Below are 72089 nucleotides of genomic sequence, written 5' to 3'. Positions count from 1 at the left end.
ATAAATCATGAATTGAATCATGATTTGAATCATGAATCATTAATCATGAATCATGAAACATGAATCAAATAATGAATCATGAATCATAAATCGATTCATGAATTGAATCATGAATTGAATCATGAATTAAATCATGAAACATGAATCATGATTTGAATCATGAATCATGAATTGAATCATGAATCATGAATTGAATCATGAATTAAATCATGAATCATGAATCATGAATTGAATCATGAATCATGAATTGAATCATGAATCATGAATTGAATTTATGAATCATGAATAATAAATCAGATCATGAATCATGAATTGAATCATGAATCATGAATTGAATCATGAATCATGAATCAAAACATTAATCATGAATCGAATCATGAATCATGAATTGAATCATAAATCATGAATTGAATCATGATTTGAATCATCAATCATTAATCATGAATCATGAAACATGAATCAAATAATGAATCATGAATCAAAAATCAATTCATGAATTGAATCATGAATCGAATCATGAATCATGAATTAAATCATGAATCATGAATTAAATCATGAATCATGAATTGAATCATGAATCATGAATTGAATCATGAATTAAATCATGAATCATGAATCGAATCATGAATCATGAATTGAATCATGAATCATGAATCATGAATTGAATCATGAATCATAAATTAAATTATGAATTGAATCATGAATTGAATCATGAATCATGAATTAAATCATGAATTGAATCATAAATCATGAATCATGAATTGAATCATGAATCATGAATTGAATCATGAATCATGAATCATGAATTGAATCATGAATCCTGAATTGAATCATGAATCATGAATTTAATCATTAATCATGAATCATGAATTGAATCATGAATCATGTATCGAATCATAAATCATGAATTGAATCACGAATCATGAATTAAATCATGAATTCAATCTTGAATCATGAATCGAATCATGAAACATGAATCGAATTATGAACCATGAATCATGAATTGAATCATTAATCATAATTCAAGAATCATGAATCGAATCATGAATCATGAATCATGAATAATGAATCGAATCATGAATCATGAATTGAATCATGAATCATGAAATGAATCATGAATCATGAAACGAATCATAAATCATTAATCATGAATTGAATCATGAATCCTGAATTGAAGCATAAATCATGAATTGAATCATGATTTGAATCATGAATCATTAATCATGAATCATGAATCATTAATCATGAATCATGAATCATAAATCAATTCATGAATTGAATCATGAATCGAATCATGAATCATAAATTAAATCATGAATCAAGAATCATGAATTGAATCATGAATCATGAATTGAATCATGAATCATGAATTGAATCATGAATCATGAATCATAAATTAAATCATGAATCAAATCATGAATCATGAATTGAATCATGAATCATAAATCATGAATTGAATCATGAATCATGAATCGATTCATGAATCATGAATTAAATCATGAATCATTAATCGAATCATGAATCATGAATTGAATCATGAATCATGAATTGAATCATGAATTGAATCATGAATCATGATCATGAATAATGAATTGAATCATGAATCATGAATTGAATCATGAATCATGAATTGAATCATGAATCATGAATTGAATCATGAATCATGAATTGAATCATGAATCATGAATCATAAATTAAATCATGAATCAAATCATGAATCATGAATTGAATCATGAATCATAAATCATGAATTGAATCATGAATCATGAATCGAATCATGAATCATGAATTAAATCATGAATCATTAATTGAATCATGAATCATGAATTGAATCATGAATCATGAATTGAATCATGAATTGAATCATGAATCATGAATCGAATCATGAATCATGAATAGAATCATGAATCATAAATCATGAATCGAATCATGAATTGAATCATGAATCATGAATTGAATCATGAATCATGAATTGAATCATGAATCATGAATCATAAATTAAATCATGAATCAAATCATGAATCATGAATTGAATCATGAATCATAAATCATGAATTGAATCATGAATCATGAATCGAATCATGAATCATGAATTAAATCATGAATCATTAATCGAATCATGAATCATGAATTGAATCATGAATCATGAATTGAATCATGAATTGAATCATGAATCATGAATCGAATCATGAATCATGAATAGAATCATGAATCATAAATCATGAATCGAATCATGAATCATGAATAATGATTTGAAGCATGAATCATGAATAGAATCATGAATCATAAATCATGAATCGAATCATGAATCATGAATCATGAAATGAATCATGAATCATGAATCAAAACATTAATCATGAATTGAATCATGAATCATTAATTGAATCATGAATTGAATCATGAATCATGAATCAAATCATAAGTCATGAATTAAATCATGAATCAAGAATAATGAATTGAATCATGAATCATGAATTGAATCATGAATCATGAATCATAAATTAAATCATGAATCAAATCATGAATCATGAATTGAATCATGAATCATAAATCATGAATTGAATCATGAATCATGAATCGAATCATGAATCATGAATTAAATCATGAATCATTAATCGAATCATGAATCATGAATTGAATCATGAATCATGAATTGAATCATGAATTGAATCATGAATCATGAATCGAATCATGAATCATGAATAGAATCATAAATCATGAATCGAATCATGAATCATGAATAATGATTTGAATCATGAATCATGAATAGAATCATGAATCATAAATCATGAATCGAATCATGAATCATGAATCATGAAATGAATCATGAATCATGAATCAAAACATTAATCATGAATTGAATCATGAATCATTAATTGAATCATGAATTGAATCATGAATCATGAATCAAATCATAAGTCATGAATTAAATCATGAATCATGAATCATTAATTGAATCATGAATCATGAATCATGAATCATGAATTGAATCATGAATCATGAATCAAATCATGAATAATGAATTAAATAATGACTAATGAATCATTAATTGAATCATGAATCATGAATCGAATCATGAATCATGAATCATGAATTGAATAATAAATCATGAATTGAATCATAAATCATGAATCATGAATTCAATCATGAATCATGAATCGAATCATGAATCATGAATCATGAATTGAATCATGAATCGAATCAAGAATCATTAATAATGAATCATGCATTGAATCATAAATCATGAATTGCATCATGAATCATGAATTGAATCATGAATCATGAATTGAATCATGAATCATGAATCATGAATTGAATCATGAATCAAGAATTGAATCATGAATAATGAATCGAATCATGAATCATGAATTGAATCATGAATAATGAATCATGAATTGAATCATGAATCATGAATTGAATCATGAATCATGAATTGAATAATGAATCATAAATCATCAATTGATTCATGAATCATGAATTAAATCATGAATCATGAATTGAATCATGATTTGAATCATAAATCATGATTTATAAATTCAATCATGAATCGAATCATGAATCATGAATTGAATCATGAATCATGAATCATTAATCGAATCATGAATCATTAATCATGAATTGAATCATGAATCATGAATTGAATCATGAATCATGAATTGAATCATGAATCGAATCATGAATCATGAATCATGAATCGAATCATGAATTGAATCGAATCATGAATTGATTCATGAATCATGAATTGAATCATGAATCATGAATTAAATCATGAATCATGAATTCAATCTTGAATCATGAATCGAATCATGAATCGAATTATGAATCATGAATCATGAATAATGAATCGAATCATGAAGCATGAATTGAATCATGAATCATGAATTGAATCATGAATCAAATCATGAATCATGAATTGAATCTTAAATCATGAATCATGAATAGAATCATGAATCATGAATCATGAATCGAATCATGAATTGAATTGAATCATGAATTGAATCATGAATCATGAATTAAATCATGAATCATGAATTCAATCTTGAATCATGAATCGAATCATGAATTATGAATCGAATCATGAATCATGAATAATGAATTGAATCATGAATCATGAATTGAATCATGAATTGAATCATGAATCAAAACATGAATCATGAATCATGAAATGAATCATGAATCATGAAACGAATCATAAATCATAAATCATGAATCGAATCATGAATCATGAATTGAATCATGAATCATGAATTAAATCATGAATCATGAATTAAATCATGAATCATGAATTCAATCTTGAATCATGAATCGAATCATTAAACATGAATCAAATTATGAATCAAGAATCATGAATCAAGAATCATGAATCATGAATCGAATCATGAATCATGAATTGAATCATGAATCATGAATTGAATTATGAATCATGAATTGAATCATGAATCATGAATTGAATCATGAATCATGAATTGAATCATAAATCATGAATCATGAATTGAATCATGAATCATGAATCATGTATTGAATCATGAATCATGAATCGAATCATGAATCATGAATCAAATCATGAATCATGGATTGAATCATGAATCATGAATTGAATCATGAATCATAAATTATGAATCATGACTCATGAATCGAATCATGAATCATGAATCGAATCATGAATCATGAATTAAATCATAAATCATGAATTGAATCATGAATCATGAATTAAATCATGAATCATGAATTCAATCTTGAATCATGAATCGAATCATGAATCATGAATCGAATCATGAATCATGAATAATGAATTGAATCATGAATCATGAATTGAATCATGAATTGAATCATGAATCGAAACATGAATCATGAATCATGAAATGAATCATGAATCATGAAACGAATCATAAATCATAAATCATGAATCGAATCATGAATCATGAATTGAATCATGAATCATGAATTAAATCATGAATCATGAATCATGAATTAAATCATGAATCATGAATTCAATCTTGAATCATGAATCGAATCATTAAACATGAATCAAATTATGAATCAAGAATCATGAATCGAATCATGAATCATGAATTGAATCATGAATCATGAATTGAATCATGAATCATGAAACATGAATCGAATAATGAATCATGAATCATAAATCGAATCATGAATCATGAATTAAATCATGAAGCATGAATCATGAATTGAATCATGAATCATGAAATGAATCATGAATCATGAAACGAATCATAAATCATAAATCATGAATCGAATCATGAATCATGAATTGAATCATGAATCATGAATTAAATCATGAATCATGAATCATGAATTAAATCATGAATCATGAATTCAATCTTGAATCATGAATCGAATCATTAAACATGAATCAAATTATGAATCAAGAATCATGAATCAAGAATCATGAATCGAATCATGAATCATGAATTGAATCATGAATCATGAATTGAATCATGAATCATGAAACATGAATCGAATAATGAATCATGAATCATAAATCGAATCATGAATCATGAATTAAATCATGAAGCATGAATCATGAATTGAATCATGAATCATGAATTGAATCATGAATCATGAATTGAATAATGAATCGAATCATGAATCATGAATTGAATCATGAATTGAATCATGAATCATGAATCATGAATTGAATCATGAATCATAAATTAAATCATGAATCATGAATCGAATCATGAAGTGAATCATGAATCATGAATTGAATCATGAATTGAATCATGAATCGAAACATGAATCATGAATCATGAAATGAATCATGAATCATGAAACGAATCATAAATCATAAATCATGAATCGAATCATGAATCATGAATTGAATCATGAATCATGAATTAAATCATGAATCATGAATTAAATCATGAATCATGAATTCAATCTTGAATCATGAATCAAATCATTAAACATGAATCAAATTATGAATCAAGAATCATGAATCAAGAATCATGAATCATGAATCGAATCATGAATCATGAATTGAATCATGAATCATGAATTGAATTATGAATCATGAATTGAATCATGAATCATGAATTGAATCATGAATCATGAATTGAATCATAAATCATGAATCATGAATTGAATCATGAATCATGAATCGAATCATGAATCATGAATCAAATCATGAATCATGGATTGAATCATGAATCATGAATTGAATCATGAATCATAAATTATGAATCATGACTCATGAATCGAATCATGAATTATGAATCATGAATCGAATCATGAATCATGAATTAAATCATAAATCATGAATTGAATCATGAATCATGAATTAAATCATGAATCATGAATTCAATCTTGAATCATGAATTGAATCATGAATCATGAATCGAATCATGAATCATGAATAATGAATTGAATCATGAATCATGAATTGAATCATGAATTGAATCATGAATCGAAACATGAATCATGAATCATGAAATGAATCATGAATCATGAAACGAATCATAAATCATGAATCGAATCATGAATCATGAATTGAATCATGAATCATGAATTAAATCATGAATCATGAATTAAATCATGAATCATGAATTCAATCTTGAATCATGAATCGAATCATTAAACATGAATCAAATTATTAATCAAGAATCATGAATCAAGAATCATGAATCATGAATCAAATCATGAATCATGAATTGAATCATGAATCATGAATTGAATCATGAATCATGAAACATGAATCGAATAATGAATCATGAATCATAAATCGAATCATGAATCATGAATTAAATCATGAAGCATGAATCATGAATTGAATCATGAATCATGAATTGAATAATGAATCGAATCATGAATCATGAATTGAATCATGAATTGAATCATGAATCATGAATTGAATCATGAATCACAAATTAAATCATGAATCATGAATCGAATCATGAAGTGAATCATGAATCATGAATTGAATCATGAATCATGAATTGAATCATGAATCATGAATCTTGAATCATGAATTAAATCATGAATCATGAATTGAATCATGAATCATGATTGAATCATGAATCGAGAATCGAATCATGAATTGAATCATTAATCATGAATCGAATCATGAATCATGAATCGAATCATGAATCGAATCATGAATCATGCATTGAATCATGAATCATGAATTGAATCATGAATCATGAATTGAATCATGAATCATGAATAATGAATCGAAACATGAATCATGAATTAAATCATGAATCATGAATCATGAATTGAATCATGAATCATGAATTGAATCATGAATCGAAACATGAATCATTAATTCAATCATGAATCATGAATTGAATCATGAATTGAATCATAAATCATTAATCATGAATCGAATGATGAATCATGAATTGAATCATGAATCATGAATCATGAATCGAATCATGAATTGAATCATGAATCATGAATTGAATCATGAAATGAATCATGAATCATGAATTGAATCATGAATCATGAATCGAATCATGAATCATGAATTGAATCACGAATCATGAATCATGAATTGAATCATGAATTATGAATCATGAATTAAATCATGAATCATGAAATGAATCATGAATCATGAAATGAATCATGAATTGTATCATTAATCATGAATTGAATCATGAATTGAATCATGAATCATGAATCATGAATTGAATCATGAAATGAATCATGAATTGAATCATGAATCGAATCATGAATCATGAATTGAATCATGTATCATAAATCATGAATCATAAATTGAATCATGAATTGAATAATTAATAATAAATTATGAATCGAATCATGAATCATGAATTAAATCATGAATCATGAATTGAATCATGAAATGAATCATGAATCATGAATTGAATCATGAATCATGAATCATGAATTGAATCATGAATTAAATAATGAATCACGAATCATTAATTGAATCATGAATCATGAATTGAATCATGAATTAAATCATGAATTCAATCATGAATCATGAATCGAATCATGAATCATGAATCATTAATTGAATCATGAATTATTATTCATGAATCATGAATCGAATCATGAATCATGAATTGAATCATGAATCATGAATTGAATCATGAATCATGAATTGAATCATTAATCATGAATCGAATCATGAATCATGAATTGAATCATGAATCGAATCATGAATCATGCATTGAATCATGAATCATGAATTGAATCATGAATCATGAATCAAGAATCATGAATCGAATCATGAATCATGAATCATGAATAATGAATCAAAACATGAATCATGAATTGAATCATGAATCATGAATTGAATCATGAATCAAAACATGAATCATTAATTCAATCATGAATCATGAATTGAATCATGAATCAAATCATAAATCATTAATCATGAATCGAATGATGAATCATGAATTGAATCATGAATCATGAATTGAATCATGAATCGTGAAATGAATCATGAATTGAATCATGAATTGAATCATGAATCATGAATTAAATCATGAATCGAATCATGAATCATGAATTGAATCACGAATCATGAATCATGAATTGAATCATGAATTATGAATCATGAATTATGAATCATGAATTAAATCATGAATCATGAAATGAATCATGAATTGTATCATTAATCATGTATTGAATCATGAATTGAATCATGAATCATGAATCATGAATTGAATCATGAAATGAATCATGAATTGAATCATGAATCATGAATCGAATCATGAATTGAATCATGTATCATAAATCATGAATCATAAATTGAATCATGAATTGAATAATTAATAATAAATTATGAATTGAATCATGAATCATGAATTAAATCATGAATCATGAAACATGAATTGAGTCATGAATCATGAATCATGAATTGAATCATGAAATGAATCATGAAGTGAATCATGAATCATGAATCGAATCATGAATCATGAATTGAATCATGTATCATAAATCATTAATCATAAATTGAATCATGAATTGAATTAATAATAAATTATGAATCGAATCATGAATCATCAATTAAATCATGAATCATGAATCATGAATTGAATCATGAAATTAATCATGAATCATGAATTGAATCATGAAATTAATCATGAATCATGAATTGAATCATGAATCATGAATTGAATCATGAATCAAGAATCATGAATCGAATCATGAATCATGAATAATGAATCGAAACATGAATCATGAATTGAATCATGAATCATGAATTGAATCATGAATCGAAACATGAATCATTAATTCAATCATGAATCATGAATTGAATCATGAATCATGAATTGAATCATGAATCATGAATTGAATCATAAATCATTAATCATGAATCGAATGATGAATCATTAATTGAATCATGAATCATGAATCGAATCATGAATTGAATCATGAATCATGAATTGAATCATGAATTGAATCATGAATCATGAATTGAATCATGAATCGAATCATGAATCATGAATTATGAATTATGAATCATGAATCGAATCATGAATCATGAATCGAATCATGAATCATGAATCATGAATCGAATCATGAATCATGAATTGAATCATTAATCATGAATCGAATCATGAATCAAGAATTGAATCTTGAATTGAATCATGAATCTTGCATTGAATCATGAATCATGAATTGAATCATGAATTGAATCATGAATCATGAATCAAGAATCATGAATCGAATCATGAATCATGAATAATGAATCGAAACATGAATCATGAATTGAATCATGAATCATGAATTGAATCATGAATCATGAATTGAATCATGAATTGAAACATGAATCATTAATTGAATCATGAATCATGAATTGAATCATGAATCATGAATCGAATCATAAATCATTAATCATGAATCGATTGATGAATCATGAATTGAATCATGAATCATGAATCGAATCATGAATTGAATCATGAATCATGAAATGAATCATGAATTGAATCATGAATTGAATCATGAAATGAATCATGAATCATGAATTGAATCATGAATCATGAATCCAATCATGAATCATGAATTGAATCACGAATCATGAATCATGAATTGAATCATGAATTATGAATCATGAATTATGAATCATGAATTAAATCATGAATCATGAAATGAATCATGAATCATGAAATGAATCATGAATTGTATCATTAATCATGAATTGAATCATGAATTGAATCATGAATCATGAATCATGAATTGAATCATGAAATGAATCATGAATTGAATCATGAATTATGAATTGAATCATGTATCATAAATCATGAATCATAAATTGAATCATGAATTGAATAATTAATAATAAATTATGAATCGAATCATGAATCATGAATTAAATCATGAATCATGAATCATGAATTGAATCATGAAATGAATCATGAATCATGAATTGAATCATAAATCATGAATTGAATCATGAATCATGAATCATGAATTGAATCGTGAATCATGAATTAAATAATGAATCATGAATCATTAATTGAATCATGAATCATGAATTGAATCATGAATCATGAAATGAATCATGAATTAAATCATAAATCATGAATTCAATCATGAATCGAATCATGAATCATGAATCATTAATCGAATCATTATTCATGAATCGAATCATGAATCATGAATTGAATCATTAATCATGAATCGAATCATGAATCATGAATTGAATCATGAATCGAATCATGAATCATGCATTGAATCATGAATCATGAATTGAATCATGAATCATAAATTGAATCATGAATCATGCATTGAATCATGAATCATGAATTGAATCATGAATCATAAATTGAATCATGAATCATGAATCAAGAATCATGAATCGAATCATGAATCATGAATCATGAATAATGAATCGAAACATGAATCATGAATTGAATCATGAATCATGAATTGAATCATGAATCATGAATTGAATCATGAATCATGAATTGAATCATGAATCGAAACATGAATCATTAATTCAATCATGAATCATGAATTGAATCATGAATCGAATCATAAATCATTAATCATGAATCGAATGATGAATCATGAATTGAATCATGAATCATGAATCGAATCATGAATTGAATCATGAATCGAATCATGAATTGAATCATGAATCATGAAATGAATCATTAATTGAATCATGAATTGAATCATGAATCATGAATTGAATCATGAATCATGAATCGAATCATGAATCATGAATTGAATCACGAATCATGAATCATGAATTGAATCATGAATTGAATCATGAATCATGAATTGAATCATGAATCATGAATCGAATCATGAATCATGAATTGAATCACGAATCATGAATTGAATCATGAATTATGAATCATGAATTATGAATCATGAATTAAATCATGAATCATGAATCATGAATTGTATCATTAATCATGAATTGAATCATGAATTGTATCATTAATCATGAATTGAATAATGAATTGAATCATGAATCATGAATCATGAATTGAATCATGAATTGAATCATGAATCATGAATCGAATCATGAATCATGAATCGAATCATGAATCATGAATTGAATCATGTATCATAAATCATGAATCATATATTGAATCATGAATTGAATAATTAATAATAAATTATGAATCGAATCATGAATCATGAATTAAATCATGAATTGAATCAAGAAATGAATCATGAATCATGAATTGAATCATGAATCATGAATTGAATCATGAATCAAGAATCATGAATCGAATCATGAATCATGAATCATGAATAATGAATCGAAACATGAATCATGAATTGAATCATGAATCATGAATTGAATCATGAATCATGAATTGAATCATGAATCGAAACATGAATCATTAATTCAATCATGAATCATGAATTGAATCATGAATCGAATCATAAATCATTAATCATGAATCGAATGATGAATCATGAATTGAATCATGAATCATGAATCGAATCATGAATTGAATCATGAATCGAATCATGAATTGAATCATGAATCATGAAATGAATCATGAATTGAATCATGAATTGAATCATGAATCATGAATTGAATCATGAATCATGAATCGAATCATGAATCATGAATTGAATCACGAATCATGAATCATGAATTGAATCATGAATTGAATCATGAATCATGAATTGAATCATGAATCATGAATCGAATCATGAATCATGAATTGAATCACGAATCATGAATCATCAATTGAATCATGAATTATGAATCATGAATTATGAATCATGAATTAAATCATGAATCATGAATCATGAAATGAATCATGAATTGTATCATTATTAATGAATTGAATCATGAATTGTATCATTAATCATGAATTGAATCATGAATTGAATCATGAATCATGAATCATGAATTGAATCATGAATTGAATCATGAATCATGAATGGAATTATGAATTATGAATCGAATCATGAATCATGAATCGAATCATGTATCATAAATCATGAATCATATATTGAATCATGAATTGAATAATTAATAATAAATTATGAATCGAATCATGAATCATGAATTAAATCATGAATCATGAATCATGAATTGAATCAAGAAATGAATCATGAATCATGAATTGAATCATGAATCATGAATTGAATCATGAATCAAGAATCATGAATCGAATCACGAATCATGAATAATGAATCGAAACATGAATCATGAATTGAATCATGAATCATAAATTGAATCATGAATCATGAATTGAATCATGAATCGAAACATGAATCATTAATTCAATCATGAATCATGAATTGAATCATGAATCATGAATCGAATCATAAATCATTAATCATGAATCGAATGATGAATCATGAATTGAATCATGAATCATGAAATGAATCATGAATTGAATCATGAATTGAATCATGAATCATGAATTGAATCATGAATCATGAATCGAATCATGAATCATGAATTGAATCACGAATCATGAATCATGAATTGAATCATGAATTATGAATCATGAATTATGAATCATGAATTAAATCATGAATCATGAAATGAATCATGAATCATGAAATGAATCATAAATTGTATCATTAATCATGAATTGAATCATGAATTGAATCATGAATCATGAATCATGAATTGAATCATGAAATGAATCATGAATTGAATCATGAATCGAATCATGAATCATGAATTGAATCATGTATCATAAATCATGAATCATGAATTGAATAATTAATAATAAATTATGAATCGAATCATGAATCATGAATTAAATCATGAATCATGAATCATGAATTGAATCATGAAATGAATCATGAATCATGAATTGAATCATGAATCATGAATTGAATCATGAATCATGAAATGAATCATAAATTGTATCATTAATCATGAATTGAATCATGAATTGAATCATGAATCATGAATCATGAATTGAATCATGAAATGAATCATGAATTGAATCATGAATCGAATCATGAATCATGAATTGAATCATGAATCGAATCATGAATCATGAATTAAATCATGAATCATGAATCATGAATTGAATCATGAAATGAATCATGAATCATGAATTAAATCATGAATCATGAAATGAATCATGAATCATGAAATGAATCATAAATTGTATCATTAATCATGAATTGAATCATGAATTGAATCATGAATCATGAATCATGAATTGAATCATGAAATGAATCATGAATTGAATCATGAATCGAATCATGAATCATGAATTGAATCATGTATCATAAATCATGAATCATGAATTGAATAATTAATAATAAATTATGAATCGAATCATGAATCATGAATTAAATCATGAATCATGAATCATGAATTGAATCATGAAATGAATCATGAATCATGAATTGAATCATGAATCATGAATTGAATCATGAATCAAATAATGAATCATGAATCATTAATTAAATCATGAATCATGAATTGAATCATGAATCATTAATTGAATCATGAATCATGATTTAAATCATGAATTAAATCATAAATCATGAATCATGAATTCAATCATGAATCATGAATCATTAATCGAATCATGAATCATTATTCATGAATCATGAATCGAATCATGAATCATGAATTGAATCATGAATCATGAATTGAATCATGAATCATGAATTGAATCATTAATCATGAATCGAATCATGAATTGAATCATGAATCGAATCATGAATCATGCATTGAATCATGAATCATGAATTGAATCATGAATCATGAATTGAATCATGAATCAAGAATCATGAATCGAATCATGAATCATGAATAATGAATCGAAACATGAATCATGAATTGAATCATGAATCATGAATTGAATCATGAATCATGAATTGAATCATGAATCGAAACATGAATCATTAATTCAATCATGAATCATGAATTGAATCATGAATCGAATCATAAATCATTAATCATGAATCAAATGATGAATCATGAATTGAATCATCAATCATGAATCATGAATCGAATCATGAATTGAATCATGAATCATGAAATGAATCATGAATTGAATCATGAATTGAATCATGAATTGAATCATGAATCATGAATTGAATCATGAATCATGAATCGAATCATGAATCATGAATTGAATCATCAATCATGAATCGAATCATCAATCATGAATCATGAATCGAATCATGAATTGAATCATGAATCATGAAATGAATCATGAATTGAATCATGAATTGAATCATGAATTGAATCATGAATCATGAATTGAATCATGAATCATGAATCGAATCATGAATCATGAATTGAATCACGAATCATGAATCATGAATTATGAATTATGAATCATGAATTAAATCATGAATCATGAAATGAATCATGAATCATGAAATGAATCATGAATTGTATCATTAATCATGAATTGAATCATGGATTGAATCATGAATCATGAATCATGAATTGAATCATGAAATGAATCATGAATTGAATCATGAATCATGAATCGAATCATGAATCATGAATTGAATCATGTATCATAAATCATGAATCATAAATTGAATCATGAATTGAATAATTAATAATAAATTATGAATCAAATCATGAATCATGAATAAATTATGAATCATGAATCATGAATTGAATCATGAAATGAATCATGAATCATGAATTGAATCATGAATTGAATCATGAATCATGAATTGAATCATGAATCATGAATTAAATAATGAATCATGAATCATTAATTGAATCATGAATCATGAATCATGAATTGAATCATGAATCATGAATTGAATCATGAATCATGAATTGAATCATGAATCATGAATTGAATCATGAATTGAATCATGAATCATGAATTGAATCATGAATCATGAATTAAATAATGAATCATGAATCATTAATTGAATCATGAATCATGAATCATGAATTGAATCATGAATCATGAATTGAATCATGAATCATGAATTGAATCATGAATTGAATCATGAATCATGAATTGAATCATGAATCATGAATTAAATAATGAATCATGAATCATTAATTGAATCATGAATCATGAATCATGAATTGAATCATGAATCATGAATTGAATCATGAATCATGAATTGAATCATGAATTAAATCATAAATCATGAATCATGAATTCAATCATGAATCATGAATTCAATCATGAATCGAATCATGAATTGAATTATGAATCATTAATCGAATCATGAATCGAATCATGAATCATGAATTGAATCATGAATCATGAATTGAATCATGAATCATGAATTGAATCATGAATCATGAATTATGAATCATGAATCCAATCATGAATTATGAATCATGAATCGAATCATGAATCATGAATTGAATCATGAATTGAATCATTAATCATGAATCGAATCATGGATTGAATCATGAATCATGAATTGAATCATGAATCATAAATTAAATCATAAATCATGAATCGAATCATGAATCATGAATTGAATCATAAATCATGAATTGAATCATTAATCATGAATTAAATCATGAATCATGAATTGAATCATGACTCATGAATCATGAATTGAATCATGAATCATGAATCATGAAGTGAATCATGAATCATGAATTGAATCATAAATTAAATAATGAATCATGAATCATTAATTGAATCATGAATCATGAATCGAATCATGAATCATGAATCATGAATTAAATCATGAATCATGAATTGAATCATGAATTGAATCATAAATCATGAATCATGAATTCAATCATGAATCATGAATCGAATCATGAATCATGAATTGAATCATGAATCATTAAATCAAATCATGAATCATTAATCATGAATCATGAATCGAATCATGAATCATGAATTGAATCATGAATCATGAATTGAATCATGAATCATGAATCATGAATTGAATCATGAATCATGAATTATGAATCATGAATCGAATCATGAATTATGAATCATGAATCATGAATTGAATCATGAATCATGAATCATGAATCGAATCATGAATCATGAATTGAATCATTAATCATGAATCGAATCATGAATCATGAATTGAATCATGAATCGAATCATGAATCATGAATTGAATCATGAGTCATGAATTATGAATCAAGAATCATGAATCGAATCATGAATCATGAATCGAATCATGAATCATGAATCATGAATAATGAATTGAATAATGAATCATGAATTGAATCATGAATCATGAATCGAAACATGAATCATGAATCGAAACATGAATCATTAATTCAATCATGAATCATGAATCATAATTTGAATCATGAATCATGAATCAAATCATAAATCATTAATCATGAATCGAATTATGAATCATGAATTGAATCATGAATCATGAATTGAATCATGAATCATGAATCGAATCATGAATTTAATCATGAATCATGAAATGAATCATGAATTGAATCATGAAATGAATCATGAATCATGAATTGAATCATGAATCATGAATTGAATCATGAATCATGAATTGAATCATGAATCATGAATCGAATCATGAATCATGAATTGAATCACGAATCATGAATCATGAATTGAATCACGAATTATGAATCATGAATCATGAATTAAATCATGAATCATGAAATGAATCATGAATCATGAAATTGCTCTACACTGCTGGGACTACTCCTCCCCTTATCCATTACATTTAAAAGCCTAAGGGATTACTCCTCCTCTTTTCAATTGCACTTATCTACACCTATCCAAGTGCATTTTATTTCTTTGTGTGTGATTAATCTCTTGTAATGGTAATACTTTATTGCTACCTTATCTACTTGAAATTTAAGCCCACTTATTGGCTAGAATGTACATTTACTATTTGCGTTAGATTCTCGCTTTCATCAATGTCTTCAGTATTCAACTCCAGCATGTGTGCCTTTAGGGAGAGCCGTAACTTAGAATTCTAGCGACTGGGGCGAGAAAGACAAATGCCGCCCCATCAGCCCTCAATTGTAACCAAATGAACCTAAAATATTCCTAAATTGCGCCCCCTACAGCGTTGCGCTCTAGGCGGTTGTCCCTATTACACAGCCGCATAGCCCTACTTATGGCCCTGCCTTTAAGTAAATTAAAAGTGTATCCCCTCTTTACCACTATGCAGTCTGATAGTATTGAAATTGCTTTCACATATTACATGTTTGCCTTACTGTCTTCAAGAATTACTAACTGTACCAGACTGGCCTGGCAAGCAGTATGTCTCCTCTTACCGCTGCTGCTCAGGGTTGCCGGGGAGCTGAGCATCGCTCACCTACCCCATGACACTTTTTGGAGAAATTCCAGTGACTGAAGATTTTTTATCGCAATAAGCAGCAATAGAAAATCCTCATAATGGAGGGGTCTTGATAAATAGGCACCTGTGAGTTAAATTTCAGGGAGAAGTGAATGGTGAATTAGGTAAATACATGAATTAGTATATGTAGGGTGAGTTAGGTTAATGTGTGAAGAGGTTGTGAAAAAACGTTTTTCAATGTGCAATATGATAATGGGAGGGTGAGTTTGCAGAATGTGTGTGGTAGTAGGAGGGGGACTTATGTGAATGTATATGGTGCTATTAGGAGAAATGAATTAGGTGAATGTATCAAGTTGTAGGAGGATCAGTTAGGTGAATATGTAGAGTTCTAGTGAGAGAGTGAATTTAGTGAAATGGTATGGGGAAGAGTTTGGAAAATATGTGTGGTGGCAGGAGAGTGAAGTAGGTGAATGTGGTACAAGGGCTAGTTAGAGGAATGTATTGTGCTAGAGAATGAGTGCGTGAATGTATGAAGTGGTATCGAGACAGCAAGTATATTTGTTGTGGTAGTGGGGAGGTGACGTAAGTGAGTTTGTGTAATAAAGGATAAGTGTTTAAAAGCACAGGTCAGGATACGATGACTGACTGTTGTGATGAAATGGAGTGTGAGAAGAGTTAGTGTCTGGAAGTAGATAAGTGTTTTCTGGGTAATATTGCCCATATTTCCTCATCTGTGTTACGCAATCAAAATCGCTAAAAGAGCATCTGTTTTTTTTACGCTTATTTTGTTCAAGTTTACAGAATATACATTCATCTAGACAGATGTGTAAAACAATATGGATAGACAGATATTCTCCTATTTAAATAGAGCTGTATGCAGAGCTGTAACTTAAAATGTTAACGCCTGGGACGAGTAGCAAAACTGCCGCCCCCCTAGACCTCAATTTTAACTAAATGAACCTAAAATATTTATAACCTGCGCCCCCTTCAGCGTTGCACGCTGGGCGGTCGCCCCGCTCTGATAGCCCTTGTTACGGTCCTGGCTGTGTGTCTGGGCCCTAAAGATGAGCACTTATCTCATAAACTGATCCTTTGGTACCAAAAAGAGATTCCATTTTCACGGAATGTCTGCATGAAAATTAATGGATATCACTTCAATATCCAGCTTTCCAAACAGGGTAAGTGACAGAGACCTCAAACTAAAGGCAAACTGTGTGATTGTTGTTAACAGTCTTCTGTTCAACCCTTTAACCAACCAGGAAGGCTGCTCACAATCTCCTGGGGAACTGAAGCAGGCACTGGATCCTTACAAACCAGTAAACAAACACACTCTTGGATATAAGCTTATGAATTATTACACTAAATGCTATGGCTGAAATAAATGAAATGTTTAATCCAGCATGCTACATCTATAGAAAGTCTCTATATTGCATCAGTGGGAAAGTGTTGAGAAATGGACTGGCTGTACAAAGCTGAATGTTCACACAGGGGCATCACCAGTGATTTCATATCAAGTTGAAAGACAATAGCTGATATGCTGTACTTGACCACTGGTGCTTTTTAGGCATACTAGCCAACTCTCCCAGAAAGTCCGGGAGACTCCCGAAATTCGGGTCAGTCTCCCGGGCTACCGGGGGAGCTGGCATTTCTCCCGGATCCAAGATTTCACAGAGAATCGCGTCAATCGCGTCATTTTGGCCCCGCCCCCGCAACATACAGCACAGTTTTGCGGGTTTGGGGCCAAAATGGCGCGATTAGCCTTGCCCCACCCCCTCCCACCCTCCAGTCACGAAGCAAGTTTCCGGGAGTTGGCAAGTATGTTTTTAGGCCTTTGCCCCATAGACTGAGAGTTGCACGCTGTGTATTTTAATATTTGTTATGGAGGAGAGAGGACATAAATCAATGCACTTAACTTTAAATAAAATGTTGCTATGAAAAATCAGAGTGTGCATTTTATTGTATTTTTTATACACCAGATGTTTCCATGTTATTAAATCAGAACTAATATTACAGTAGATTATAAAGTAGAACATAACTATTGCATTTTGTCACACTATTACACTTTATGGTTGTATCACTGTCTTCCTGCTAACTAAATGTTGCTATTCTAAGATATTTGTAGTCCATGTACTTTAACCTTTTTAGCCATTTCCCTATGGCTGCATACAGAAACAGATCAAATTATACATTAACCCTACAAAGGTTTAATATTCAATCTAAATCAAAGGTATGTGGCATGGAGATGTTGATCAGTTTATTATACTGTCTTCATGGGTGGAGGCTGAACCAGACCGGTACCAAGAATTTCTCGCGGAAGAAGCTGTTCTACATTCTGTTGGAATTGTGCTTTCTGAAGGGACAGAATCATTCTTAAGGAATATTTTGCTCAGAAACTGAAAACAAACAAACAAACATTATCAATATAAAATAAAACAAATACTTATTTTGGATTACAGCAGTTAAAGGAGCAAAATGTAATCTAACACAGGTGTACTTGTGATAAATTGTGTACTATACTAGATGAGCTATTGCAATTCATTATACTCTTAACAAAGAAAGTCTACTTCAAGGTGTTGATTTCCAGTGTTTTGGCAGAGGTCATTTGTTCAGCTAATTTGCTGGAAGAACACTTTAATAAAACACCTAGGTTTGGAAATTATATTAATAATTATATAAAATAATCTACATTTCCTTCTACACAAGGGTAGTTTAGAAAGTGGTGTGATGGATTGAAATATGCTGATTCACAGCACTAACTTAGACTTGTTTTAGATCAATAACTTCTCTGCTAATAATATTTATTAATACATTTTAATAATATACAATATTAAAAATGTAACTATGGGTAATGCAGTTTACCCAAAGGTTTAATCTGAATCACAGATGAAAAATTAGTCTCAGAGCAAAGTTTTATATTCAAGTGTGGACAATATTAAGTCCAAGTGTACAATTATATAAAATATTTATCCCTTAGTGGTCCTTTTATTGAAAGTTTTTATAAGGTACATTTTACACAATTTTAGATCTGTTTGAAAGACCAAAGTAAAAATAAACAGAGCTCCAACTTTCTTCTGATGATTCCATTCTCATTAAAGCTGATGACAAACTGGGTCATAATATTTTTCAGGCGACAGAAGGATTACCAAAATGAAGATAAATGTCACTTAAATGACATTAGATTATAAAATAATTTGAAAATGATCCCACCTTGATTTATTAGTCTAACCTTGAAAGCCTTATAGGTGCTGCAATTGCGGGGAGTGATATCCAAGTCAGGATTTTTACTTTGTCAAATACCTCTTCACTCTCATTTATTTTCACCTTCCGAAAACCCATAAATCCTATCAATCCACCAGAATGTCCTATCATTTTGTGTGTTCAGTCACTTACTTCCCACATTTCATTTTATGTTGACTACATTTGCAGCACTGTCTCTCTGAGATCTTACCTAATAGAGACCACAGAAGTGATCTCTTGCTTCCAATGGAGGCCTGGATATCAATGGGTTACATGTAATGCACAGGCTCAGTATACAAACATCAAACACAAGGAGGGTATATTAGCAGTTCATCACTTCCTTGCTTCATGTGGTGTGGTCTCTGAGAGCAAGTGTAATTTCATTTGGGATCTGGCTGATTTCATTACTCAAATAATTATTTTATTTTCAGTAATTATTTTTTTTTACAGGTCCTTGGCATGGAAATGGCTACCAAGATTGCGTCAAGATTTGTCAACCGCTATATGAGCCCATTTGAGAACCAATATATTTTGGGTAGCCCCTTCAGTGCGATCCTGGTGTTCTATGGCTGTTATATTTATATGCCTTGTGTTTCTATATAAACTGGACTATTGATGGTCGTAGTATCTAGCTAGTTTTTTGTAGATCAACTTGCTCTTTTAGCACTTTTTTTTACATATTCTTAATTATTTTAAAAGTCAATTTTGATTAATTGTCTAAAGTTTAAATAATGGGTGTAAACTATGATACTTCTGATGAAATTGATGCAGCAATGAAATGTGTTAAGTTTTTATAATACAATTGATTGATATATGTGTCTGCATGGGATTTTGGCTACAACCTTTGCGTACATCGTTATATTGTATCAGCTATACTGCTACATTTGTACTTGTTAGTAACAGACTGAATTTTGAGCGCTTTGGTATTTCATCACAACTCTGTACTTCTTATCACATTAATGGCATTTGGAGCTTTCTTGCAAACATATGCATTCATACCGAGCACCGGAGAACTACCATCCTATGTTGCAACCTCAATTTACTCTATTTATAGCACACAATCATTCCTAAGTGGATTTTTTAATAGCCTGTGTCCAGTAGTCAACTTGGTTTTTGAATATTTGAGGCTGATATTTGTTCCTGAATGATTTGAACCAGCAGTTAGTATATACAAGCAAAAAATGAGCAGAAATTTCTCCACTGTAAAAACCAATAGTGTATGCAGCGGGACAATGCAATTAATTAAATCTGCCGCTATAAGTGAGTTTATATGCTATTTTTCCTTACTTTAAACAACAGTACATCCAATCAAAAGTGCACTGGAAGAGCTGTGTAAAAATAATCATGTCAAAATAAATTGGGAGCGTAAATCATTTGGGAGTGGGTGGAGCAAACTGTCCAACCCATAATTTTAATGACCTTTTCCCTTTATTTTGCAGAATAAAACATTAGATCACAAGTAATTAGGAATCGTGGGCTCACCTCTGGTTTTCTGTAGCCTTTCTTTTCAATAAAATCTTTAAAACCAACAGTCCCATGAAGTTGCAACAGGTCTTCATCCTAAAATGTAAATAGCGTATGCAACAGGTGAGTCCGAGTTCTAAGTTATTAGGAAAATGTACTGTGGTAAGTTTAGCATGACATGAATGATGCTTGTAAATTAAGGATATAGTAGAAATAAAAACATACTTAAAAGCTTACAGCACAAATGCTTAGCAGCTGAAACTAAACTAAATCCTAATACAGTACAGTATTTTACAGTATGAAAAGATTGAACAATAACAGGATAGTATTACTGAAACATCCTTAAGTGGATTTATACAGTATCAGAGATTCAGGATATCAATATACCTGGTATCCTAAAGGGTGCACAGAAACACATGAAAACTTTACATCAAAAGGAGAAGAAGAAACAAGGTGTGAAAATCAGGGGGCACTCCAGAATGTTCAATTTTGGTATAAATTCATTAAAATATATAATATGCGTGTTTCACTTAGTATGGTTTTTCAAAAGCAAAAATGAAAATCAGATTCTAGCTGTCATTTTGTAGAATGTACTAAATAAATTAAAGCTAGAATCTGATTGGTTGCTTTAGACAACATCTCTCTTTTATTTATAAATATACCCCTAAGTCTCACTACTAAGGAGACAGGGAGGGCAGACAAGTAACTTGCAGGGGGAAATGTGTCACTACAGGGATGATGGGAGAGTGGAGGGGAATGTATTGATACAGGGACAAGAGGAGAGAATGTGCTGCAGATTCAGCACTATCATGGAGTGAGATTGCTGTCACTCACAAAATTGTGGAGCTGCTAATTGTCACTCACCGTTCCGTGAGTGCCTCTTCCCGGACATTTAGGAACCGTGGCCGTCCTCCATCCTGAGGGTCTGCGCATGCGCAGCCCTTTCCTATACTTCTGTGTATGTCCCTTTAACTCAATTGGCAGATCAGGCAACACTCCCTATATTAAGCACCTGTGGTCAACACCACGTTGCCTGATCTTGGAGTCTCATTCCCTATGAGTCTCTGAAGGTGTTCCTGTATTCCTCGTGTTTTCAGCGCTGCTGATTCCTGTGGTTTCCAAACCACTTCTACCTCTGTGGTTTCCAAACCACTTCTACTACTGTGGTCCCCATACCACTTCTACCATCAACTATATCATCGTGACTGTTAGCTGATTCCTATCCGCTGCCTCCGTGCACTACAGTCTTCCAAACCACTTCAACGCTACTACTTATTATTGTGACTGTTTGCTGATTCCTATCCGCTGCCTCCGTGCACTTCAGTCCTCTAACCCACTTCATCGCTATTATATTTCACTGTGACTGTTTGCTGGTTCCTACCCGCTGCCTCTGTGCACTCCAACCGTTACTTTACTTCCACTCACCTGTTCCTCATCAAGTCAGTGAGCTGATTCCTATCCGCTGCCTCCGTGCACTACAAGCCTTCAGCCTGCAACTCGCCTGTGTTCATTATCGTGACTGTTAGCTGTTGTCTATCCGCTGCTTCCGTGCACTACAGCCTCCAGCCTACAACTCGCCTGTGTTCATCATCGGGATTGTTAGCTGATGTCTACCCGCTGCTTCCGTGCACTACAGCCTCCAGCCTACAACTCGCCTGTGTTCATCATCGTGACAAGTTAGCTGATTCCTATCCGCTGCTCCTGTGCACTGCAGTCTCTTCTCAGCTCTTCTGTGTTTCCTCGAGACTGCTGCTCTCATTGCCATTTGCTACTCTCCGTGATCAACAGCTCCTGGTCTGCTCTGCTATCCCGTGTGCCATCGCTACTGACAACTATTGGTTGCTACTGGTTACCTCCGTGTACCGCAGAGTCCTGCTGCTGCTGACTGCGCTATCATCCATCTACTGCTGATCCGCTCTCCACGCCTTCACGTGTCCCGCAGGTCTACCCTCCTGTCTGCATTGGATTTATATTTCATCTACTACTCCTCTGCTGGATCATCTCCACTCTCCTGGGTTCTGCGTGAGTCCAGTTCCACGTGTTATTGATTCCTGTGGATTCGTGTCCCTGTTGGTCTACTTATCTGTGCGCTGCACCTACTGACCGCTGCCTCAGGTATCCTGGGACTTCTCATCCAGCCGGCCTCCTGCCGCTCAGGTATCCCTGCACTCCTATTTGACTACCTGCTTCTGAACCACGGTATGCATACTTCTCATTGACTGTGCTGGTGTATTGCATATCTTGCTGGACTGTGTTGGTTCTCCTCTGGAGTCTGCTATACGCTGAGTCTATTGCCATCATTGACTGTGTTAACTTGTGCTGGACTGTTTCAAGAGACTTCCTATATTTGCAGACCTGTTCAGTCATTTATATATATATATATTGTGCATGTTACTGTGGATCGTATATAAGGTGCCTGTGTATATCCTGTGTTGCAGTCTCTCCCCGTGCACCTCCTCACATATATATTCAGTGGTACAACTTGCTGGTAGCAGACCACTGATCCCTGTTTCCGGTATCACCTGTTCCAGTATCCTCTCACATAGCAGTGGTACAACTTGCTATCGCAGACCACTGACTCCCCGGATATCTCCACTTGGATTCCATTCCTTCACTCAGACAGCGGTACAACTTGCTATCCGCAGACCGCTGACTCTCATCACCTCCTCGTTTCTGTTGGACATTCCTCCTCACTATAGCAGTGGTACAACTTGCTATCGCAGACCACTGACTACCTACACGTGTCCTTGTCCTACAGTTCCTCGTGTACTATTACCTCCATATTACCAGTGCTGCTAGTCATAGACTTTCCTGAGCATCTCATCATCTGCTGTTTCCTGTTCCGTGATCACCCCGCTACCAGAGTACCCTGTTACCATCTACATTGCTCTGGTAAGCCTACCACCTGGTGATCCCTGGGTAAAGACTCCTAGTGCCCGTGACACTAATTCACAGATTTGTGTGTTCACTGAAATACACACATACAGTACTATTACATTTTCTTAGTTTAGCGTTATCGTAGTTTAGGGCCTGCCTGTCTTAGAAAGAGACATTAGAGCAATAAAAAAGCAGAACTACAAAAACCCTGCAGAGTATTGCTCCCTCCAAGACTGTGCCTGTTCATTAAAGATACCTGCAGAAAATAGCTCATCACCAAAAAGTATTTGTTCTCGAAAGATCCCTGCAGAGCATCCCTCCACCCAAAACATTCCCCGCTGCTGACAAACCCCTGCAGAGTATTCTTACACTCAACATACTACCCCCTCCTGACAGATCCCTGCAGAGCTTTCCTCCCACCAACACTGTACCTGCTCCCAACAGATTCCTGCAGAATATCCCTCCTCCCGAAAAACAATACTTGCTCCTGACATACCCCTGCAGAGCATTCCTCCCTCCAAGACTGTGCCTGCACCAAGAAGATACCTGCAAAACATAGCTCATCACCAAACAGTATCTGCTCCCGAAAGAATCCTGCAGAGCATTCCTCCACCCAAAACACTCCCTGCAGCTGACAGACCCCTGCAGAGCATCCCTCCATTCAACATACTAACCCCTCCTGACAGATCCTTGTAGAGCAATCCTCCCTCCAATATTGTGCCTGCTCCTAGAAGATATCTGCAATACATGCCTCCTCACCAAATATGGTTCCTGCAGCTGACAGATCCCTGCAGAGAAATCTCTCTGTGCATTTGGATTACACTATTTTGCAGTTTGCAAAAATATTTTCCGATAAAGTCTTGTAGGCTTTATGTATCCTTAAAAGTTCGCTTAGAGCTTGTAAAAGAATGAAATGGCAAATATTGCTCACTGAAAACCAAACTAAGCAGAGGCTTATACACCATTTTAATGTAATTTAACTGTAATGTAATTTTGTAGTTCTACCTTTTTATGAAGTTGCTCTAATGTCTCTTTCTCAGGCCCCGCGCTCCCTTTAGGCAAGGTTAGGCACTTGCCTAGGGCGCCGGGCTCTGGAGGGCGCCTGGAGAACGCCACAGAATACTAAAAGACTTTAAAACTGTGCGGCGACCGCTGACCATACCTGTCACGGCCGCCGCACAGCATTCAGATGCACGGGGAGGGGGGAAGAGGCTATTTTGTCACCGCCGCCGCCTCTCTGCTCCGTCTCCTCCCCTCCACTTACTAGTATCAGTGAGTGGAGGGGAGGAGACGGAGCAGAGAGGCGGCGGTGGTGAGACAATGTAAGGAGAGGAGGGAGGAGGGCGTTGATTTTTGCGGGGGGGGCGCCGCTTTTTTAAAAATGCCTAGGGCGCCGTGGACCCTAGCACCGGTCCTTCTCTTTCTAAGACACGCAGGCCCTAAACTATGATAAAGCTAAACTAAGAAAATATAATAGTACTGCATGTGTGTATTCCAGTTAGAGATGGGCGGGTCCGGTTCTCCGAGAACCGAACCCACCCGAACTTTGGGTATCCGAGTACCGAGCTGAGCAGCTCGGTACTCTCCCGCCCGTTCCGAATCCAAATCGAGGCCGAACGTCATCGTCGGATCTCGGGGCTCGGTTCTCGCGATACTTCAACTTTATAAATACACGCCTCCACAGCAATCCATCGCCATTTGACAGAGGGAGAGAGCAGGGTGTAGTCATAGGCTAATTAGAGCAGGGACAGAGAATACAATATTGTTCTTGCAATTGCTCTAACCAAAATCGCTAGTGCAGAGAGGAGGATAGAGGTTTATTATTTTTTCTTAATATTTGGCACTCCCCAGCGCTTTTGGGGTGTCCCCCATAATTGTGCATAAATATTTCTGGCTGTCAAAAGTCATATCTGTCAGCAGTATCTACCAAATAATTTTTAGCACTCCTCAGTGCTTTTGGGGTGTCCTCCCTAATTGTGCATTAATATTTCTGGCTGTCAAAAGTCATAACTGTCAGCAGTATCTACTAAATAATTTTTAGCACTCCTCAGTGCTTTTGGGGTGTCCTCCCTAATTGTGCATTAAAATTTCTGGCTGTCAAAAGTCATAACTGTCAGCAGTATCTACTAAATAATTTTTAGCACTCCTCAGTGCTTTTGGGGTGTCCTCCCTAATTGTGCATTAATATTTCTGGCTGTCAAAAGTCATAACTGTCAGCAGTATCTACTAAATAATTTTTAGCACTCCTCAGTGCTTTTGGGGTGTCCTCCCTAATTGTGCATTAATATTTCTGGCTGTCAAAAGTCATAACTGTCAGCAGTATCTACTAAATAATTTTTAGCACTCCTCAGTGCTTTTGGGGTGTCCTCCCTAATTGTGCATTAATATTTCTGGCTGTCAAAAGTCATATTTGTCAGCAGTATCTACTAAATAATTTTTAGCACTCCTCAGTGCTTTTGGGGTGTCCTCCCTAATTGTGCATTAATATTTCTGGCTGTCAAAAGTCATAACTGTCAGCAGTATCTACTAAATAATTTTTAGCACTCCTCAGTGCTTTTGGGGTGTCCTCCCTAATTGTGCATTAATATTTCTGGCTGTCAAAAGTCATATCTGTCAGCAGTATCTACTAAATAATTTTTAGCACTCCTCAGTGCTTTTGGGGTGTCCTCCCTAATTGTGCATTAATATTTCTGGCTGTCAAAAGTCATAACTGTCAGCAGTATCTACTAAATAATTTTTAGCACTCCTCAGTGCTTTTGGGGTGTCCTCCCTAATTGTGCATTAATATTTCTGGCTGTCAAAAGTTATAACTGTCAGCAGTATCTACAAAAAATTTTTAGCACTCCTCAGTGCTTTTGGGGTGTCCTCCCTAATTGTGCATTAATATTTCTGGCTGTCAAAAGTCATATCTGTCAGCAGTATCTACTAAATAATTTTTAGCACTCCTCAGTGCTTTTGGGGTGTCCTCCCTAATTGTGCATTAATATGTCTGTCTGTCAAAAGTCATAACTGTCAGCAGTATCTACTAAATAATTTTTAGCACTCCTCAGTGCTTTTGGGGTGTCCTCCCTAATTGTGCATTAATATTTCTGGCTGTCAAAAGTCATATCTGTCAGCAGTATCTACCAAATAATTTTTAGCACTCCCCAGTGGTTTGCGCTCAGAATGGATTCAAAGCAGTCCACATATGATCTGAATGAGCAACCAGGTTCTGTCACCAGTCCTGATGTTAGTGTTCCCAGTACGTCATCTGGCCAAGGCGATGTCAAACAACAGAGTGTTTTCAAATTAGTGCAAAAAACAAAAACCAAAAAATTTTTTACTGTATTGAAGCGAAAAAGAAGTGTAAGTGAGCAAAAGTTAAGTGACGATAAAAAACAAATTGCAAGCATGCCATTCTACACACGCAGTGGCAAAGAGAGAATGAGGCCTTCACCTTTGGCTATTAGTGGCAGATCCCAAAAAGTTACCCAGCCTACAATTGGTGCACAACTACTGTTATGCGTCAAAGCCGAGCTGCAAGATAACAGTGAGGCATTACAGGAGAATATTTGCTCTGATTCACAAATGACAACAATCCCTGTGGAGAGTCCATCCAACAGTGGGATGTCTAATCGTGAGCATTCTGCTGATGTGTGCCTTAATAGCCCGAGTGTAGCCGGTGATACCCAAATTGAGGATGCCACTTTGGAATTAGAAGAGGATGAGGGGGAGATTTGTGTAGGCGACGAGGGCACTAATGAGGATGTTGATGAGGATGAGGTTGTTTGTGTAAGTCCTGCACCAGTGGCAGCAGTTCTGGCACGTGACAAGAAAAAGGCCATTGTCATGCCTGGGCATAAAACAAAAAAATCCACTTCTTATGTGTGGAATTATTTCTAGCCAAATCCAGACAACAATTGTATAGTCATTTGTAGTGTATGTCAAGCCACAGTCAGTCGAGGGAGGGACCTTAACCATCTTGGAACCTCATCTATGTTACGCCATTTAACGAGAGTTCATGGCAAAGTGTTGGGAAAAGCTGAGAGTTCTTCCCAAAAGAATACAAGCACTCCCTCATCAGCTAAGACCCTCCGCTCACCGACATACCGACGGCTACAAAATACACCCACCACACCATCCTCATCAATATCCTCAGTAGCGCTCGGAGTTAGCCCGGCATCCCACTTAAGGCTGGATGACTCCGGCACTATTATTGATTCCTCTGAAGAAAGCGTTAGTCCTGCTGCTGCTGTTGCTGCTGCTGGGGGTGAATCATCATCCCAGAGGCAGGTTAATAAAATGAGCAGTCCTACATTTCAGCAATTAACTGTGAAACAATCATTTGCGAGGGGAAGCAAATATGACAGCAGTCACCCAGTCGCCAAGCGAATCACAGACGCCATGGCTGCAATGTTAGTGTTAGATCTGCGTCCAATCTCCATAATAAACGCAGCTGGTTTTTCACAGTTAATTGAGGTTTTGTGTCCGCGTTACAGAATTCCATCGCGACACCATTTCTCCCGTAAAGCTATTCCACAACTATACCAAAAAGTGTGTAAAAATGTAGAGATTGCACTGAAAAATGCCATTCTGCCCACTGTTCACTTAACCACAGATATGTGGACAAGTGGAAGTGGCCAAACCAATGACTATATGACTGTGACAGCCCACTGGGTTGGTCATTCACCTTCACCAGCAGGAACAGCAGCAGCATGTACACCACTATGTAACATTTGTCACAGGCAGGCCACTCTTTGTATCACCGGCTTCACTAACAGGCATACGGCTGACAATTTGTTACGCAAACTGAGAGATGTGATTGATGCATGGCTTATACCACTCGGACTCTCCCCAGGGTATGTCATTTCAGATAACGCCAACAATATAGGTCGAGCATTACAGCTGGGTGATTTCCAACATATTCCCTGTTTTGCTCACACCATCAACTTGGTGGTGCAGAGCTTCCTACGAAATAACCGTGAGGTGCAGGAGATGCTTTCGGTGGCCCGTAAAATTTCAGGCCATTTCAGGCATTCAGCCACAGCATGTAGGACATTACAGCAGCTCCAAGAGCAGTTTAACTTGCCCTGCCACCAACTTAAGCAAGAGGTGGTAACTCGGTGGAATTCCACCCTGTACATGCTTCAGAGGATGGAGGAACAGCGCAAAGCCATCCAAGCATATTGCACAAGCCATGACATTGGGAAAGGAGGGGGGATGTATTTCACTCTTGCACAGTGGGGAATCCTTTCAGTGCTGTGCAAGGTGCTGAAACCATTTGAAGTTGTGACATGTGAGGTGAGTGCAGACTCTGCTAGTTTGAGCCAAGTCATTCCTTTAATTAGACTATTGGAAAAGCAGCTTGAGAAAATGAAGGAGGAGCTCAAAGAAAGCAATGCAGCAAAGTATGTTGGCCTTGTCGATCAAGTACTTAATTCGCTTCACAATGATCCTCGAGTTATTAAGATCTTGAATTCGGATCAGTACGTTTTGGCCACTGTGCTTGATCCAAGGTTTAAAACCTACATTGAGTCTTTACTTGTAAATGAGCGAGATGTGAACTTTTGCAAGGAGCTATTGCTCAGCAAGTTGGCCGCTGAACTGGGCCTCGGCTTGACGACGTGTCCTCCTTCACTTTCTCAAGCTGTTGCTCATAAAAAATTAAATTTCCAAAAAAGAAGCAGGGAAGACACAGGGGGCAGACCAGAACAATTTAACATCTGGGCTGGTTTGAGGGATTTTTCAAAATAATGTGTCACTTTGCCCATAACTCCATCCAATATGAGTATAAACATGCAAAAGATGGTGGAGGATTACTTTCAAGAGGTAGTTGATATGGAAATGTCAGACAGTCCCTTTCCTTACTGGGAAGAAAAGCAGGCCATTTGGAAACCCATGTACAAACTTGCTTTGCAATACCTAAGCTGCCCACCCTCCAGTGTGTACTCTGAACGAGTGTTCAGCACAGCAGGGAACTTAGTTAATGATCGCCGTAGAAGGTTACTTCCCAAAAATGTGGAGAAAATGATGTTTATAAAAATGAACTACATCTTCCACGAGGAAGGCCTTCACCATCCAAGACATCCAAGCACTGACTGTTCTCTAATGGAGGATTCAAGCGGCGATGAATTGATAGTCTGTGATGATGACGTACACACTGATGAGGGTGAGGATTAAGCTGAAGATGATGCCGATAACATCTTTTTAAAACTTTCTATGTAAGTGTAGGGTGCAATCTACCCCCAAAGATGAAAGGGACTTGTGGCATTTCCATATCACATACCATCTTGAAAGGCTGCTGTTAGGGCAATTTATCCTTAAGGGTAGGGTGTCATAGACAGAGTGACCCTAAACTGGCTTTGTCCATTTTTCATAATATTGTACAGTCTATAATGGCTGAATTTTTGGGTATTTTATACAAGTGGAGGGGGGCCTAGAGAGACAGAAACCAAACTGTCTTTCTCCATGTCAATTAATATTGTACAGTCTGTAATGGCTGAATTTTTTAGTATTTTATACAAGTGGAGGGGGGCCTAGAGAGACAGAAACCAAACTGGCTTTCTCCATGTCAATTAATATTGTACAGTCTATTATGGCTGAATTTTTTGGTATTTTATACAAGTGGAGGGGGGCCTTGAGAGACAGAAACCAAACTGGCTTTTTCCATTTCTTTACATATTTAACTATAAGTGTAGGGTGTAATATACATTCAAAGACGATGGCTGCATTGCCAATATGCATAGATGGAGAGGAAGACAATCTGTTTTGTGTGTAGAATAGGCCTACCAACGAAGAATTAAACTGTTTTTTTGGATGATTTATTACCTCAGTTGTAGCACTAAATTGGGTTAATTTAAGCCCAAAAACATGGATTTTCCCAAAAAATTGCAAAACAAAACCAAACAAAACCAAAACCAAAACCAAAACACGCAATGGCGGTTTTGCAAAACCAAAACCAAAACCAAAATACGACGGTAATCCAGATCCAAAACCGAATCCAAAACCAAAACACGGGGGTCAGTGACCATCTCTAATTCCAGTGAACACACAAATCTGTGAATTAGCAGCTCCACCATTTTGTGAGTAACAGCAATCTCACTCCATGATAGTGCTGAATCTGCAGCTAACCACAGGATGTGATGGCATACCATGTCTGTATTGAGCAAGTAACATGTCCATTAATGTTTCTGCCTTAATTGTCATAATTTCATTGCTTTTTGGAGTTTGAGTGGAAGAGTTTCAATAGTTTTCTTACATTTTAGATGGTGTGTAAGGAACCTTAATCGGACATTAGGACGTAAGGTTTTCTGTCTATAGAATTTCATGGGTTTTTTGTAAAGTAAAAATATTGATAATTTTCAAATTCTATGAATCTAAATGTGAAATCACCCACCCTCTGCCCACTAACAATTCTCTATCACATGCCACCCTGCCCCCTAAATTATTACATTCCCCTCCCACTGCCAACCAGGTTCTCTCACATGACACCCACTCTTCCCACTGTGCAATACATAGAGCCATCCTCTGACCCCTGTGCAATACATAGAGCCATCCTCTGACCCCTGCACAATACATAGAGCCATCCTCTGACCCCTGCACAATACATAAAGCCTTCTTCACAATTCAAAGAGCCTTCTCCAATCTCTGTAGAAAATAGAGCCTTTTAGTGAAACCTGCACCACACAAAAAATCTTCTAGTGACCCCTACACATGATAAAGAAATCCATAATAAAGACAATCTTCATCTGACCGCTGCACAATAAATAGAGCAATCCTCTGACCCCTGCACAATACATAGAGCTATGCTTTGACCCTGCACAACACAGAGAGCCATCCTCTTACCCTGTACAATATATAGAGCCATCCTCTGACCCCTGCACAATACATAGAGCCATCATCTGACCCCTGCACAATACATAAAGCCATCTTCTGACCCCTGCACAATACAGAGGCCATCCTCTGACCCCTGCACAATACATAGAGCCATCCTCTGACCCCTGCACAATACATAGAGCCATCCTCTGACCCTGTACAATACAGAGGCCATACTCTGACCCCTGCACAATACATAAAGCCATCCTCTGACCCCTGCACAGCACAGAGACATCTTCTGACCCCTGTACAATACAGAGGCCATCCTCTGACCCCTGCACAATACATTGAGACATCCTCTGACCGCTGTGCAATACATAGAGCCATCCTGACCCCTGTGCAATACATAGAGCCATCCTCTGACCCCTGCACAATACATAGAGCCATCCTCTGACCCCTCCACAATACATAAAGCCATCCTCTGACCCCTGTGCAATACATAGAGCCATCCTCTGACCCCTGCACAATACATAGAGCCATCCTCTGACCCCTGCACAATACATAAAGCCTTCTTCACAATTCAAAGAGCCTTCTCCAATATCTGTAGAAAATAGAGCCTTTTAGTGAAACCTGCACCACACAAAAAATCTTCTAGTGACCCCTACACATGATAGAGAAATCCATAATAAAGACAATCTTCATCTGACCGCTACTCAATAAATAGAGCCATACTCTGACCCCTGCACAACACATAGAGCTATGCTTTGACTCTGCACAACACAGAGAGCCATCCTCTGACCCTGTACAATACATAGAGCCATCTTCTGACCCCTGCACAATACATAGAGCCATCCTCTAATCCCTGCACAATACAGAGGCCATCCTCTGACCCCTGCACAGTACATAAAGCCAATCTCTGAACCCTACACAGCACAGAGAGCCATCCTCTGACCCTTGTACAATACAGAGGCCATCCTCTTGCCCCTGCACAATACATAGAGCCATCCTCTGACCCCTGCACAATACATAGAGCCATCCTCTGACCCTGTACAATACAGAGGCCATACTCTGACCCCTGCACAATACATAAAGCCATCCTCTGACCCCTGCACAGCACAGAGAAACATCCTCTGACCCCTGTACAATACAGAGGCCAACCTCTGACCCCTGCACAATACATAGAGCCATCCTCTGACCGCTTTGCAATACATAGAGCCATCCTCTGACCCCTGTGCAATACATAATGTCATCCTCTGACCCCTGCACAATACATAGAGCCATCCTCTGGCCCCTCCACAATACATAGAGCCATCCTCTGACCCCTGTGCAATACATAGAGCCATCCTCTGACCCCTGCACAATACATAGAGCCATATTCTGACCCCTGCACAATACATAAAGCCTTCTTCACAATTCAAAGAGCCTTCTCCAAACTCTGTAGAAAATAGAGCCTTTTAGTGAAACCTGCACTACACAAAAAATCTTCTAGTGACCCCTACACATGATAGAGAAATCCATAATAAAGACAATCTTCATCTGACCGCTGCACAATAAATAGAGCCATCCTCTGACCCCTGCACAATACATAGAGCTATGCTTTGACCCTGCACAACACAGAGAGCCATCCTCTGACCCTGTACAATACATAGAGCCATCCTCTGACCCTGCACAGCACAGAGAGCCATCCTCTGACCCCTGCACAATACAGAGGCCATCCTCTGACCCCTGCACAATACATAGAGCCATCCTCTGACCCTGTACAATACAGAGGCCATACTCTGACCCCTGCACAATACATAAAGCCATCCTCTGACCCCTGCACAGCACAGAGAGACATCCTCTGACCCCTGTACAATACAGAGGCCATCCTCTGACCCCTGCACAATACATAGAGCCATCCTCTGACCGCTGTGCAATACATAGAGCCATCCTCTGACCCCTGTGCAATACATAGAGCCATCCTCTGACCCCTGCACAATACATAGAGCCATCCTCTGACCCCTCCACAATACATAGAGCCATCCTCTGACCCCTGTGCAATACATAGAGCCATCCTCTGACCCCTGCACAATACATAAAGCCTTCTTCTGACCCCTGCACAGCACAGAGAGCCTTCCTCTGACCCCTGCACAATACATAGAGCCATCCTCTGACCCTGTACAATACAGAGGCCATACTCTGACCCCTGCACAATACATAAAGCCATCCTCTGACCCCTGCACAGCACAGAGAGACATCCTCTGACCCCTGTACAATACAGAGGCCATCCTCTGACCCCTGCACAATGCATAGAGCCATCCTCTGACCGCTGTGCAATACATAGAGCCATCCTCTGACCCCTGTGCAATACATAGAGCCATCCTCTGACCCCTGCACAATACATAGAGCCATCCTCTGGCCCCTGCACAATACATAGAGCCATCCTCTGACCCCTGTGCAATACATAGAGCCATCCTCTGACCCCTGCACAATACATAGAGCCATCCTCTGACCCCTGCACAATACATAGAGCCATCCTCTGACCCTGTACAATACAGAGGCCATACTCTGACTTCTGCACAATACATAAAGCCATCCTCTGACCCCTGCACAGCACAGAGAGACATCCTCTGACCCCTGTACAATACAAAGGCCATCCTCTGACCCCTGCACAATACATAGAGCCATCCTCTGACCGCTGTGCAATACATAGAGCCATCCTCTGACCCCTGTGCAATACATAGAGCCATCCTCTGACCCCTCCACAATACATAGAGCCATCCTCTGACTCCTCCACATTACATAAAGCCATCCTCTGACCCCTGCACAATACATAAAGCCTTCTTCTGACCCCTGCACAGCACAGAGAGCCTTCCTCTGACCCCTGCACAACACAGGGAGCCATCCTCTGCTCCCTGCACAATACAGAGTGATGTATTTTGATACGATAATTTTCACTAAAACATTCCTTAGCTTAAATGTATCAAGCTACGAGAGAGTTTCTGGCAGGTTTGAAAAGTGGAGATGTTGCCTATAGCAACCTTTCAGATTCTAGCTGTCATTTATTTAGAACATTCTACAAAATCATAGCTAGAATCTAATTGGTCCAAGCCAGCCGTGGGTTTCAGGACATGTTGGCACTTGTGATTCTCCAAGCGCTAACATGCCCTGGCTGCTGTGGGTATGCTGCTGCTTGTAGTTATACAAGTAGCAGCATACCCACACTATTTAGAGCAACCTGGCTGGCTGGGACTTGTAGCTCCACAAAACAAAATGGCATCTGTTTTTTTACATTTATATTGGCGTTATTACCCTACACCCACCGCCCAGATTTGTAGGAAGAGCTCTAGTGCTATCAGCACTGGGCTGGGTGTCCCTAGGGGGGGCCCGCTCGTTTTTTCGGCAGACCCCACTCCCTAGGGAATCCAGCCCAGGGCAGGGGACCCCACAATACATAGAGCCATCCTCTCACCCCTGCACAATACATAGACCCATCTTCTGACCCCTGTACAATACATAGACCCCTGACCCCTGCACAATACAGAGGCCATCCTCTGACCCCTGCACAATACATAGAGTCATCCTCTGACCACTGCACAGCACAGAGAGCCATCCTCTGACCCTGTACAATACAGAGGCCATCCTCTGACCCTGCACAATACATAGAGCCATCCTCTGACCCCTGCACAGCACAGAAAGCCATCCTCTGACCCCTACACAGCACAGAGAGCCATCCGCTGACCCCTGCACAATACAGAGGCCATACTCTGACCCCTGCACATTACATAAAGCCATCCTCTGACCCCTGCACAGCACAGAGAGACATCCTCTGACCCCTGTACAATACAGAGGCCATCCTCTGACCTCTGCACAATACATAGAGCCATCCTCTGACCGCTGTGCAATACATAGAGCCATCCTCTGACCCCTGTGCAATACATAGAGCCATCCTCTGACCCCTGCACAATACATAGAGCCATCCTCTGACCCCTCCACAATACATAGAGCCATCCTCTGACCCCTCCACTATACATAGAGCCATCCTCTGACCCCTCCACATTACATAAAGCCATCCTCTGACCCCTGCACAATACATAAAGCCTTCTTCTGACCCCTGCACAGCACAGAGAGCCTTCCTCTGACCCCTGCACAACACAGGGAGCCATCCTCTGCTCCCTGCACAATACAGAGTGATTTATTTTGATACGATAATTTTTACTAAAACATTCCTGGGCTTAAATGTATCAAGCTAGTGAGTTTCTGGCAGGTTTGAAAAGTGGAGATGTTGCCTATAGCAACCTTTCAGATTCTAGCTGTCATTTATTTAGAATATTCTACAAAATCATAGCTAGAATCTGATTGGTCCCAGCCAGCCGTGGGTGTCAGGACATGTTGGCACTTGTGGTTCTCCAAGTGCCAACATGCCCTGGGTATGCTGGTGCTTGTAGTTATACAAGTAGCGGCATGCCCACACTCTTTAGGGCAACCTGGCTGGCTGGGACTTGTAGCTCCACAAAACAAAATGGCGTCTGTTTTTTTACATTTATATCGGCGTTATTACCCTACACCCACCGCCCAGATTTGTAGGAAGAGCTCTAGTGCTATCAGCACTGGGCTGGGTGTCCCTAGGGGGGGCCCATTGTTTTTTTCGGCAGACCCTACTCCCTAGGGAATCCAGCCCAGCGCAGGGGACCCCACGCAAATTATTCCCCCGATTTTCACGGAACAAGCAGTAGGCTGGCAGCACTAAGGTTAAAAGTGAATTTTTTTTTTAATTCACCGCAGGAAACTGAGCACTTTTAAATTTCCCGCCCCTCAGCTCAGTGCAGTGAATAAATTAACTGACGTCACTGAGGGGGAGGGAAGTTTAAACAGGCTCTGTAACACAGCTCTGGCACTGCTCAGAGAGATTAATAAACTGTGAAATGAGTGGTGCCAGGGCTAATACTAGTATAGTGTGCCCCCTCTCAGTCCCAAAACCCCAGCCACCCTCCCTCTACCCCCCAAATGTGGCTAATTTCTCCTGCTCACAGAATATTTTTTCTTAGCGAAAGGTCAGTCAGCCATGTTTGTGCTCTCAAGTGAAGCCATTTTCAGTACACCCAGCACAAGACTCTATCTGACATGCGCAACGTTATGAACTTTTCTGAAATCCCCTATCTTTAAAATGGGGCATGTTTTACCAAATTGTAAAAAAACTGTAACAAACTTGTGAACCCTCAAAGGCACTCCTCAGCCCTAATAGCTTTCTAACAAAACTTACCACGTGTTTTTAAACGCCCTGTACACCGAGTTACACTCTCCCAAAAAAAACAGAAAAATGTCGACTTTTGCAAAACAGGAAGTGGAACTTTTTTTTGAACTTTAGATTGTTCCTAAATTGTCATTTTTTATTCTTTTTTTCTGAAATTTCACATGCGGCACCTGTGGATAGTTCTCCATTCGCATGCCAAATTTCAGTTTAATAGCTTTAATACGTTTTAACATGTAGACCCTCAAACACCTTGCCCACCCTCTCACAAATTTCCAATGGGAAAATGAAGTTTTTTACATGTAACCTTAATATAAGGGCACGACTGTGCCCTTATAATATATATATATATATATATATATATATATATATATATATATATATATATATTAGAAAATAAACAGATAAAAGATAAAAACCCTTTGTTAATTTTGCTGGTTGTTTATTTAGGAATTTAGGAATCTACTCAGTCTCTATTCTGGGTAGTCCTATCAGAATACCACTCTCCCCAACAATAATATTACAGTCCTGTATGTGAAAGATAGAATTAACAATTTACAATCACATAATAAACACAAATGCTTTGCTATATTCTAGCTGTGTAGAACCTACAGAAAGAGGAGAGGCAGAGTGGGCAGGGTGCTGCATAAAATGTCTCCAGCTAAGAAAAATGTCTTCCAATCAAGGCAGGAAGTGCCTGTGAGGAAGGGGATGCCTAAAATGAAATCTTTCTTTCTATACACTATATGTGATCTCCCGTGCCTAACCAAAAAATTGGCCACCGAGATCTAAATAGCGGCGCACACTATGTTAAAATGCCCAGGATGTGTGCCCTATGTAACAGCTTCCTCGCCTCCTAAAGAGTGCGAGCGTTGCTTATCCCCTCATCACTCGTTGTCTAGGGGATCTTGCCGGCAAGGGATCTGGCCGGGGAGGAGAGGTTGCTACAACTTCACTCCTTGGTACTTGTCTGGAGCTGTGGGCGTGGGAAATTTAAAAAAATAAGTTCCCGTTTTCAGTATAACTGCCCCTTGCCTAGGAAGAATGCCGGCAAGAAGGTGCTCAGTAAGAGAGCTGAGCTTCTACTTGGACCTGGAGTGAGCAGAGCATAAGTCTTATTCACTCCCCTGGGTCTTAGTATGAGTCCCGCGAAGCACCTGTAGGGAAATAAACATAAAAACATGAAATATCTACCACTAACTCAGTATAGGCAGGAGCCTATACTGAAGTGACCTTTACTCCTTAGTCACTTAACGTAAACTGAGGAAACTGCAGTGGAGGAGGGGTATAGTAGGGGAGGAGACTACAGACCAAACAAGTTTTAAAGTGACAAGACTCCTGGACCCACTACTATACCCCAAGGTCTCGCAGTGTCCCTCAATGGCAGGATAGAGAAATGTGTTACTGCAGAGCAGAAGGAAGGCAAATGAATTCATGGAGGGGCATGGTTCACACCCTATGTATCCTGGCTACACCCACTACATGGGATAGGCAAGCCCACACTGGTGTCACACCTACCACACTTCTGTCCCCATTTGCCCTTTTTAACAATGTTGATAGTTATAATTTAGTTAAAGTGAATTACATTTCATTTATGTACAAACACTGGAAATATATGTTTTTTTGTGTGCAAGATACCTTTTGGCTAATCCTCATTGTTGAATGCATGCCTTTGACTTTCTTTTCTACATCTGGATCTGTTAATGGCTCGTTGATTTTCAGCTTCTTCCATGTTTTAGGATCAAGATACCAAGCTCCGTATACTACCCGCATGGGTAGTAAGTGGACTCCTTTGAAAGGAAATAGAGATATTACACAGTTTCATCTTTACAAATATATTTATAAGATATGTGACGAATCAAAACAAGAATTGAAAGTAAACAACAAAAACGGGATCCCTAAATAACATTTTACACTACACCTACATAATTTGTAGTCAAATATGTTACTACTCAAAATCTAGAAAAAATGTCTACAATCTTGTAATATATGTGTTTGGAATATTTATGTTTTTAAAAACCAAGGTGAAGTCCTGTGTCACGCAAGTCATATTATTTCCGTTATGTTCTGCTTAATGGACAAGGTTTTTTACATCTCAATTTTGACTTAAGGCTGAAACTACACAGTCGTGTCTTGTATCTCAAATTGTTATGTTCCCAGTCACTTTAAAATGTTGGAAAATAACTATTTTTTTTGTTGATCCCAGAAGGGAATTCTAGTCTGCAAGCTACATAATCTGCCTCAGAAGTTAGAGGTATAAGTTTGTGGGCATAATATGAACGTATTTGTATTGTCACATTATTACTGCCTATTTGCCCCTAGAGCCCAGAGTCACATGACAATTATCCCCTCCTTATAAACATATATGGAGAAGAGCAGTGTGCTTGAGCTTTTAGCTTCTACATTCTTGCAATCTGTTTAGTTATAAACCAGGCCTGTTCAACCTGCGGCCCTCCAGATGTTGTGAAACTACAAGCCCCAGCATGCTTTGCCGGTAGACAACCAGTTGATAGCTGGAAGGGCATGCTGGGACTTGTAGTTTCACAACACCTGGAGGGCCGCAGGTTGGACAGGTCTGTTATAAACCAACAAAGACACAAGTGAAATAAATACTGGATTTAGATAAACAAGACTTCATATTGCCTTAGACTGCTGTATGTTCATGAGCGTGAAGTCTTTGCACTGTAATGTCGAGATGAGACTCCTACGGACATTCTCAGCTTTGCAGGCACATTGTTGAGCTCTACAACATGGATTGGGACACTGAGCGCTGGCCTAGTGTCAAAGCCACTGGCAAAAAGACTGAAGATGGTGGATTCGTTAACATTGCATGGCTCCCCTCCCTGTAGGGAATACAAAGATAAAACAATCTTTTTCTAAGCAACATGCTCATCATTTTGTTTTGTGCTATAAATCCGTGCAGTAAAATAACTTATTAAAGGACCTCAAAGCACCTTTTTAAAATAAATAAATAAATAAATACATCAAATACACATATATCAATGTAAAGACTTTGGCGTAAATTGGTCAGCTTAACACATATTGCAATATGTGGAACTAACATTCCCTGTTTTTAATATAGAAAAGTTTATACAATGTTGGACAACCCCATCTTGCACTCCAGTTTACATATGGAGAGTGCAGAGGATCATTGACTTTTTTATATATATATATATATATATATATATATATATATATATATATATATATATACATAGTAGCATTTCTGACACCCTGCAGACATCAGACACAGACCGCTTATTGCTTGAAATCACACGTACTTTTGTTGTTTGCGGCAAAATAAACTTTGTCAGGATGACACCAGTAAACATTCCCACGTTGTTTACACCTTCTGGTGACCCTAATGCTAGCTATACACAGTCTAGCTCTCTACAGACTGGCCAGTTCTTTCAGCATCAGTCACTTCTAACAACTAAAAGGACAGGTGTAACTACACAAGTCTCCTCACTTTGGTCTTGCTACCCCATTAGACCATCTGTGTAGGAGTTCAACTCTGTAAGGATTTAACCCTGTATGCAGCTTTCCCCTGCAGATTTTCCAGGATCTCAGCTGTTCCTATGCAGGAAATGTGTGGCAAATAGGCCTCTTTGCCACAATATATATCTATATAACTCTAACACCTATGTCTATATGACATGCCCCTTGTGATGTGTGAGCACACTTCTTGTAAAATGAATGATAAATCCTAGTGTTGACAAGTCCTTATTCTGGGTGAATTTTCTGCATCTACCATGTAATCTAAGCAAGGCTACAGATATTTTAGATATTAAAAAGTAACAATTCCTTTCTGATTTTACACAATTATTTGATGTTTTAAAGACACCAAAGTAGTTTTATAGGGGGATGAGATCGTCATAAGCATTGCTATATTTTAAATTTATTAGCAAAATAGTAAAAATCAATTCAAATGTAGATGTATAGTGGTCACACATACAAAAATCTACTCATTATATCTTATTGCTGAACAAACAGACTAGAGGTTGATATTGGCAGAAACGGCTGGCCAGAATTTGCTGATCATTATCCAATAAGGCCAAACAAATGGATGGTCAGTTATTCTGGTCAGTCGATGTAATCATTAACCAACTACATTTTTCTACCAAGACAATCAAAAAGACATGAAATATGATTGAGTTTTGATCAGCCAGACCAATTGTACCTGGCTGACGTATGCTGCAACATCTGACCAATTTGTCTGAAAAGTTATGAGGAATTAGATGGTTGAGTGATAGCTTTATTGGTTATCTAATGCAGATTAGAAAATACAAGAAGGGATAAGCATATAAATGATTTCCTCTTAAAGTGAAATTGGCTGGTTAACAGGGAGCTTGACCCTTCAACTTAAAATGTTCTGTGAAACCAATGGGGACTTCAGACATAACAGAGAGTAGGCTCATGGACCTGAAACATAAACCAAACCAGGCTTATATTATCAAGCTTTGCATCTATATGTATTATTTGTTTCATCCATTCTACTAAATGACAAGATCAGTTACTGTAAAAGAAAAAATGGGATTTTTGTACTTACGTTAAATCAATTTTTCAAGGTCCACTGGTGGATAATGGTAGCATGGGGTATAGAGGTCCGTGCAGGAGCTTGGGCAGTTTAAGACATTCCAACTGGAGATTCAGGTCATCCCCCTCTCTATCACCTGGCCTGGAGCTATTCAGTTATTTTTTAACACAGTACAGGAGAGAAAGATATATAGAAGGAGAGATAGAGGCTGAGAGAGGAGAGAGAGAAGAGAGAGAGTCTAATGTCCTCCAATGGACTTCGACAAAAGGTTTTAACGCAAGTACAAAAATCCCATTTTCTCTAGCATCCACTGGGGGACACTGGAACCAGGAGGACTTCCCAAAGCTACCCCTATGTGAGGGAACACTCTGAATTTTCTGAGAGTAAAACATTGCATCTGTAAAACTTAGCAAACGTGTGAACAGAAGACCAGGCAGCCACCTGGTACAACTGATCCACTGAGGCACTCAGCGACCTGATAGAGTGTGCTCTGACATTTTCCAGGACCGGTTTAGCGGCTAAAATATATGCCTTTCAAATTACATCTGGCAGTAGTTTGTTTGGATGCAGGCCAACTTCTCTTATTAAACAAAAACAGACATAGATCCTCTGCACTCACCATGTACAAACTGGGGTGAACAAAGAGGGGGTTGCCCACATTTTATAGACAAGAAAACAGGGATACTCTGCACTCTCCAAACACATAATTAATGCTATACCAAGTACTGTTCTATATTAAAAACAGGGAATGTTAGTTCCACACATTGCAATATAGGTTAAGCTGACCAACTGACGCCAAAGTCTTCCCAGCTTTGTGCAGGTAAGCCTTAAGCACAGATAAAATAGCATAGCATTTGATCATGTTAGGACTGACCAGAATGGGAAGACTTTGGCGTCAGTTGGTCAGCTTAACATATATTGCAATATGTGGAACTAACATTACCTGTTTTTAATATAGAACAGTACTTGGTATAGCATTAATTATGTGTTTGGAGAGTGCAGAGTATCCCTGTTTTCTTGTCTATAAAATGTGGGCAACCCCCTCTTGCACCCCAGTTTGTACATGGTGAGTGCAGAGGATCTATGTCTGTTTTTGTTTATACAATGTAAGTCCCATGACTCTTGCACCCCATTTTCTACATTCTTTACATTTATTAATTCCAACTTGTGTCAGGTGAGTCCCAGGTGTCCCATGGCTGCTAGTGCTTGGGAAAGTCTTGCCTTTAAAAGCTGTGTGCAGGTAAGCCTTAAGCCCAGATAAAATAGCATAGCATTTGATCATGTTAGGACTGACCAGAATGTGAAGACTTTGGCGTCAGTTGGTCAGCTTAACATATATTGCAATATGTGGAACTAACATTTCCTGTTTTTAATATAGAACAGTACTTGGTATAGCATTAATTATGTGTTTGGAGAGTGCAGAGTATCCCTGTCAACTTCTCTTATTAGCATCATAAAGGACCAGGTACTCATGTGTCTTCAGGAAATTAGAAATCCACTCAGGTTACATTTTTAAGCCCCTAACAACTTTTAGAGAAAGAGTTTAATAGTCAACCTCAGAAGAACGATCTAGTCTAAACTTGTTAATAACTATGGGGTAAATGTATCAAAGTGTGAGTGTGCCAGCGTGTTTAAATGGCGGCAAATCGCGGGCAATTTTTTTTAAAAAAACTGGAAATGTATCAAGCTGTGATTTTGACACTCATGTTCAAAATCGCTGGTCATCTCTGGCGATTTTGAGCGATGTAAACACTCCCGAGTTTAGCTAACTCTCCTGTGTTTGGCAAACTCTCCTGTGTTGTAACAGTGAGTTGTAAACACATCACTGTTACACTGACCTGTCATACAGCTGCCAGAGCTCCGGCAGCTGTTAAAATGTTAAAGAACATATAAAAGTTTTTTTTAAAAAAAAAGCGTGGGGTCCCCCCGCTATTTATGCTTAACCCTAGTGCTGCCTGACTAGTGCTGGTCCCGTGAAAATCGGGGAAAAATTTTGCGTGGGGTTCCCCCGATTTTCACTTTACCAGCACTAGGCAAACCAGCCAGGGTTGGCGGCACTATAGCAGGGGGACGCGCGGCAGCAGTCCCCCTGCCATAATGACTAACCAACCCTAGACTGTTCAGCGCTGGGCTGGATTCCCTAGGGAGTGGGGTCCGCTGAAAAAAACGAGCGGGCCCCCCCCCCTAGAAAGAACCAGCCCAGTGCTGATAGCACTAGGGCTCTTCCTACTACCCCTGGGCTGTGGGTAGTAGGGTAATACGGCGTAAAGTAGTAAAAAAAAAAAACTGACACCAATTTTGTTTGTGGAACTACAAGTCCCAGCCAGCCAGGTTGCCAAAAACAGTGTGGCCATGCTGGTGCTTGTATAACTACAAGCACCAGCATACCCACTGCAGCCAGGGCATGTTGGCACTTGGAGAACCACAAGTGCCAACATGCCCTGACATCCCTGGCTTGCTGGGCCCTGTAGTTCCACAAAGAAAAAAGTTTACAAAGCCACAACACCCTCATACAAACCACACATATTTATTAAAAATAATAAACCCCACAATAAAGACACTAACCACCCTCTTTTAAACCACAAGTATTTATTAAAAATAATAAAACCCAAATACTTACCGATGATGTCTTCTTTCTTGATGGCTTGGTCCTGTCCTTAAGTATTTGTAAATCCATCTTGCCGTCTTGCCCCAGTCCCAGCCATTTATACCTCCATAAGGGAATCTTTTCCAACAGGAACTCTTCGCCCAGAAGGGGCACATATTTGTAACATCCCGACTCTTTAGGCTTGATTAAAGTTCTTAAAAAAAATAAACTTGAGGCCCCGCAGTGTAACAGTGATGTGTTGATACAACTTGAGGCCAGGGCAGTGTGGCCAGGGCAGTGTAACAGTGATGTGTTGATACAACACGCTGCTATCAAGCAGCGTGTTGTATCTGGCGTGTTTAGAAGCAAACTCTCCTGAGTTTGCTAACTCGCAGCTTCATACATTGTAGACTTGTATAGCTGCAGTGGCAAACAGTGGTGAGTTTGATCTCTGGCGATTTTGCAAGTATCGATTTTGACAGAAGCAGATTTTGTATGAAACCTCAGCTTCATACATCGGCTAGTTTCAACTCTCCTGAGAAAATCGCTGGAGTTGCAAACTCGCAGCTTGATACATTTACCCTTATATCCTGATTAAGGTGGAATCTAGATAATACTTTTAAAAGAAAGGGGGACTTGGAACATAACACCGCCCTGATAACCCCTAAGTCAGAAACTCTTCTCGCTGAGAGCCCCTAACTCAGAAAATTCTGACTGAGCAGAAGACACCACAACTAACCTGTTTACATCTTTAGAATATCTGTGTACCAAGACCTTCTTAGGGATGTAGAGCATTCCTGCTGAGAAATATCACTACCCTGTAACAAAAACCGCAGAGATCGCCCAGTGCATGATCCCCCCGACTTCATCGGCAGGGAGCTCTTGGACCCCCATTGGTGATCAATGTACGCCACTGCTGTTTCATTGTCTGAACTAATTTTTATTGGTTTTCCACTTAAAAGAGGTTTGTCTATGACAACAGCCTTTAAGATCGCTCACAGTTCTAGAACATTTATTGGTAATCTTGATTCCCGACGTGACCATAACCTCTGTAAGCGTCACCGCCTCCCAACTCTGTAGACTGACATTTGTTGTAACAACAATTCAGTCCCAAATCATGAACAGATGACCCTTGGTGAGAATGTCAACCACCAAATGAGTGATAGATACGTCGTTGAGGACAACCTGATGAATTAACTGGATAGGAGATTTGATTAGTAGTTTTATCTGGTACCTTGAGTTAAATTGAGCAAAGTGAACTGCATCAAATGTATCAGATAAATGGTATAAAATAATGTTCAAAGTTTCCAAGGCTTAATTGCTGCCATTAAATATCCACTAATTTTCTTTAGACAGGTGACTGGCACACCTGTAATCCCCAGTCCATGTTAAAACAATCAATATTATAGTGAATTATGATGTAAACGTAAGCAGCTGTTATATCTCCCTTAATGGTTCAGTGCCACAATACACCAGCCTTATGTGTATAGATGTAGTAACACAAATAGTTGATAGTTGTTAGTAAAATATCAGTAAAACAGCATAATCATAGACAAGACCACTGACACGTTGCACAAATATAATCTTGTCCTGAAGTTGCCTTGACAGGTAGAGATAGATATCACCTAATACTGGAACAAGTTGATGTTTTAGAATCCTTTTCCCCATGTGGCAATATAAACAGCCAGAATAACTTGTATTCACAAATCATCCTGCTGGAGGGTCATTTCCTCACAATGAAGCAGAATAGTAGTGATAGAATATCCTCCAAGTATTATCAAACACAGTGGCAATGTTTTTATATATTAATTTTATTTATGTTTTGGCGCCCCTGATTGTTTATATTTACTTTGCATCAAATGTATACACCATCTTTCCTAGAACTCTCATGCCTAGACGACCTGAGACCTGAGACCTGAGATCTGTCTGGCAACCAGTAGAAAACGTATTTTTCTCTGCAGAGAGAAGACCTTGTCTTGTAATAAAAAAAAAAAACTACAGTATATACTGAATTATGAGGAGAAGTCCCAGGAAGATCATTCGTCTGGAGGAGTTTTGGTAATTTATGAGCCATCCTTGAGACTCTAAAACCTAGATTGTCATCTGCATATGAGCACAGAGCTTTGAGGAGCAGATAATCCAAACAAAGAGTGAATGTCATGCCTCTGGCTCTGAAAAGAGTCCCCATTGCTGTCATGACCTTTGTAAGGACCCATGGAGCAGTTGCTAGGGCCCAAAATTGATAATGTGACTGTACCGAAAATCTCAGAAGGCACTGATGACCCTCATAGATGATACATGTAAGTATGCATCCTTGATGTCTAAGGACACCATATATTCGCCCTTCTCCATGCTATTAATCACAGATCTCAGAGACTCCATCTTAAATCTGTTGACTTGTAGATGGATGTTGAGGTCTTTCTAACTCAGAATGGGACAGAATGTTCCATCTGGTTTCTGAACTAAGAACTGGATTGAATAGAACCCCATTCTTTTCTGTTGCATTGGAACAGGGATGACCACCCCTGAGGAGACTAAAAATTTAATTGCCTCAAACAGGGCCAGTTTCTCTTTCATGTCTCCGGGAAGACCTGTGGTGTAATATCACTTGGGCAGGGGCCTCCATTGATCTAAAATGTTGCCCCAATCAATGATTTTCCTCACCCAGGAAGTTGAATTTGAAGTGGCAGTAAACCACTAGTCCCTAAAGAGAAGAAGATGGGCTCCCACCACAGGAGATCCTGGATGGTCCATCATGCTGTCTGCTTCTCTGAGGGTTTATTGGTTGTTCTTTTCCCTGACGAAGCCTGTATTACTCATTGTGTTCCTCCACGGAGAGCGGCAAACTGTCCCCTAAAGTAAGAACCCCTTTCTCTTGCAAAAAGTTGAAAGGATCGAAACCTTGGACCTTTAGGTTTAGAAGCATTAACAGGGAGGATGGTACTCCTTCTCCCCAGTAGCCTGGTTGATAATTTTATCCAACTCAGCACCAAAGAGGGCGTCACTAGAAACGGAAGGGACTCCAGATGTCCTTTGGATTCTATATCAGCCTCTTAAACCTCGAGACAGACTGTTCTATGGGCACCCATAGCTCAAGCTGAATTATGAGCAGCTATAAGACCAGCATTCAAAGCTGCATCACAGAGGTACTCGAGGCTTCACTGATATGATTAACCATTTTTATCAACACTGACCTTGACGTACCGGAGTGAAGGCCCCCTAAAAGCTGTTCAGAAGCCAGAATGAGTCTGAGGGAGGTTCCATCCTTGAAAAAGACTTTTAAAGTTGAAACGCGTCGGTGTAATACAGATTGGGGAGCTCTGATTGCCTGCTACATGTGTTTGGTGATTATAACATCGTGATCCCAACCGCTGAAGTCTTTTGTCTTACACTTGATTTCATTGAGCTTGTGACCCGCTCACCTTCTGGTACGGGCAGTTGAATCCCGGTCAAATGGATTTTTAATATGTTTTATTAAATTGTGTTTTACGTACTACACAAGCATGTCTTTCTTTTTTCTTTATATTACATTTATAATTATGTGGAGAGGTGAAGATTGAAAAGACGTCTAAACCTCATCAGCTGCCGCTAATCCGAATACGGGAATCAGCTGTATCGTGGACATTTGACACTGAACTCTTTGGAGAAAACTGCAGTCTATCATCTTATACAAGTAACTGCTACGTGAAAATCAATTACTACTTGACTAAGTTCATTTCTTATAGCCTGCAACTTGAAAAATCTCATTTAGAGTGTGAAGAATACGACTACCATTTGAAGTCAGTAGTTGCTTAAATGCCCAGTCAAGTCTTCTGTATTTTATCTGATTCTTTATTATTTTTTGTGAATGGAATAGATTGTTATCTTTAGGATAACAGTTTAAAATCTTTTTCTCTGTATTTTTGGTTAACAGAAAACCCAGTAGCGCTGCAACGATGTCCTTCCAACCAGCTCCAACATTAAATTAATAGTGTTACCATTTAAAAAATAATATTTCCCTCCCACAAACAGCCGCTCACACACACATAATGTACATAATGTACATACACTGGCCCCTCTCACACACACATAATATACAAACACTAGCCCCTCTCACACACATAATATAAATATACTGGCACCTCACACACACACATAATATACACACACTGGCCCCTTACACACACATAATATACATACACTGGCCCCTCACACACACATAATATATATATACTGACCCCTCACACACACATAATATACATACACTGACCCCTCACACATATATAATATATATATACTGACCCCTCACACACACATAATATACATACACTGGCCCCTCACACACACATAATATACATACACTGGCCCCTCACACACATAATATACATACACTGCCCCTCACAAACACATAATATACATACACTGGCCACTCACATGTTGTATTAATACACTACCCCCCCCCCCCCCCCTCCAACTTACCTTTTTCCAGTTGTGCAGTCTTCTTTCTCTTCACACATGGGACGGCACCAGTCATGTGGTGCACGTCCCATGTGACACGGAGCAGGCCACACATAGAGGAAGGAGGGGACCGGACACCTAGCTATAACACCAGCCCCGCAATTTATTTATTTTCCTTGTCCCCATCTGCTTTTCCGCAGGCCCCCTAAGAATCACTGGGTCCTAGGCAGGTGCCTAGGTTGCATAGTGGTAAATCCTGCCCTGGGCAGAGATTCCCATTTTCTCTATTCTCCTTTTAAAAGGGATAGAAGAAAAGAAAATTACATGAAGCTTAAACCGTTTATCAAATCGAATCCAGAATTCTCACAGAAATTAATCTTTTAAATAAGGACATTTCAGGAGACACAGGGTCCTGTCCTGAATATTAAGTGTGCTACGCACAGCCCTCACTACAATCTCAATCCCTTGTCTTTTAGAGAAATCTTCTACAAGTTATGAAGCTTCCTCTAAGTCTGATTCTCACATGAACTATGGTATATATTTGGTTTAGACACTAAGGAATCCAAAGCCTTTTCTAAAGATGAGGAAACCCTGAACACACTTGACCAGACTGTAGGTCCATAGCAGCTCATCTGAGGCAGCAGGGTGAGATACAGAGCTGGATACAGTACCAGAAACATCTATTGAGAAAATATGCATTCACAATATTTTGCACCAAATTCATATTGTAGGTGTTTATTGTATTATACAGACTTACCAATAAAGTCACCCAGTCACAGAATTCCTTATTCACTTGCTTGACTCTTTCATCTGGTGCAGGAGTGTAAGGTCGAGTTATCTTGGACCTTTTCTCATCCTTTACAGGCTCTCCTTGCTTAGAAAGCCATGTGTATGGATTTCACAAGAACATACAATTGAAGGAATTAACTCATCACAGTAACTTAAATAAATACAATTTTATAGACTTATACATGAAAATACCCATCAAATGGTGTATATTAAAAACTGTTTTTGCCCCTCAATAAAAGGAACTCTATGACCAAAATCTCACACAAACATACTTACAGAGAAAATCAGCCACTTATTTATAGCTCCACATTAAGAGCCAATTTAAACAAGTCAAATTGATAAATTGGCATTTTATACAGATTTAAAAACATGAAAAATCTTGCTGGGAGTTCCCATAATTGAAGTAGGTCATACTGTGCAGTATAAGTTGAGAGGAAAGATAATTGGTGCTGACTGTACATTTAAAAAAATGTCATCATGAAGTACAATTAAATTTTAATGTAGAATGCCTCCAATATAACAGCTTTTGAAACAGAGCCACACTCCACATAACACAATAGGGGATCAGTATGCCATAAAATGTAATAACTTTTGCTTTTACAAGACTGCCAAAAGATACCATTTCCACTTCTAAAGACTGTAGACGCTATTTGTAGGTTGTATGCCAGATATAATGGGCTATATATGGGATAACAACCGAACTAAACATTCCTTACATTGCTGATTGCCTGGTACTGGCTTGGCGTGATCTCCCACTTTGTACCTCCTGCTGCTCTGTTGGTGGAGTGCTGTACTCTTCCTCTTCCTCTTCAGGGATAGCTTCATAGGATCCTGAGGCGCTTCTTAATCTCATCTCAGGGTCAAGAATGTCCACAATTTGTTCAAACATCTTCACAAAAGAATTAATTACACAATTAGAAGGTACTTTAAAAAGCTACAAAGGTGAGTTTCAAAGTTGGTAATATGCAAAGAAATTACAATGGCATTATAAAAAGAAGCAGGAAACACTGTAGTCAGATTCAATTTACATATATATATATATATATATATATATATATATATATATATATATATATATATATAAATAAAAGAAGAAAACAGTCTAAGAGCTCGAGGGTTAAAACTGTAAATAATTGCTATATGGTGGGCTGTGTAGGATGGACAGGGGTAATTTTGTATTAGTTTTAGAGCTCCAAATTACAGAAAATCCCACCTCAAGTTTCCAATATTCTGGATGAAAAGACTTGTATAAGACTATATAATAGTGCTAAATGTCATATACTTGCAAGCATATGACTGTCCAAAATGTTCATGAATAGAAGAACTGTTTTGTTTTGGGGGTTTTTAATAGAAGTTGCAATCAATAAATGCTCCAAATAGTTGTGAAACGCGCAATTCGTTCAATCTAGCATGAATTGTGTTTTCCACCCTCGGATAACTTTATTGGTTGCACATATCCTCCTGCAGCTTTCACTAAATACAAAATGGCTTATCTTTCTAGCTTCATTTTGTGCTCTTTAGCCATGTATTTATATGATCATTGTTTTACTTTGTGGCCACGGCATACAAAACAAAGCTGCTCTTTGTTTCAAAGGCAGAGAGCACCGAAGATCTGTGTTGTAGATGAGGACAATAAATCATTTTACATAAATTTTACTACAACATAAAGTGGAAGAGTAAGCCAGCACAATAAAGCAATGTATTTAGTAAAAACTAAAGGATGTCTGGTTTATTGGCTACTACAAAAGTCCTGTAAAGGTAGGAAACGACTATAAAGAACATGCATGAATAAACTATTATATGTGTGAAGTTATTATGTGATATAGCAATCTAAAACTTAACCTTTTCTTCATATAACAAAACAGAATTGCTAAAGGTAAAACACCAAAGTAAAAACAAATGCTATAAGGTACAGCAGTCCTGTGTTAGATCCTACTATAGTAAATAATTACTATTAAAAAAAACAGCATCTCAATAACTACTAAACCATACAGTGAAAAACAATAAAATAGTTTGTAACTAACAGTTATAGAAATTCATAAAGTTTTCATTCTATATAGAATAATTTGTGTTTTGATTTTCCCATGTTCCTCCTAACCCTCTCATCGCTGATTTCTCCTGCCATTGCATTCTCCTTCTCTTAGATGGCAAATTAAGCATAAAGCTGAAGTAAGACGCAATACATAGTAAAGCAGATGATAACATATTAGTATACCATGCATAGGACATAGATTGATCCTTAACTGTAAGCTAGATAAGAGTTAATAGATGTCTAAGATGTTCTGTTGTCATACAGCTCTTTTGAGTCTATATCAAGGGTTATAAAACATGGTAGTTTTTCAAAGTCAGATTTTCAGTATGCAGTCATTTCATATATAATGCATATAAATACACTGATTTTGTTTAACGCCTTTTTTCTGTTACTGTTTTACTGTGTAGGATGCTATAAGTTGTGTCTTACATCAGGTGGTAGACCTTCTTCCAGGTGAGGGTAAAGGGCCAATGGATGTTGTGTAAGGCCATACTCTATCTCTGCAATGTATTCTTTGCGTGCCTGTTGCAGTGGAAGGAGTTTTGAGACTCAGGATTGCTCTTTGGTAAACCTCTTCCTAGGCTTCTGAGCAGACTCTTCATCAACAGCTGCATTCTGCAGGACAGGAACATGTCCTTTAGTGGATGCAATGTAGGAAGTGTCAGAAGAAGAGGGATAGCCATCTCAGAAATCATCAACTACTCTTGGTAGGAATTTCCACTGGCAGTCATTGAGAGCACCAGATAGATTCAATTTATGGTTGGATTCTCTGAGAAATTTTTTATGCAGCCTCTCTTTATACCTGCAACAAAACAAGAAATGCACATATATACCACACTTGTAACAGCCTGGTTCTATAAAGCTCTACAGTAATACAAATATTAAAGGAACATGATCCTGCAATCAGGGGAGTAACTAGAGATTTGTGTGCCTCATAGCAAAATTTTCTAAGTGCACCCGTGTACTGCCCATGGGTGGAAAACATATATATATATATATATATATATATATATATATATATATATATATATATATATACACCGTATATACTCGAGTATAAGTCGACTCGAATATAAGCCGAGGGACCTAATTTTACCACAAAAAACTGGGAAAACTTATTGACTCGAGTATAAGCCTAGGGTGGGAAATGGCGCTATATAAATACCGTAAATGGTGATGATGATGATGATATCTGTCAGTTTATAAAAATACCCCCCCCCCCCAAAAAGAATACAACAAATCTTTTGAAAGACTATATGACACAGAAATACACATTTATCTTTCCCTGTTCATCTTCTTATAAGTGATTTATATAAACTTTTGACTAGGACTGCACTGCTATAGACATTAATATCTCTGGGGATAAGGCAATGGGACCGTGGGTATATATCTTTGCATGTGTATTTATATTATGGTGAGGTAGCTGAGCATAAAACATTACCTCTGTGTGTGCAATGATGTATTTTTCAGGAAGCGTGGTATTGACTGGAGCCAGGCTGCCCCCCTCTCTCCCTGAATGTCTGTAAGACTGTCTGTGCCAGAACGCACATGCGTTCCACTGCGGAACTAACGGCAAGCACCAAACTCTTGTGAGTTGATTTTTTTTGTCCACCAAACTCTTCAGTTAATGTTTTCCTTCTCTTTCTCTTCAGCCCTTAAGCGGGCTGAAGCTATGGAGGCAGGCACCACCCTCCTTACGGCCGTGCATTGTAGTCTTTAACTATCACTCGAGTATAAGCCGAGGGGGGGCTTTTTCAGCACAAAAAATGTGCTGGAAAACTCGGCTTATACTCGAGTATATACGGTATATATATATATATATATATATATATATATATATATATATACACATACATACACACACACACACAAGACTTTCGGCTCCATAGCAGCTGCAACTTCTTTGAAAGGTATATAGTCTCCAAATAATGTACATATAGCTTTTCAGTTTTATTTTCCTTTTTTGGGGATAGATTTCAGTTTAAGTCATACTGACAGCTACTGATTTTCTCAAAAGCCATTATATAATGTTAAACTACAACAAGGAATCATTTATTATTATTATTATTATTAATAAAAGAGGGCACAAGTGCTGCCGTTGCAGTGTGCCAGAAAACTGAACCATGTCATGGCACTATATATTTATACAGTGCACTCAGCGATGTGCTAGTTACACCCCCCACTTGTGAGACAACCATAACATTAACAGGCCCCCAGACCAGTTTAACATTGGTTTGTTAAAGTGTCAAGTGTCTGGAAAAAGCTAATTGCCACTCAATAAATATGACTATGGGGCTCTTCACAGGATCCCCTGGTGTGGCAGGGAATAACATAACAGCCAAGAAGAGACACATGTAGGTAGGACGGGCTGACTTATTTTTTAATCAGTCCCACATTGCTCTATAGTTTTTCCCTTCTTCTCTAATTCAGAAGGAATCCAAAAAATGGAGCTTGAGGCTTATTGGGAAAAAAGTAATTTCAATCATAAATGTTTCACACATAGCGTGGAATCGTTTTATCCCAATATACTGACACTTTAGCCTGCTGTGTTTCATTTTTTTTTATAAATGTCCACCATACGTTTTAATTGTATTAACCAAAATTGGTTGTGTGAAGACAAAATGCCTTCTCTGCATACTTGCATTTTCTTTTTTTAAGTATAGCTGACAAATGATTTATGCATATTCACATAACAAGACACTCATGCCCTATGCATTATTTGGGGCTGCATTATATCATTGCACCTTGCTTTTCACTTTTCCATCCATCTAAGACGGACATCACTAGTGAAACAGGAATATTTTGTAATATCGAATGATATATTTCTTATTTAAATTCATAAAATACCGTAACTATTTGCACAAATACATACGTAAACATGCTATGTACAGGAATAGGTTAGAGAATATGCAAGTGTAGAATTATATATTTCTAAGAGAAATAGTGTATACTATATAAGAATATTATGAATATGTCGGATACATGTCTCAGCAATACCTAAATGTGTTTACACTCCGGCAACCAACCAGCTTCTCTTGTGTTCGTTTCCACGTTGGTTCCCATGCCAATCTTTAGCTTCCTTGACAACCATTGGCGCTTGTTGACGACGTCATCGACGCGGGCCGCCTTTCAGATGAAGTATAGTGTTACAGATTGGTACGTGCAAAAAGTTACCGAGCATCTTCTTAGAAAATGGTTCTCTGTATTGAATGTGAATCTACATACAACCATGTAGTTATACATTTGAAATAGAGGAAATAATTTAAATGCTGGTGTTGTATTCGTAGATATTCGTGACTGAAGCTCAGCAAGTGCAAATAATTGTAAATGAGAGACGCGAATGTGCCAAACTTAACAAGCAGCTTAGTTCTGTGAATGCGGTAGCCAAAAAATAAAAATCCCATAGTAGGCAAAGAGCTCCATCTAGTGGCCACATTAAAGATAAAGAGAAAGGAGTAACAAAATATTTGGAATGTCCCGTAATAATATTGTATTCTCTCGAATAACCCTAAGCCTAGCAGCTGGTTTTTGGGATACATTTATTAAATGCGATACATCTAATAATAATTAAAGGGACAAGCCGTTTAAATTTGATTATCTACCCTTCACTAAATTTATAATTTTGTCAGTGTAACAATAGATCCAACACAGAATACGTACAAAAATAAACAATTGCACTATTCACTTACAACGGAAGCTGTGGTAAGATAACACACGCGGGAAATCCTGTTTACCAGCTGTCAGACGGTTGACAAAGGCAACCCCAAGGCAGCTGTCTGAGACAGGAAACTTGTGCAGGTACCAAATTAAACTCTAAAAGTCAAATATTATTTTTTAGATATACCAGCAAGACAAATTTAAAGCGCACACAAGATAAAATTGTTTATGGTAGTTTGTATGAGAGCACCAATTCAGTTGTAGTTTCATTCATCAGAATGGTCAGATGCACCCCTGTGAAATATCATCAAATTTATCAGTAAAAATGAACCACAGTGTTCACCCGTCACTAAAAAAAATAATCCTGAAGCCCTGTAAGTAAAGATGTGGCGTATTATCACACTCCAAGCAAACACTATAGCAGTGGTATGAGGAATATATAGGGTTGTGAGCTGTACTGCTTAAACCCTGTTCTAATGTTGATGCTACTACAGACATATTTTTGAAATATTGTTAATAAATAGGAGCATGTCATTTAAAAGATGTTGGAACTGTTGTCATTCATGAAAATATTGTGCTTATACACTTTAATGACAAATGCAAAGCAACATGGTTTATGACTCTTTTCTAAAATGTTTTTTATTTTTATTTTAGAAATAGAGAATTTTTTTGATGATTGGCCTATGAGTTGCAGCTATGGTCTGCCAGCTTGCAATGAGGGGGGGGGTCATCAAAATCTGAATTCTTGCGCAAAAGGGCATGTGAGCCCCTCGCATTAGTCCTCAGCCCTCCAAAGCATTTATTCCAAAATGTTAACAAAACTAAAGTCCAAATATCCACTATCAATATGAAAAGTTTTTCTCCATAGAACTTAAGTGACAAAAATGTTTATTTTTTTCATGCAGTCATCTTGTTCATATGGTGGTGTCACCGTGGCAACAACTTGTAAATAACACACAACATACTGGGGCTGATGCTGGATGCACAGCAAGAGTAACTTACTCTTGAAAGAGAGCACGGAAGTCGAGCGTAACTAGGATGTTTGTTAATGCATATTTAAAAGTATTAAATAACATATCCCCATCTATGCCTTGAAAAAGATAGAATAACGAAGCCGAAACATTCTGGAAAGTGAAATGAAGGTACAGATTCCATTTTACCAGATTTAATAGCATCATGTCAGAGAGGGAGAAGGCACCTCTCTTTCCCAGGAGTTAAAGGACATTACATCTGCCTCTCACCTCAAGGCCACTGGTACAGCTCTCTGCTACTGTCATACAGGGTTTTTCTGAAATCAGCACCTGATAATACTATGCTATGTGTGTATGCTGCTCACTATGGGCCTGATACTGAGTTAGGAGCAAAGAAAAGAACAAATTTGCACCTTGGCAAAACCATGTTGCATTAGAGGAGGAGGTACATTTGAAATGTAGGGAAAGATTTATAGTTGGGATATGGCATGTCATAGATCAACTTTAATTTCAATGTAAAACTAAAACTATCAAGTATTTGTGTGCTACATGAAAAAACAGCCAGTATTTTCCTTGTGTGTAACAAAAGAAATCAGTTTGTACCCCTTGCATTGTAACATGGTTTGTCGAGGAGCAAATTTGCTCCTTGTTTTTGCTTTACTCCTCACTCATCATCAGACCCCATGTGAGTATATTTTAATATTTTTTTTATCACTATTTAATAAAGGGTAATACACAAGATCTTTGCTCTTCTTTTTCTATCTATGGTAAAATACAGTATTTTGAGTGAAATGACCTGGTCTAGGAATCGAATGGTTTTACTATCCGGTTTTACTATAGAAGAATTCCCAAGTGTTTCCTAAATGCGCAGCTATAGTAGAAATTACATGAGTGCAATCACAGGGGGGTGTTATGCCTGAATTTACCCTATACTTATGCCAACGGTCGTCTTCTGGTGGAGCTTGATTGCTCAATAAATATCTTTAGGTTGTCGAAGTCAGATAATTGGATGAAGTAAACCAAATTGATAAATATTGTTTTACCGTGCCATTGCGAATAATACGCCACATGTTGTGATGCAATTGCACAGTTTCATAACACCATTTGAAAGGATAAAATTAACTGACCTATGACCAGCAGGCAACTGGAATATCATTAACCCTGGACCAATGAAGACCTCACTAAGTGTTATCTGTATACATAGTGACATCATCAGTTTTTTTTCTATACTGAAGCTGCATATAAGCATGCTGGCCCCTATTGTTCGGTCTCTCTGATCCTGACTACATGTGACTATGACTATATCCCCTGGCCTGGGTGAAGCACTATAAGGAAAATGTAATGTATTCAGTGTTTTTATACTTTCCTGCTTTATTGTAACATCTTTAATGCGTGATAATGGCTTGCTGTAAATCCTGTTACATTTTTAGTTAAACATCTTTATGCTTTGGAACCACAACAGTTGCATTGGACAATGTTTTATTGGTAAGCGACAAGTCATCATCAGTATTTGCACCTGCCCTATAGCAGGTGCATATGCGTGTTTCTGCAGGTCTGCATCAGCCGCACCCTGTCCCACGTCTCCAGAATGACACCAGTCTGCATAGGAACATATGCGCGTACTCACTTCCTGGGCATGAGAAAAGCAATTTCACGCTGTAGAGGTTTTTATCGCACAAGTATTATATTAAGAGACTGTCGCTCAATATCCAAATGATGTGTTTAGTTTCTCCTTGTTTCTGTTCTCACAAATGTTATTATAGACTTTTTAATTATACATTTTTGAGGTGCTAACCATCAAATTATACAGAGTATAATATTTAGAATAAAATAATCGTTTTTTATGGTGCACTAACAGTTTCAAAATGTCAAAAATCTGAGTGTTAAATGTAAACCCAAAGAATTATATTAAAATCTAATTTTAATAATTGTATTAAAATTGGATTTAAAACAGCAAAAATGAATAAAGTGATAATTGTGAATAAAGTGATAATAAAATCTGCTGAATGTACTTTGCTGTCTCTTTACTATTGTTCCCAATAAATTAGTTTGTGCCTATTGTCTCACTTTATATTTTAAACTCTATGTTGTCACTTCTTAATTCCAAAATTCAGTGTTATAATATTTTTCTCACTGCTTTGACACTGTGTGGTATGTACCAAATAAACATAAATACAGTTTTGTGGGGCTAACTAGAACTGTCAGGGTTTGGGTTAATGTAGTTATAACCATAGATGTATCCTCCAATATTTATAGTTCATCTCATTATAATAATCCCTATTGAGCTAGTTGAGTCTTCTAGTTCATTAGATATTGAATTGCTTGCACTAGGTTGCATTGAATTGGTTGCACTATAGAACTAAAAATGCTAATTGGTCACCTTTACCCACATTTTCCCTTGCTGCAGAAAACCAGTTATATATACTCTATGTCTGAAGTACTTCATACATACAGACATAGGGGTATATTTACTAAACTGCGGGTTTGAAAAAGTGGAGATGTTGCCTATAGCAACCAATAGAGTATTAAAACTGATTGAGACTAAGTATACTTAGTGAACGCTGACACGCGTTTCGCTGGTGGTGCTTTTTGCCGAGTGTAGTTAGTCTCAATAATTTTCACATTCAGATTTTTGACTTTTCGAGACTGTTAGTGCACTATAAAAAACCCAAAACATTCTTTTCTTCTAAATATTAAAATCTATTTCATGCAAGATACGCTACGCAAATTGGGATACATTCCATTATAGATCACTGTCTCATGAACAGCAAATAGTCCATGTGTGATAATGTATATAAAACAGTGAAATTCTGCCTGGGGCCCTTTAAACTGACTTTAGGAACCAAGACAATTGCCTCAGTTGCCTTGCCCTTGAGCCAGTTTTGTTTGCAGTGTTCTAAGAAAGAACCTGAAATTTGATTTTCATCTCATGGGTCCGGAGTAGAAATCCACATCCGTAGCTTACATTTTTAAAATACTTATTCCAAGATAATAATCCAATGCTAAGTTACAAGCTATCACAAAGTATTAACACAATAATACAGAAATACCTTCACAATAATTGAATTTTATCTGTTACATTTAACCATTTCATCTGAAATGCCATATTATATGCACAATCCTCAAGATACATAAAGACCCTACACAATCCACTGTCCACCCTATTATTTCTGCAAGGTGGCCACTATTGCAACATCTAGCACTCTGCATTGACTTGAAAAATTGGACACTGCTGTTCAGAGAGCTACTGCCTAGAAATCAGGCCTAATCTTTCAGGTCTGTGGAGAAAGATGGGATGGTAGTCCCACAATGTAAAATTTAAATAAAACACACAACCCTCGTTACAACCATATTGCTTTAATAAAAATAATAAAACCCTTAAACTAAACCACACACCTCTTTCAAACCACATATATTTATTAAAAATAATAAATCCTTATATACTTACCATCTAATGTCATCATCTGCAAACGATCCAATCTTGTAAGCTCCATTAGGCTTGAAACCAACCGTAAAACTCCCCATAATATTCCACAGGTCCTGGAGTAGTTAACAAAAAAAATAAACCCCCCAAAAATATTCCAAATGTTCTTGAAAATAAACTTATTTTGTTCAGTCTAAAAGACCCCACAATAGTCAAAGGATCTGACATGGCAACATAAAAAACATTAAAAACGACTGTACTATGATCTTCTATGGAAGATCAACCACTGCAGAATGGTATATCAACAGACCTGATGTCTATTTATACAGTAGATCAGTGTTTCCCAAACCCAGTCCTCAGGGCTCCCTAACAGTGCAGGTTTTCCATATCTCCTTGCTGGAGCACAGGTGTATTCATTACTGACTGACACATTGTATCAGATCCACAGGTGGTCCTAATTATGTCACATGTCATCCGGAAAACCTGCACCGTTAGGGAGCCCTGAGGACTGGGTTTGGGAAACCCTGCAGTAGATGGTTTCCCATTACAGTCTGGAATTATGTAAGTAAAATCTTTATAAGATTTCCAAATTATCTTAGTTGAATCCCCGCTAATACTATTATATTTATCACCAAGGGATGTCAACTGAAAACCATTTAATTTAGAAAGTTATTCTGAAACAAAGGGATCAAGTACTGTATCTATAATCTTCCTGACACTGGATGAACTAATTGTTTTCAAGAACACGGGACACATAATTGTATTGGGTAACTATCACAACTCACATCTTGGAAACCCTACATATATCACAAAAGGTACTATTTCTATTGTCTCACGGTTGGAAATATTGGAAATATATAACCGTTCTATTGGATATTACTTGGATCTTTCAACATTATCCATTTTCGAACACCAATACTAACTGAGATTGTACATTTGACAACCTGAACACTTGATTAACATTTACCTGATTTTTAAATTTACCTCTTTCAAACAGATAATTGCATGTCACTCATAAGATACTTACATGCTTTGTTTTCATTGATAAGCATTTTTTAGCGCCTTATTTGAGTATGTAATAACATTTATTAGAGTTACCACGTATTGGGCCTGATTCATCAAGGCATGTATCTGCCAATTTTGAGCATACCGTACGCAGAATCACTCTGCGCTTTGCTCGAACAGACAGATACGGACGCGAAACAAAGACACGGACATATACGCAAACAATGTTTGTGCGATAGTGAGCACGAGGAGCATTTACTACAGCTTCTGACTTTGTGGAGTGAACTGGGCGGGGAATGAGCGTTTTCCCGTAGTCAATATAGTAGTCAAACTCGAGCACACGTAACCGCGGCCGTATCAAGCTCTACACACATCAAAGTTACTTGTTTTTCTGCCGTATCTCTTGCACCAACTCTGGGGCTAGTCTAAGTCCCGATCAGTAATTATGACAGTCTCCTATGCATGTTGTAACATGAGTTTGCAATGACGAGCAACTGTAAAATTTATTTTTATGTTCAGTAGACATTAACAGTGTTCTAATAAATGTATTTCATGAATTTATTTTTTTTACAAAAAACACTTTTTTTGCAGTTTTATCATTAATGTCTTTATCATTACCATGTGACATTACTTGTATAATGTTTTTATTTTCCTGTGCGTTCTTTTGAGAGTTTATAACCAACATAGGGTTTGGATATATCCTGCAGTGTCTTGTGTAGTAGAGCACAGCAGATCTACACCCGAATTCAACAGCGCATGTATCTTGAGATCCATTCCTTGATTAATTCAGGAGTCTGCAACTCCTGGATACGTGTGTAGAAATACGGAGCGCGAGTTGCACTCAAAATACATCCCTTGATTAATCAGGCCCATTGTGTCTATATATGAGCGCAGGTTTTCTCTATTATATTCACATGCTTGTCATTACTGGAAGATCATACATGTCACCATGTACACATCTTGTATATATTTCCTACTAATAATTCTGTTTTTTTGTACTATTCATGACCATAATTGTATTCTGACTAGTTGTTCTGTTGTACCAATATTTCCCTAAAAGTATTATTAGTAAATAGAGAATAATGACGGTATGGAAAAGGTAAGTGAATGGAATTTAATAGATTTGCAATAAAGGTAGTACTAGAAGTGGCAGTATGGCATACCACCATATACCAGCCCACTACGACCACTGGGCATCATGATTGTAATTGAGGGAGGTGTAACTTTATAACTCTACACAGTCACAATCACAGTGTTTGAAATAGTACTAGCAAGATCTTTTCAAATTGTTACTGACATGTTGCATGCTTAGTGATGCATGAAATGTTCACTTAAAATGTAGCAAACTTCTGTATATTTACTGATGAACCCATGAACTAAGCAGTTTTTACATTTTTTTTTCTATGTGTTGTCTGAACCCCCCTTCTCTCATTTTCTAAACTCTTTAACTTCCCTAGGTTACCCTATTACCAAACTTTACACAGATCACACAAGACAACAACCCTCTGCCCGTTACCAACAAAGCTGTGTGACTGGATCATATAGCCCACTTAGTACTTTTTACCTTTGCAATCTGGCTGGACCAATAGGCAAGGTGTAGCACTTAACCTCATGCATCAAACTCCTATTGTCCTGTAGATTGTAAACTTGCCAGCAGGTCCTTCCTACGTCTCTATCTGTTTGATTGATTGTTTGATTACTATGTTTGTTCCCAGCATATGCTGGTGATATATAAATAAAGAATATATAGATAGGTAGATATAGAGATATATTTACTATAAAGTATATACAAACTTCTATAAAATTCTACATTTTCACTTCAACACCTTCATTGTTTACATGCAGTGGTGAATTGGAGGCAGATGAGATATAACAGCTGACTAGCCTGGTCATGTGACTGGCTTACATCCTGAACAGCCTTTGTGATGTCACCCAGCTTTGGTATACAAGTTACTGCTTGGTACAGAACAGTCAGTTATCAACTGACTGTGTGCTGTATATCACAAATAGTTTACTGCTGAGCCTGTGTCTGCTGATATATCTTACAGTATAAGGTATGTTTATTTTAAGTGTTGTAGAAAAATCTTTGTGATATGTTTGAAAGTATAGTTTAACACATTCAAAGTGAAAGTGAAATTCCCAAATTATTAGGATTAAACAGATCCATTAAATATTGGGATGTTTTTAAAATCAAAGAATGACACTGCCATGGCCATCAACTAGTACCTGTTGTGCTATTTCTCCGGCAAGGAGAGGATTTATTGGTTAATTGACACCTTTATCTGCAATTCTAATTTTTTAATCTAATTGGGTATGGCTGTGGCCTCACCTATGTCGTTAAAACAAAAGAATAGTTAAGGAATAGTTAAAAACACTAATTTAAGAAATATCAAGAAGTGGATTTCCACCCATAGGGGCATATTCAATTGTTGTTTTTCCACGCCGCGGAAAAACAACTACAGTTAATACGGTAATTTGTAGCTGGATTTCAGCTCGCAGCTCCTTGAGCTGCGAGCTGAAATCCAGCGAGAAAATTAACGTATTAACTGTAGTTGTTTTTCCGCGCACGATTACCGTAATAACGGTAATCGTGCACGGACCGCGGGATTTTCGGCATTTCCGCCGACAATTGAATATGCCCCATAGTGTTTCAAGACTTTTTAAGGGAATTAAACAAATACAGTTAGTATGTGAAAGAGTTAACCATTATTTTGCCCTATCCAAAAGGGAATCTTACTGGATATATGAGCTCACATCTTGACCTATCACATTGTTGGTCTTATTTTATACAAAATATTAATTTCCCCATTCTTATTAGAATTTAAAGCTACTATTTAAGCCACCTCCTGAACAGTAATTTGAACTGACAGTATGGAACTCCTGATGTCTGGATTAACACAATGGGTGGAGCTAGAACTGTTGTATAGGACCTTTTTGCACAGTATTAAATAAGCCTAGTAGTGTGATATATTTGTTATATGTAGTATGTCTGGTCAGAGTAGGTTAATTGTAATGCGATCTACTGAACACACAAAATATCGCAAATTAATTGGTACAACACTGTTTACTTTAGCTGTAACTTTGAGTTAGATCGTTGTTAAATGTGGTGTCTGGTATTTTAATTGCGGTGCTTAATAAGGAAAATATGCCTATTAAATATATAAAATGTGAATGCCATTCAGTAATGTTGGAGATAGGTAGGGGAGGGAGGCCTAGAGTGTTCACTTATTGCTCAGCTTTCCATGTTTTATGTACATCCCTTTCATTTACTCACCTCCTCCATCTTCCTCTCCACTTTACCTCTTCCATCACTCCCCCTTGTTCCCTCAATGTTCACTGCTTCCTACTCAATCCATATTGGGGAGGCGGGGAGTTTTATTTGACCATAATTAAGTGTTATGTTCAAACTAAACATACTAACCATTCGGAAATTGTTAAAATATTTTATTATAATACAATTTTGTTGATTCTTCAAAATAGAACCCCAACTTTCCAGGAGCCAGCCAAACGGTAACAAAGCTGCAAGAACAGGTAAGAGAGAACTACAGTTTGTCAAAGTTACTGGTGAGTTTTATTGTATTATAGAATACAATACTATAATATAATTTGTTACTACACTGTAATATAATTTGTTACATACCACATTGTACATTCTCATTTTTATATATTGTAGATATTATACTGGTTGTAATCTTTATGTGTAATAACAGAATAATATCAAGATAAGACCAAAGAGAAGTAACAGAGACTAGTAACAGAATGCTAACATACAAATATAACATATTAATAATACTGGGTAATAATATAATAATAATAGCATGGTGATAAAAAAGAGAATACAATAACAATAATATAGAGTAATAACAGTATAATAACTCAAGGTAATAACATAGAGTAATATAGTTTAATTACGCAAGGCGAAAACCTATAATAGTAATACAGATTAACAAAATAATAAACAGAGCAAAAGCAAAGAGTATGATAAAATAATACCACCTCACCCTCTCCTCCATGTTGTTTTTTTAGATGTTTTTTATATTATAAACTGGATTAATTGTTACGTACTTTGAATACCATTGATTTTACAAATGTAACTTGTAACATCTTTTATCTTTTGCTCACTATGTATCTCATATGTACATAAAGGTATAATAACCTAGCTTAATAACAGAATAATAACTTAGAAAATAAACAGAATAATAACACAGGGTCTTAAAAGAATAATAACAGAGTAATAATAGAAATTTAAAACAGAATAATAACAAAGAATCAAAACAATAATAACAGAGTAATAACCTTGAGAGATAACAGAATATAAATGTAAGATAAAATTAGACCACCCCTGCCCTCAAGAAGAAGTACAGAGGGCATTGGGAGGGTGGATCTTCTTATTGGGGGTAGGGCCTTCTCTCAACCCTAGGGTCACCATAGCAAAACTGAGTTTAAAATTAAAATAAATAAAATAACAAGAGAAAATAAAAGAGAGTCATAACAGAGAGTAATAATACAGGATAATATGAGAACAATAAAACAGGCTAATAACAGAAAGTATTAGCTGAGCAAAAACAAAGCCCAATAATTGAGAGTAAAAATAGAATAACACAGGTTAAAACAAATAGTAATAACATAGGGTTATAACAGAGAGAACTAACATAGGAGAATAGCTAAGAATAATAACTTATTGTAATAACAGAGTAATAACAGAATAATAGCACAAAATAAAAACAGAGTAATATAGAATGGCAAAACAAGTTAATAACAAATATTTGTAATACAGGATGATAACAAAATAATAACACTGTATTAATAGAAACTAAAAACAGAATAATAACATTGATAAAAGCAAAAATAACAGATTAATAATAGAATAAAAATCCAAGATAAAAGCAGAAAACCCCTGCCCTCAAGAAGAAGTACAGAGGGTATTGGAAGGGTGGATCCTCTTCTTGGGGGCAGGGCATTCTCACCACCCTAGAGTCACCCTAGTATAACTGAGATTAAAAACAAAATAACAGAAGGTAATAAAAGAGAGTCATAACACAGGATAATAATGCAGGAAAAAAAACATAATAATAATGCTAGGTAATATCAGCGAGTAATAACATAGGAGAAAAGCCAAGATTAATAACACAGGGCAAAATCCTAGAACAATAACAGTATAATAACTCAAGGTGATAATATAGAGTAATATAGTGTAATTAAGCAAGGCGATAACTGATAATAGTAATATAGATTAACAAAATAATATAAATTTAGAGCAAAAGCAAAGAGTATGATAGAATAATACCACCTCACCCTCTCCTCCATGTTGTTTTTTTAGATGTTTTTTATATTATAAATTGGATTAATTGTTACGTACTTTGAATACCATTGATTTTTTTAAAATGTAACTTGTAACATCTTTTATCTTTTGCTCACTCTGTATCTCATATAAATGTTATGTAAATGATATATTTTTCTTTAGCTCTTATTAATAAAAGCAGGACTTCTGATGTTATTTGATAATATTTAACGCCGTGTTTTATGATGTTTCTCATTTATATTTTATTGTATGACAATGTTGTATTTCATTTCTGTCTTGTTCTCTTACTAAAATCTTTACTGCAAAAAAAAAAAACAATACCACAAGGTAATACCAGAGAGTAAAAACTCTATAATAACAGATAATAGTAACAGAGAGTTTTTAAACAGGGTAATAACAGAGTAACATAAAGGTATAATAACCTAGCTTAATAACAGAATAATAACTTAGAAAATAAACAGAATAATAACACAGGGTCTTAAAAGAATAATAACAGAGTAATAATAGAAATTTAAAACAGAATAATAACAAAGAATCAAAACAATAATAACAGAGTAATAACCTTGAGAGATAACAGAATATAAATGTAAGATAAAATTAGACCACCCCATGCCCTCATGAAGAAGTACAGAGGGCATTGGGAGGGTGGATCTTCTTCTTGGAGGTAGGGCCTTCTCTCAACCCTAGGGTCACCATAGCAAAACTGAGTTTAAAATTAAAATAAATAAAATAACAAGAGAAAATAAAAGAGAGTCATAACAGAGATTAATAATACAGGATAATAAGAGAACAATAAAACAGGCTAATAACAGAAAGTATTAACTGAGCAAAAACAAAGCCCAATAATTGAGAGTAAAAATAGAATAACACAGGTTAAAATAAATAGTAATAACATAGGGTTATAACAGAGAGCACTAATATAGGAGAATAGCTAAGAATAATAACTCATTGTAATAACAGAGTAATAACAGAATAATAGCACAAAATAAAAACAGACTAATATAGAATAGCAAAACACTTTAATAACAAATATTTGTAATACAGGCTGATAACAAAATAATAACTGTATTAATAGAAACTAAAAACAGAATAATAACATTGATAAAAGCAAAAATAACAGATTAATAATAGAATAAAAATCCAAGATAAAAGCAGAAAACCCCTGCCCTCAAGAAGAAGTACAGAGGGTATTGGAAGGGTGGATCCTCTTCTTGGGGGCAGGGCATTCTCACCACCCTAGAGTCACCCTAGTATAACTGAGATTAAAAACAAAATAACAGAAGGTAATAAAAGAGAGTCATAACACAGGATAATAATGCAGGAAAAAAAACATAATAATAATGCTAGGTAATATCAGCGAGTAATAACATAGGAGAAAAGCCAAGATTAATAACACAGGGCAAAATCCTAGAACAATAACAGTATAATAACTCAAGGTGATAACAAAGAGTAATATAGTGTAATTACGCAAGGCGATAACTGATAATAGTAATATAGATTAACAAAATAATATAAATTTAGAGCAAAAGCAAAGAGGATGATAGAATAATACCACCTCACCCTCTCCTCCAAGTTGTTTTTTTAGATGTTTTTTATATTATAATTTGGATTAATTGTTACGTACTTTGAATACCATTGATTTTTTTAAAATGTAACTTGTAACATCTTTTATGTTTTGCTCACTCTGTATCTCATATAAATGTTATGTAAATTATATATTTTTCTTTAGCTCTTATTAATAAACGCAGGACTTCTGATGTTATTTGATAATATTTAACTCCGTGTTTTATGATGTTTATAATTTATATTTTATTGTATGACAATGTTGTATTTCAATTCTGTCTTGTTCTCTTACTAAAATCTTTACTGCTAAAAAAAAAACCAATACCACAAGGTAATACCAGAGAGTAAAAACTCAATAATAACAGAGAATAGTAACAGACAGTTTTTAAACAGGGTAATAACAGAGTAACATAAATGTATAATAACCTAGCTTAATAACAGAATAATAACACAGAGTTTTAAAAGAATATTAACACAAAGTAATAATAGAAATTTAAACAGAATAATAACAAAGAATCAAAACAATAATAACAGAGTAATAACCTTGAGAGATAACAGAATATAAATGTAAGATAAAATTAGACCCCCCCTGCCCTCAAGAAGGAGTACAGAAGTCATTGGGAGGGTGGATCCTCTTCTTGGGGGTAGGGCCTTCTCTCAACCTTAGGGTCACCATAGCAAAACTGAGTTTAAAATTAAAATAAACAAAATAACAAGAGGAAATAAAAGAGAGTCATAACAGAGAGTATTAATACAGGATAATAAGAGAACAATAAAACAGGCTAATAACAGAAAGTATTAGCTGAGCAAAAACAAAGCCCAATAATTGAGAGTAAAAATAGAATAACACAGGTTAAAATAAATAGTGCTCTCTGTTATAACTCTATGTTATTACTAACATAGGAGAATAGCTAAGAATAATAACTCATTGTAATAACAGAGTAATAACAGAATAATAGCACAAAATAAAAACAGAGTAATATAGAATAGCAAAACAAGTTAATAACAAATATTTGTAATACAGGCTGATAACAAAATAATAACTGTATTAATAGAAACTAAAAACAGAATAATAACATTGATAAAAGCAAAAATAACAGATTAATAATAGAATAAAATTCCAAGATAAAAGCCGAAAACCCCTGCCTTCAAGAAGAAGTACAGAGGGTATTGGGAGGGTGGATCCTCTTCTTGGGGGCAGGGCATTCTCACCACCCTAGAGTCACCCTAGTATAACTGAGATTAAAAACAAAATAACAGAAGGTAATAAAAGAGAGTCATAACACAGGATAATAATGCAGGAAAAAAAACAGAATAATAACGCTAGGTAATATCAGAGAGTAATAACATAGGAGAATAGCCAAGATTAATAACACAGGGCAAAATCCTAGAACAATAACAGTATAATAACTCAAGGTGATAATATAGAGTAATATAGTGTAATAACGCAAGGCGATAACTGATAATCGTAATATAGATTAACAAAATAATATAAATTTAGAGCAAAAGCAAAGAGTATGATAGAATAATACCACCTCACCCTCTCCTCCGTGTTGTTTTTTTAGATGTTTTTTATAATGTAAATTGGATTAATTGTTACGTACTTTGAATACCATTGATTTTTTTAAAATGTAACCTGTAACATCTTTTATCTTTTGCTCACTCTGTATCTCATATAAATGTTATGTAAATGATATATTTTTCTTTAGCTCTTATTAATAAACGCAGGACTTCTGATGTTATTTGATAATATTTAACGCCGTGTTTTATGATGTTTATAATTTATATTTTATTGTATGACAATGTTGTATTTCATTTGTGTCTTGTTCTCTTACTAAAATCTTTACTGCAAAAAAAGCCAATACCACAAGGTAATACCAGAGAGTAAAAACTCTATAATAACAGATAATAGTAACAGAGAGTTTTTAAACAGGGTAATAACAGAGTAACATAAAGGTATAATAACCTAGCTTAATAACAGAATAATAACTTAGAAAATAAACAGAATAATAACACAGGGTCTTAAAAGAATAATAACAGAGTAATAATAGAAATTTAAAACAGAATAATAACAAAGAATCAAAACAATAATAACAGAGTAATAACCTTGAGAGATAACAGAATATAAATGTAAGATAAAATTAGACCACCCCTGCCCTCAAGAAGAAGTACAGAGGGCATTGGGAGGGTGGATCTTCTTATTGGGGGTAGGGCCTTCTCTCAATCCTAGGGTCACCATAGCAAAACTGAGTTTAAAATTAAAATAAATAAAATAACAAAAGAAAATAAAAGAGAGTCATAACAGAGATTAATAATACAGGATAATAAGAGAACAATAAAACAGGCTAATAACAGAAAGTATTAACTGAGCAAAAACAAAGCCCAATAATTGAGAGTAAAAATAGAATAACACAGGTTAAAATAAATAGTAATAACATAGGGTTATAACAGAGAGCACTAACATAGGAGAATAGCTAAGAATAATAACTCATTGTAATAACAGAGTAATAACAGAATAATAGCACAAAATAAAAACAGAGTAATATAGAATAGCAAAAGAAGTTAATAACAAATATTTGTAATACAGGCTGATAACAAAATAATAACTGTATTAATAGAAACTAAAAACAGAATAATAACATTGATAAAAGCAAAAATAACAGATTAATAATAGAATAAAATTCCAAGATAAAAGCAGAAAACCCCTGCCTTCAAGAAGAAGTACAGAGGGTATTGGGAGGGTGGATCCTCTTCTTGGGGGCAGGGCATTCTCACCACCCTAGAGTCACCCAAGTATAACTGAGATTAAAAACAAAATATCAGAAGGTAATAAAAGAGAGTCATAACACAGGATAATAATGCAGGAAAAAAACCAGAATAATAATGCTAGGTAATATCAGCGAGTGATAACATAGGAGAAAAGCCAAGATTAATAACACAGGGCAAAATCCTAGAACAATAACAGTATAATAACTCAAGGTGATAACAAAGAGTAATATAGTGTAATTACGCAAGGCGATTACTGATAATAGTTATATAGATTAACAAAATAATATAAATTTAGAGCAAAAGCAAAGAGTATGATAGAATAATACCACCTCACCCTCTCCTCCATGTTGTTTTTTTAGATGTTTTTTATATTATAAATTGGATTAATTGTTACATACTTTGAATACCATTGATTTTTTTAAAATGTAACCTGTAACATCTTTTATCTTTTGCTCACTCTGTATCTCATATAAATGTTATGTAAATGATATATTTTTCTTTTGCTCTTATTAATAAACGCAGGACTTCTGATGTTATTTGATAATATTTAACGCCGTGTTTTATGATGTTTATAATTTATATTTTATTGTATGACAATGTTGTATTTCATTTCTGTCTTGTTCTCTTACTAAAATCTTTACTGCAAAAAAAGCCAATACCACAAGGTAATACCAGAGAGTAAAAACTCTATAATAACAGATAATAGTAACAGAGAGTTTTTAAACAGGGTAATAACAGAGTAACATAAAGGTATAATAACCTAGCTTAATAACAGAATAATAACTTAGA

At 35.7% G+C, this 72089-nt stretch overlaps 1 pseudogene; it reads right to left on the bottom strand.

Moving 5' to 3' along the window:
• Positions 1–19603: 19603 nt before the first annotated feature.
• Positions 19604–60762, bottom strand: LOC142109482 (protein FAM47E-like; annotated as a pseudogene).
• Between the last annotated feature and the right edge of the window lie 11327 nt (positions 60763–72089).

The sequence above is a fragment of the Mixophyes fleayi genome (assembly GCF_038048845.1).
Source record: "Mixophyes fleayi isolate aMixFle1 chromosome 1 unlocalized genomic scaffold, aMixFle1.hap1 SUPER_1_unloc_1, whole genome shotgun sequence".
Classification (NCBI taxonomy): domain Eukaryota; kingdom Metazoa; phylum Chordata; class Amphibia; order Anura; family Limnodynastidae; genus Mixophyes; species Mixophyes fleayi.
Note: the sequence above shows the minus strand (reverse complement) of the source record. Positions and strands in the feature narration are given on the sequence as shown.